At 39.4% G+C, this 72,089-nt stretch overlaps 2 protein-coding genes across 4 annotated transcripts in view; one reads left to right on the forward strand and one right to left on the reverse strand.

Annotated features, from left to right (window-relative positions):
• Positions 1 to 10,561: 10,561 nt before the first annotated feature.
• On the forward strand, positions 10,562 to 44,813 carry adcy8 (adenylate cyclase 8 (brain)). 2 transcript variants are annotated; one of them, XM_027020864.2, is made up of 18 exons: positions 10,562 to 13,277; positions 19,059 to 19,208; positions 20,403 to 20,533; positions 21,160 to 21,271; positions 23,516 to 23,643; positions 24,363 to 24,521; positions 24,732 to 25,002; positions 32,417 to 32,614; positions 33,290 to 33,390; positions 33,532 to 33,733; positions 34,041 to 34,133; positions 34,584 to 34,771; positions 35,249 to 35,330; positions 37,883 to 38,041; positions 40,012 to 40,158; positions 43,453 to 43,545; positions 43,733 to 43,847; positions 44,088 to 44,813. In XM_027020864.2, exons 1-18 carry the CDS (start codon positions 12,408 to 12,410, stop codon positions 44,573 to 44,575), a joined length of 3,687 nt encoding a protein of 1,228 aa, XP_026876665.2. In that variant the 5' UTR covers positions 10,562 to 12,407; the 3' UTR covers positions 44,576 to 44,813. The 2 variants fall into 2 exon arrangements, with proteins under 2 accessions (XP_026876665.2, XP_035384534.1); XM_035528641.1 differs by lacking the exon at positions 32,417 to 32,614 and having other exon boundaries at positions 10,563 to 13,277.
• Positions 44,814 to 71,869: 27,056 nt separating this feature from the next.
• Positions 71,870 to 72,089, reverse strand: part of basp1 (brain abundant, membrane attached signal protein 1) — a 13,755-nt gene continuing 13,535 nt past the window's right edge. For both annotated transcript variants that reach the window (XM_027020866.2, XM_027020865.2), the window contains one exon: positions 71,870 to 72,089. This exon is cut by the window's right edge. The gene's annotated coding sequence lies outside the window, so the exon portion shown is untranslated.

Here is a 72,089-nt window from a genome sequence, read left to right on the forward strand (position 1 = left end):
GAGTACGAGGATACATGATAAACAAAAGCACACGAGGGCAAACAGGGGAAGCAGCCTATAACAAAGAGGCTAGGAATTACATAAACACTTGGATCAGCAAAACAATGCTTCTACTCACATACAGATATAGCCTTTCAAAAACATCCAAACATACATCCATTCAATGAACAGCCAAGACAAAGGCAACAAAATAGGGTTTAAATACATGAACTTAACAAGGCTAGAAACAAGGAACAGGTGTGGAAAATCAAATGAGGGGCAGAGAAAACAAAACTATGGTATGGAATCAAAACACACAAGACAGGGAAACCATTGAACATGAAAGCTAGGAGGGACTAACCATGACAAAAACCAAACTAGCTCATACAATATGGCAGAGCAACGCAATCATCACCAGCATCATTCTGCAATTTAATACCAAGGAAATGTTATACCAAAAACATTAGAGAAGATGTATTGTTAGAATTCGCTACAGTGTGACTCCCTTTTCTGTAAATAGTCTCTCCTCTGATCAGTAGTGCTACAACTTTATTCGCTCTCATGTTATGTTGTCTTATGTTGTTTATTTTTAGCTAGGTGAAAAGCTATGCCAAATATGGTATGGAGTTGGTGATAGACGACTGTCTCATTTTAGATCCACATATCATATCATGTCTGAACATGTTTTCCTGTTCATTTACATATTTACACATACTTAACTTTTTGCCCTGTATATATGCTCATGCATCTCTGAATAAAGCATGTGTGCTTTTCAGCACCTCTGACTCAGTGTCATCATTCTGATAAACGTGCCCCAGGGCCCAGAGGAGGAACAACCAGACACAGGCGAGGCATACAGTGAGACCAGAGGGACAGGTTAAGGAAAATATGGAATTTTAGCTCACTTATATAGAATGGATATAGTTCTATAAATAAAATAACAGAACAACAAGAAATGTTTGTAGTCTGCTCTTGCAGAGGGAAGATGCAAATATGACAGCTTTTCCCTGAAATTGTTTAAATTTTTTTCTGGCAATTGTCACCTTTATGCTGTTGCACAGTCAGGATGCAATAAAAGCAATGATGCTTTTTTCTGTTTGGGTTGAACAGCCATACATTATGTAGGCATGCAGGCATGTGCATGTTCCTGTGTAAGTCTAGTCCCCTATCTTGGACTAGATCTTCTGACTACCTGTGGTTCACACTTTGGCCAGGGCATATACACTGTGATGTCTGTGGCAACTAATCTACTAATGTGTGTTTTTGTTTGTTTGGGGTTTTTTTTTTTTTACATCACATTTCACGGCACATGTGCATATCACTTTCATCAGCACCACTACTGGCTTGTCTCCCTCACCGACACATCTCACAGCACAGAAGTGCCAGTAGTAACTGCAAAAACAGCAAATACTGTGAATGGGAATCTTTTCACCTTCTTACCTTAAAAACAGCCTCCAAGTGAAAATCGAAATTGTGATGAAGGGATGCGTTGCTTGTCTTTTTAGATGAAATGGTCTGATGATTAGATGATAAACTGAAATAATTTGTTTCACGAATGTGTGTGGATCATGCACACTACTGTTGTGCATGTCCACTCATTCTAATGGGTCACTTACAAACATAAATGTGAAACATCAGGTCAAAAAGATCAGACCTAAGCAAAAATCTGAACTGAAGCTGCAAGACATGTAAACATAGCGTTTGCCAAATGCGGGATAGTCACAGGTGTTGGCAATGGCCAGGTTCTAAAAAAGAACTGGAAGATTTCAGACTACAAATGTGAAGTAAGTAGTCCATTGGATGATCTCACACAGAAGGAGGAGTAACACACTTGCTACACTGCTGTTAGTCACAGGACCTGAAGTCCAGAGCAACACTTCTGCAGAGTCGAACAAGGCATGCATTAGGGCTGTGAAGTATTCTATGGGCTGGATTCCAGGGATTCCCTCATCCTAAACTGGAGAAACAGGCCCACTCACAAGCTCTACCTGTCAGTCATGACATAATGCAGCTTCAGTGTTTTCTGGAAGATGTATATTGTCACAATATAATCACACCAAAGGAAGCACTGAAAGAGAAACCTCCTGGATCCAATGGGATTTACATCATAATGGCTGATGGAAAGAGACAGGTCACCAAGGATTAAGCAGACAGCAAAACAGTAGCACCAGGTAGTGGAACACTGAGAGGCTTAGTGGCATCCTGTTGAAACTGGGGATGTAGAGGAGCTACTGTGTGCCATTAAGCTCATTATGTTTTTTTGGTTTTTTTTTGGTGTCAGTGTCATGAGTAGACAAAACTTTTGTGGAGACACTTTAGTTTGGAGATTGTGAGCCCTTTGGCTGAGTGACACACAGGAGCACGTTACATCGCAATGTCCCCTTGCACTTATTTAACGCACAAATGTGCTATTTCAAATTATAACTAAGATAACAATCTATTTTTGTCTTAGACTTAACACTGTCATGTTAGTCCCCCCCTTCACTCAGCACATGTGCCTTTCTACAAAGTCGCAATTTGTTGTAATTAATTATGCTCTTACTATACTTTTTAAATAAATGCAAAGTGTTTTGTGTTTAAACTATATAAACAATACTTCAAACTAGCAAAAGCCAAACTAACTCTATGCTATTTGGTGCATTTGGACAGATCCATTCACTTCTAGCCTGGCATAACTGACATTTTTTCTTTCTTTACTATTTTCTTTAACATAAAGGTGCACATTAATTTTGGTGTTCCATTCATTTTCACAATTGTGTGTTTTTAAATTGACAATGACACGATACCACGAAATCGTGATATTTTTAGAATAGGTTATCGTAACATAAATTTCCAAGCATAACGCGCATATTTCTCATCAATCTCCACACTGATTCAGTTACTGCTAAAAAATACATTAGTGCTGATCAAACTCCCATTCTTCATCTAACAGGTCTTCTTGTAGCTTAAACAGACTCACATTAAACAGGCTTACGTAACACAGCTGAGACTGATGTAACTGGATATAAATGTGCTATTTTTACACTTAGAAATGTTCCTGGGATCTTGGTGAGTAACAGTAGAAAGGGCCAGGTCACAGGTGTTAAGAATAATTACAGGCATATTTATTGTTTACTCAAAAAAGATACTGAAGAGTCAGAAGTCCAAAAACACAAACACAGGAAACCAGGAAGAAGGAAAATGTGAACACCATAATACATTGCTAGACATTGCAAGATAATACACATAGATCATAAACTATTGCACATATATTCCATCATTCCACATTGAAACATGCTGACCATAAATGTTGGTTTTACATAAATCTAACCTGGGGTTTTTTTGAGAGGGAGGATGCCCATAGAGGATAATAACTTTTAATGAAATATGTTAGGAAAACTAAAAGGAATATTTGGCTTTGTCAGTGTCACGCCACCTGAGCACCAAGCACACTACAACATCCAGCATGCTGTTTGTCACCCAGCTAATGACTCAACCAATCATAACCGCTCCGTCAGATCCTCATCACCAGAGTATTGATTTCGCCTGTTTCAATGAGTCAGATGTATTTAAACCTGCATAGACCTTCCCTGTGTCGTGAAGTATTGCTACTAGTATCTACTGGGCATTCTTCTCCTGATTTATCTCCTGTGTATTGGATTTGGTTTTTGCTTTTCTCTCTTCTGATTTTTGCCTGCCCCTCTTTGCATTAGTTTGCCTGGTTTCTGTTTGCTCTCCGTTTTTTTGACTAGGACTGTTTACCTTAATGATTTGGATTACCCCTGTCTTTGTTTTCCTAGTTTTGACCCTGGCTTGTTCACCCACTATGGATTCTTCACTCTATATCTGCTAATGTCTGACCTTGCTTGCCCCATCATAGTCTCTGACTGGTTTTGATATGCCTTTCTTCTTCAGAAGAAAAAAGTGCTGCATCTCAATGAGTTCATCACTACAGATGAAGAGAGCAAAATACATAAGGCAGGATACAAGCTAAATTTGGAGAAAGAGATTAAAGAATGGCTTTTTTCTTGCACTTCATTCATGTATATATATTACTGTTGCTGTGTTATTGCATTTATTCTTTGAGAGTGCCTCTGTGTGTTGCTATTTTTGCACAGATGAGGACTGTATCCTGCGTCTCAATAAAGTGCAGACACCTACACCATAGTCTCCCTAGGTCTTTCAGTCCTCTTCTTTCTCTCTCTCTTCTCTTTCCTCTTTTCCTCCTCTCTCTCTTCTCTTTCTGCCTTGTTGCCTCATACACAATCTTATCAGCCTCACCCAGAAATGGAGTTTATTTTAAAGTGTTGTATTTAACATTTTGTTCCCGTCATAACACAGGTTCGCCAACATCATTTTTCTTTCCTCTCCCATGTGTTTCAGTGACTATATAAAGCTGTCTAGACCATGGTGGGTCTTATCATTAAGAAACGATGGGCAGTTGTCTGAGGTTTTATGTCTTCACAGGACCTCAGGGATCTTGGGATTGTTTTGTTTCACCCTAGTGCCTAAATTCAGATCCACTATCACCTCCTTTTCTCTCCTGAACTGCTTTGCTTTTCCCTCTCTCTCTGTAGTGTCAGTCTTTCTTTATCACACCCTCTATTATCCACAACTGCTTGGCAGAATGGGCTAGTTTTAATTGATTCAGAAGCTATGTCTGATGCAAGAAACATTGCTATACCACAGTCAATTCCAAGATCATAGTAAAGGCCTCAAAGGGCAATGCCATATTTTGTCATGAACCAAATAGGGGTATGTTTGGTGAAGAGTGAGTGTAGATTATTACTGGTCATGACTGGTTATGACAGTATGTTTTAATCCAAGCCTTTGGGACACATCAGACACAGTTCACAAAAAAACCCAATTTATTTTACAGGCTTATACCACCATACATATCAAGTTTCTTCCACAATCTGGAGTTTAGAGAGAAAACCAGAGTGAAGCTATAAAGTATATAATAGAGAGAGAGGGACGGGGCATGGGAGGGGGAGGGAGGTGTAGAAAACAAATAGTTATGGAGTATACATTCAGTATCATTTATATTGTATCAAAATGGATCCTGTCTTTTTTAAGTCAGTTTTGACTTAGGCTGTGCAGATGCATGTTGAAGTTTTAAAATTTTATATCAAGATGTAACTGATGTAGTGAGATATTCCTGAATTATCAGATGGTAACATCCAACTAATTTGTTAATAAGAATTATACTAATAATAATGAAATAAGAAATTTGAAAGCTTTTGTATGTGACAGTATTATTACTAATTCAGAAACCTAAGTAAAAATTACCAGTTTAGTGCTGTCTAATATGAATGTTTTATGTGATGTGTTTTATTTGTGTGAGTACAATTCTGGATCCAAACTCACAAACAGCAGAATTAGTTGACCGGTTGCAAAACAGGATGAACAAACAAACGCACGCACGCACACACACACACACACACACACACACACACACACACACACACACACACACACACACACACACACACACACACACACACACACACACACACACACACACACACACACCATGGAATAGTGGAGTGGGATGAATTTGGAGATATATCATAAAAAACACATGAAAATGCAAGCGTCTGTCTTTTTTTATTACAGTGAGTTAACTTACCTTAATTTGTAAGCAGTGAGAGATTAAGACTTATTAACTAATTGTAATAAATAGTGACTCAATCATTATCCTGTAGCTTGTTGATACTAACTGAATTGTTTTTAATAACTAATAAATTAGTATTATTATATTAAAATATTAAATTATTATTCAAAATATTATTCTTATTATTCAAAATAAAGGCTGGAATGGCACACACAATATATTGAGAGAGCTTGCTGAAGATTTAAACAGCAAGTATTGAAGCTTAGAGAAAACAAAAGAAAGGACAATAACTCCAAACATGTAACTATCAGCAATTGCTGGCTAAAAAACAACTGGTGGCCACCTTGGCAGTGGGCCTGAACACATTTCAGATTGAGTAGATTTAAACTTTTAATCTTTTCTTATATCTAGTCATATAAGACCAGGCTTCAGACTACTTCAGATTACCAATAAACCTGAAATTGATGCTAAGATAATATTTTTAAGAGGTATTTGAAATAATTTATTTTTCTCCATGATGGAATGATCTTGAATTGCTTAATGGTTCAGTATGTCGAGAATCAGCACCTTCTGAATAGGTATAGACACTGTATAGAGTCATATCAATCAATCAAAATTTATTTATATAGCACTTTTTAAAACAGATGTTGTCACAAAGCACCTACAGTAGGGGACATCAGGGGGATGTAGGAGTAGCCATGGCAGCTGAGACGGGTTGAGACTCAGTAACATCATAACATCCCGCCAGAGAACATTCATTAAGGGCAACGGAGAAGTAGTTGGCTGCGGTGGAGGTATGGTGAGCTACAGCAGGGGACATCAGGAGGTGGTGGGAGTAGCCAAGGCAGCTGAGACGATTTGAGGCTCAGTAACATCATGATATCAGGGGTAGGTGTACCTCGGCAGAAAGAGAGAATCGATTATTAGGCATGTCTAGGTACGAGGTTGTGTAAATTAGAGAAAGATAATGTGCAAAGTTGGACTCCTGCAAATCTAGCTATGGCAGCACAGCTAAAAGGATAGAGCCAGAAGGAAACACAGGCATGATGGTACCCTGGAACATAAGCACTCAGTCAAGAAACTTGAGTGACAAAAGAGAGGTGAAGTGACACCATCATCACATCCCAGTTTACTATCATTCTCAATGCCCATGGACCCCCAGATCTACACCTTTACCTAAGTTGGAAAGTAGTTAATAAAATGTCTGACTGTACAGATAGGTTTTCAGCCTTGCCTTAAATATTGAGACTGTGTCTGAGTTTCAGGAAGGTTATTCCATAGTGTTGGAGCTTTAAAGGAAAAGGCTTTGCCCCCTGTGGTAGATTTTCTTATTCTTGGTACTAGTAAAGAGCCTGCACCTATTGATCTAAGTAGATGTGGTGGATCGTAATGCACTTAGAGTTCTCTAAGTGTTCTCTACTGTGTGGCAAGATCATTTAATGCTTTGTATGTTATTAGAAGTATTTTATAATCAATACAAAATTTTACTGGGAGCCATTGTAAAGTAGCCAAAATAGGAGTGATGTGATAAACTTTTCTAGTTCTAGTAAGAACTCTGGCTGCTGACTTTTGAACCAGATGGAGCTTTTTTGGGCACTTAATGGTACAGCCATATAGTAAGGCATTACAGTAGTCCAATCTTTAAGCAATAAATGCTTGGACTGGCTTTTGTGCATTATGTGAGGAGATAATGTTCCTGAACTTTCAAATGTTCCTACAGTGGAGAAAGGCATTCCTAGAAATAAAACTTGCATCAGCTTTGGACAAGAAACTGGGATCCATAATCACTCCAAGATCTTTAATTGTTAGAGAAGATGTGATTGGAAGACCGCTGAGGTTCATCGAGTAATTAGAGAGCGAGGACCTAGTTGTCTCTGGGACTAATAGAAGCACCTCTGTCAGGATTAAGAGAGAGGAAGTTTATAGGTATAGACACTGTATAGAGTCATATCAATCAATCAAAATTGAAATTTATTTATATAGCGCTTTTTACAACAGATGATGTCACACAGCAGCATTACAAATGTCCGAGTCCAAGCCCCCAGTGAGCAAGGCAAGGGCGACAGTGGCGAGGATTTTTTTTTTGAGAACCTTGAGACGAACCAAGACTCAAAGTCTTGGTTCTCAAACAGTCACCACGATAGTAACAATACTGCATGACACACTGCATGTCACATAACTGAGATGTCTGTGCTCTGATTCTTCTGGTATCAGATGACTATCCAGTGCATGAAACCATATTTGCTATGTACTGATTCACAACATACAGTACAAGTGAGTGAATCAAGCAACAATCTGCACTTGCACACATATGAATACTAGTAAGGTCATTTGGCACATTTTTGAACAAAAGGTGGGACTTCCAGACTGTAGTAGTTCCTAATTGGGCATTTAAAGTGTTTTGCCATAATGAAACCAATTAGAGCGGATAGGAATCAAAGAAACAAGCTTTGACAGTTTCTCCTCGCAGCATTACTGTAGTGTGCGTTTGTGTGAGCTCTCTGCTGCCACCTGCTGTCACATGTAATTATTCATTACAGACTAAGGGGTATCAGTTTCCAAATAAACAGTGCTTTTCCATACCATGTCTGTAAATGCTAAATGAGACATTTACATGTAAGTTATTAAAAACATTTAGATGGCAGTCTATATAGCCAACATGATCTACTGCTTGCAATGCAAATAGACTGAGGTCTGGACAGACATGTCGGTGGAATCAGGTGAGGCAGCAGTGTTTAAAATACAGCTCACCCATTTTACTTTACTGTAATAATGACAAGGACAGGACAAAGAAGTTCTGCCATCATCATCTGCCACTTCTGCCTTTACATAGCAATCAGACTTGCTCCACTCCAGTTACACAGTGAAATTCAGATGGCAATGCAAGTTTTTTGACAGCTGGGCTCATTAACTCTAACCACACAGTGAGTCTTATATGGACCCAGCCTCCCAAGGATTGTGTATAGAACTAGCAATTTAAGGCTACACAGGCACTGTGTCCCTTGTTTCAGGAGCACAAGGCACAGATCCCTGCAGAGTGCACTGGAGGAATGTGATCTCTGAAAAAACCTGCAGTGTCTCTAATCTTGAGCATTTCCACAGTGCTTGCTCAGTGTTTTTTAGCCTCCCCTGGAAAAAAATGCTCCATATTTGGAAGGTACACTGAAATCTGATCAGTTGTGCAAATATCAATCAATTTAAGCCAATTGAAATCACCCTAACATTTTTGCACACCTATTCTGCGCATCAGCCTGGATTCCACCATGTCAGTACGACATTCATCTAATGCAGTGGGGGGTTTTTTCCATGGGACTAATAAAACACATAATACAAGTTCTGATGAAAACATTTTGTGACATAATGGCTCTAAAGTACAGTACAGTTTTGTCTTAAAATAATTAGACATTGCTACAATCACAGCTGTTTTTATACATAGTTTCCACACTTTAGGGCAATCATATTAATTGCTTTCTTTGTACATTTCAGTGTGTGTGTTGTAATGTGTGAAAAAAATTAAATCACACATGCAGACATTCTATTTATTTGAGGCATTTCAGCTTAGATAAGCATGAAGGACAATCTTTCAGAGCTTCCCATTTATATAATTACAGAACCTCTGCCTGCAAGCACCAGGTATGTGTATGTGTGTGGGGGTGTGGGTGTGCACGCACAGCTGATAATGCTTCTATCAATGTCCTAATGCAGTTCCATTGTCTCAAGAGCTATTTTAGTAATGACAGAATCTCTCTTTCCCCCTCTCTCTCTTGCGTCGTCCTCTCTGAGCAAGGCATGGAATTGTTACTGTAGCTCCACAATACATATTTAGAAACCAGCTGCAGTGAGTGGGAGTGAATGTGTGAGGATTCCAATTAAAGAGTGACATATGTGACAGAGCCATTGGAGTACCAGTGTCAAATATACCTCTGTTCCTTTCCCCTAGCATCTCTCTCTGACTCTCCCACTGTTTCTTATTCTCCCCTCCTCTTCTTTGCCTGTTGTTCTTCATGGATGCTTTCATGTATGTAGTTCATACATCAGTTCATGAAGTTCATAATTTAATCTGAAAACTCTCAAAACCCACTTGCAAGGGTGGGAAATAAATGCTATACATTTTGATAAAAGTTAGACCTTCCTGTCTTTTTCCTGTTACATGTTCAGTGTGCCTGTGGGGAACTGCTGTGTGGGATAATCGTGGGAATGTTAGCTCAGTGGTTAAGGTCTTTACCTTGTTATTGGAAAGTTGCTGGTTCAAGCCCCACCACTGCCAAGTTGCCACTTTTGGGCCCCTGAGCAAGACCCTCAATTGCTCAAGTTGTACTCAGTCTGTAAATTAATTTGGATAAAAATGTCAGTTAAATGCCATAATGTAATTGAAAAGTATGACTGGTAGCTGTCCAGAGTACTGAAAAGGCTGTGGTCTATTGTGAAATCTGAACTCTCTCACAAGCCATCTGGTCTTCAACCACTATCAAATTTTTTTTTTTCTCAATTGATGTAACCATTATGTTCAGTTTTCTCTCTCTCTCTCTTTCTCTCTCTCTTCATGTGTGTCAGTCACACCATAGAATAGATTGAGCTAAAGTATCCTACTCAAGGACACAACTACAGGGATAGCAAAGTCAATCCAACTTGGAGCCTCCACAAACAGATATTAAGATATTAATCTAGGAGTCCAAGCCACTGATTCTGAATGAAGAGCAGATAAGCCATCTCCCACCCTTCTTCCCCTACCTTCTCTGTTCCTGATTCTCATTGGTTGCTGTTTTTGCTCTAAAGTGGAAATCTTGATTTGCTGTTCACACAGAGGAACAGGAAGGACAATCATTACCTTAAGCAGTTCAGCCAGAATAGAAATTTACTTTCAGCTTTAACATGAACACACAATCACACCACATGATACGCAGTTTCAGGGATATCATTGCAAAACTACTTCATCTTGAAAAGTGTGTGTGTGTGTGTGTGTGTGTGTGTGTGTGTGTGTGTGTGTGTGTGTGTGTGTGCGCGTGTAAAGCAGATACCGGTGTCCGCATGGTGCCGCCTTTTTCCACACCTGCAGAGTTAAAACTAAACTAGGAAAAGGCACGAGGTAAACCATCACAACTCTAAAAGCAAGATGTGCGGCACTCGCTGCCTTCCCACAAACCCTCACCCTCACAAATAAATAATTAAACAAACAAGGAACCGCAGAGCGAACGGGGGATGTGATGAGTCACCGGCGTTGTCGGTCTACTTTGATCAGCCGCAGTCGGAGTCTCGCGCTATGAAATATCTAAAAAAGACGAATAGTCGGTGAGTCAGTTTAGAGTAACGCCGTTAAAGTTCCACCTGACTCACCGCCGCTCCACCCCAACATACATATACCCACGTTGGCGGACCTATCCTTACGGATGGTTATATAGCCATGACATAAAATTAAGTAAGTAATTAATTTAATAAGCAAGCAAACGAGGGGCAATAGTACCAAGAGACTCATTTTGATTGTTATAATTATTAATGGGTTTTAATGGATGTTTTTGTGGTATTGTTAATTATTAATGGAAACTACTCGCAGGACGAAAATATGATACACGCGCGCGCGCACACATATAGGGTCCAGGTCAGAGAGACAAAAGTAACACAAGGGGTGGGGAGGGAGAGCAGAGGCCAGGACTGCGTGACGTCATATATATACTCAGCTGACACGCGGCTCGCCCCATGCCTCAACTGGCCAGAACACACGCACCTCTCGTTAACACACTTTCTGTTCGGTACGAATACGCCCCGGTCAGGTGAGCTGACTGAATCGACATTGCTGTAATAAGACAAAGGAGTGCTTTATGACACACGCCTGAGTCCTGCGACTCCGCTGCTGTTCTCAGCTCCGTGCGGTTGTTTGCTCTGGGTTTTATTTGTTCGTTAAGGGCAGATTTATTTATGAACTCGTTTACTGTTTGATAAACAGGATTCAATACAGCACAGTCGCAAGTGTTTCCCTCACTCTTTGGTTGAATCCCACCAAATGAGAAGGAGGGTGGCACATTGCTCGGTGGATACTCAGCTTGCGACATTGATCAATTTTCGTCATTGCAGCTGAAGAATCCAGCGGCGCGTGCTCTCAACTCTGCATTCAGTTGAAGATTCCGGGAATTCCTGGAGTTTATGCTCGAGGTGCATTCGGAAGAATCAGTCGGTCTTGACTTGTCAGGACTTACTCGGAAACAAAGACACATATCGGAAGGTTACCGACCAGTTTATACAGAGTGTGGACAGTAGAATGGCGCCGTGGGAAGGACCCTTACAGGTTCCTGTCTATACATTTAAGCTGCGAGACAGAAAATAAAGGCTCGCCACGACCTACACCTGCTGCATTCGGTCGCGACGAAGAAGACGGGGCAAAACAAGGACTGCCAATTAGCAGCAGTAGCTGCAGAGTTCGTGGAAAATACAGAGAAGGGCACACGCCAATGAATCGGTCATGTCTGTGTCGATGAGTAACTACAAGGACTGTTCTTCACCACGCGAGTAGGCGAATGCCCCATTGACGGGCTAAAGATTCAGCGCCACATGGCACAGCGAGCAAATCGTTCTGACTTACATGAGCTGGGAAAAATACAGTTGAAACATATCACCAAAGGAAAAGGGTCACTGTACGTGAGCGCGTGATGATGAATGACCGTTTGGTCACAAGCCTGTTCGTTTCAGCGCGTGGAAACGATGCGCAGTCGACTCAGCGCGGAGTCAAAACCTCACCCGGTACACTGAAAACGTTCGGCTAGTTCATACATACAGAGCATATACATATCCATACTCACAGAGATAAAAACAGACACAACTAACAGTGTCAGCTCGGAGAACAATGGAATTATCTGAAGTTCGGTGTTCCAGCGCAAGCGAAGAACTGTACACTATCAACAAAACCCCCACGAGCAGCAATGGGGGCCGACCAAAGCGCCTGCTGTGGCAAAATGCCGTTCGCCACATCACCGAGCAACGGTTCATTCACGAGCACAGCAGCCCGAAGGCCGCTTCAGGGGATGGTGTACAGGGACAAGACTCGCGCAAACAGTCAGCCGGCAGGACTTCAGTGAGTGACCGGCACAACAACGGTGGCACGAAAGTCTTCCCCGAGCGCTCGAGCAGCGACCTGGGTTTCCTACAGATCGACTGTGCGCCCAGTAACTCGGATTTCTTCTTGAGCTGGGGATACACGTACCGCGGGGTCATCTTTCCCACACTGCGCTATGCCTTCAAGTCCCGCGAGCTGGAGCGGCTGTACCAGCGCTACTTCTTGGGCCAACGGCGTAAGTCTGTGGTGGTGATGAACATTCTGGACGTGGTGACCAAGCTAACGCTACTCGTTCTGCATCTGACACTTGGCGCCACGCCCGTGGACCCCATTAAGGGAATGCTACTCGGGTTCTTCACTGGCATCGAGGTGGTCATCTGCGCGCTCGTCGTGGTGCGTAAGGACACGAGCTCACACGGTTATCTGCAGTATAGCGGCGCGGTGACCTGGGTGGCCATGGCTACGCAGATCCTAGCGACGGGGCTTGGGTACGGCTTGCTCGGGGACGGGATAGGGTACGTTCTCTTCACGCTCTTCGCCACCTACAGCATGCTGCCGCTGCCGCTCACGTGGGCCATAGTGGCAGGTCTGCTGACCTCCGCCCTCCACATCGCTCTCCAGTTGCTTGTGGCTCCCCAGGCCCAGCTTTCTACAAATCAGGTAAGAGAGGCTTCGCTAAAGGTTCCTTTATGATCCGTAAGATTTTCATCTTTTCCATACTGTCTGTACTAAAAAAACGAAAAGCAGTCCAGGATGTGTATTCATGTATGCGCTTGCATGCATGTGTGTTTGCAAACGTTTGATGTAGATTCGTTGTCAGAAATCTTTCCACCTGCTAAGACTCGACACTATACGCATAGCATCATTTATTTCATATATATTTTTAATCTATATCATGCCGTAATTATTAGCCACAGCATGGAAGTTAAAAAGACGAAAATGATAGAAAGAAAAGTATTCTACCAGCACCGATCCCATTCCAAATCATCCCATCCCAGAAATGTGCGACAGTCCTCGTCGCTGTCCACGTGCTGAAATTGTGCTACTAGTCGGGGATCGGCGTTATTTCTGCCTCGCGCTGTAACTGAGCTACTGGTGGGATGTTTTCTTTTTTCCGCTCATGAAGTGCGCCATTAGGGGACTCCCAGCGCAGGAAGTTTCGGGAAGTCTAGACTCATTGTAATGGCTCTGCAATCACGTGTGCTACATGTTTATTTACGACCAATCAAATTACAGTAGTTTTCTCTAAGCATAAAACATTTTAAAGACTATGTTCTAGGGTAAAATGTTCTAGGGTATTGGTTTCACTCATGTCACCTTACATTCCTGAGCAGTTTCCGACTTCCTGTGTAATCTAGAGCAGATAAAGGACCTGTTCTAAACAGGGTGCAATATTTAGCATGAGTTTTTGGCAGTGCACCTTAAAAAATAATCAAGATCCTGTAAACATAGTTTGACTCATTGGATTAATTTGTACCTCTCTGTAATTATGTAATTGACATCAGGGCAGAGAGCAAGAGAAAGAGAGACAGTGAGATAGATAATTAAAAAAAAGAGAGTAAATAAAGAGAAATGAAGAAGGGAGAGAGGCAGACAGATATTAGTATAGAGTTTATAGCTCATTTAACTCACCCATATAATGTATGTTTAGTAGCTAGCTACAGCATGACATTGGAAGAGTGTTTGGTTGATCTGGTCTGGTAGTGAATGGCTGGAACAGAGTGGTTAGTATAGTCAGGAGGCTTGGGGAGGTGTGTGGCTGGAGAGGTAACACACATGAATGACGACTGGACGATTTTAGCAATTTCAGCTAAATGTAGTGGTAGCTCAGTGGTTAAGGTACTAAGGTACTAGTAATTGGAAGGTTGCCACTTCAAGCCCCACCACCAAGTTTCCTCTGTTGGGCCCCTGAGTAAGGCTCTTAATCCCCAATTGCTCAAGTTGTATTCAGTCATAATTGTAAGTTGCTTTGGATAAAATCGTCAGCTAAATGCTGGAAATATTAATTCCCTCACCATGTTTACCCAGCACAATAATCTAAAATGAAAGACCAAATCTACAAAAATGCAGGTTTCAGTAGAGGCTTTAAATTAGATTTCCAGGTATCTGAGTTTGAAACCACTATAATGGAATCACATGTCCCATTTCTGTGCAGGTCAGCTTCTAGTTTAGACAAGCTAGACTTCTTGAATTTATGATTTAGGTGCCAGGTGCCAAGCGCAGGATATTGTTGTGCTTCGGTGGTTGGTTGTGTGTGTGAGAGAGAGCGAGAGAGAGAGGGAGAGGGAGAGCTGGGGATGGAGTGCTGTTTGTGTGATACAATAAAAATAGCATGCGTGGGAGGACTATATGGAAAAGGGTCCTCTGACTCACACCCTCATCTGCCTGCTTCCCTCACTTCTTCTCTCCTTCATCCCTCCTTCTGTGTTCTCATCTCTCTCTCCCTCATCTTTCTCTCTTCCTCTGCAAAGTCAGTTTAGTCTCTCAGGAGCAGATGCAAAGCACATGCATTCACACATTCATACACACACACCAATGCCCAATGTGCCCATAATGCTGTCACTCATTTTGGTTATCAGCCCCCACCCCCAATAGCGTCAATGACACAGCATTAGGAATGTGAATACTACATGAGTTAATGTCTTGCCACTGCAAATCAATAATAGCTTTGGATGTTCATTTCTTAAATGCATTCTCTGTTCCCATCTCTGTGGCATTAATCCTGCCAAAACAACCAAACATACAAACAGTTCCCACTGTTTTCATATTGTGCCATTAAGGTGGTTGATTTCAAGTATTTTTTATCTCTCAAAAGTGTTGGCTAAATAAGGATTTAATGTTTATTAAATCATCGTTATTATCATCATCATAAATCTATGGCAGACATTAAACACAAGGCACTAAGTGACACACTAACAGTTTCTAAGTCGCATTAAAGTTCTGTGCCTGACTGGCTGTTGTTAAAGTCATATTATTCATATTAACTTATATTTTCATATTTTTACAATAGTTCCATGTGAAAGTAAAGAACAGCTAGCAAATTGTTTATCAATGAAAAACAGACCCAAGTAATGATGTTTTTTACTTCCTCTGTAATACCACTGTGATCAGCACAATTGTTCAGATAAATTGGGCGTGAAACGGGACTGTGTAGGACTGTCTTAAAAAGCAAAGCATTTACGATGAGTTTCAATACTGATTACTGGCAGGTTATGCTGAGTGTCAGGAAAGCATTAATAAGCATAACTTTAAAATGCTGTTTTAATTAAGATAAATCACTTTTGCACTTCACCATTTTAGTGCCTGTAGGAGGCACATTCCTAAATGAAGCTGCCTCTCAGTGGAATTTCCTTTCACAATTAGAAAAACAGTAATGATTAAAAGTGTTTCCGCTGAGCAGTGTTAAACTATTTTAAAGTCTTTTTGCAGACTTGCCTTTCTAGTTGATCATATACTGATGCTATGTGCCACGGCCCTGTTCGGATTAATGATAGAAGTGATTAAATTTGCCGTTGAAGTGATTAAATGTCGTTTGTGGATCACGAATCAGAGATGCTCTTTGGCTGATTACTTCATCAATATGCACACATCAGAGATGGTCAGTTCGACAATCAGTAACATTTAAAATCGTCACTGAATCCCGCTGAGGAACTGTCTCTTAGAGTAGTTTGTATACAACAGTTCTGTCTATATTACAGTGTGTGTTCAGAGCTGTACCATCGCTGGTACTAGTGCAGTTAATTTTTTATGTGCTACAACTAAGAACTGTATACATTTTACATTGCTATACAATTAGTTTTTATTTTGTCAAGAGTTTTGAACTACATCAAACTGAACCAAATTTGTGTGATTCAGTTTGCTAATTATCTAAAGAAAGAAGTGAAGACTGTACAACGGAAGATCAAGAAAGTTTCTACTTGACAGCCTTAACATGTGAGGCTGCTGTAAGTGATTTTGAAGTGCTTGCTAAAATGTATTAGCCACCTTTGTCCAAAATCCCTCCCTGCGAAGACATGCTTAGGCTTCTATGTGCTGCTTGAACATGCGAAATGATTGACAGTCAGGGAAGACCGCTTCCTTGTAGAGAAGCTTCTTGATTGGGATGTGGTACATCGCAGTACATTCACAGAGGCATTTTAATGGTTCCGTGAAACTAGAACATAACAAAGGAGCTGTAACAAAACTAATGCAGACATTTTTAAACACATTCAATGATTTTGTTGTTGTAATATGTAGTTCTCTGCATAAAGAATTAAATGTTCTATTCCATGTACTGTAGTATGTCAATGTTGTATTTCCTGCTGACAGTACCTAGGTAGACTTCAGTAATACTCCTAGCATCACTTCACTTGAGTGGTTCTCAACCCCAGCCTTTACATCTTTCCCCTTTCCAAGAAATGCTCTCTCAAACCACACCCACTCTAAGCCACAAAGTATCTGTTTCAGTGATGGCTATCAGAATGTGAAGACAGGTTGGCCTAAGTGTTATAATGCTGCAAGCACAGTGAAACTACTTGCTCTTTCTCATTTAAGATGTCTAGCTGCAGAGATCTCAGAAGAACTGAAGCATGGAGAGAGTGGATAGTTTGGAAGGAGGGATGTTAGAGGAATACAGGCCTGCAGATAAGTGCAGATATTGTATGCAGATATTGTATGCACACCAACGTTGGTGCATGGGGCATGTTTGCCTGGCATGGTCTTTTGACTATCTTGATACCTTAATGCTTTCTTTCCTTTTTGAGCCATTGAGATTGGTTAACCCCATGGTTAGAGTTTGACCTAACAGAATTTTCATTTCAATGTAGAACATCCTGGCAAAATTACCTCTGCACATTAGCCCAGCATGGTCATTGCTAGTTTAATATAGCTGGTAAGTGTGTCTATTCTCAGGCCCACTGCAGACTATACAGAGACCTGGGTTCAGTATTTCAGCTGAAAGAGCCTTAAATCATGTGCTATAGATCTGTAACAGAATAGAGAGACTAGGATCACAATGAATAGTTACATTAATCACACCATGAAGTAGAAGGTGAAAAGGTCATCATTTTTGGCTTAAGGTTATTATTCAGTAACATTGCACAGCATACAAGAATTTCAATATCAGTTGTTCTAATGCATGTTTGTGAGACAAGATCTGTGTGTGTGTGTCATTCAGCATCAGTGACTGTCAATTATGTGTTAACAAGCCCCTTTTAACACACTACACATCATCAGGCCTTTATGTGCGTATTGGGGCACAGTTTGCAAAACAATATGGCAGATTTATAATAATTTTATAGGAGAAGCAATGAGGAGATGGAAGACTTTTTTCTCATTGTTCTCATAATCATTATAATAATGCAATGATCCAACAGCTTTAAGACACACTCACACACACACACACACACACACACACACACACACACACACACACACACACACACACACACACACACACACACACACACACACACACACAAATCCTGTGGGGCATTTTGAGTAGCAGGTGCAGAGACATGTCTGGACTAGCCTATTCTCTGTCTGACTGCAAGTGTGTCTGTGTGTGCATGTTCATTTGTGTGTTTGTGTATGGACAGGCCATGAACCTGTCCCTGGGTGGGTGTGCCTGGGTGTTTGTGCACATATGTGTGTTTCACCATGAGATGTAATTGTTTTAACAGATAATGACTGCAGCTGTTTCCAATGCCTTCCTTGGGGAGCATGTATGTTGTTTTGGAGTATGAATGTATTTTAGGAGTCCTCTTGGGGTACATCACTTAGTTCAGGGTTTCTCAGCCCAGTCCACCTGGACCACAGTCCATGTTTTTGCTCTAACTCAGCTCCCAATACACCTGAGCTAATCCATCAATAATACTGAATACCTAATCAAGGTTTTCTGAAAGCTGGAGTAGAACAAAAATCCTCAGGATTGGATTGAAAAACACTTGCTTAGCCATATGAGAGTGTTATATGGCATTGTCCATAATGCTACACAATTGAGATGCATTTTAATATGCAACATTGTACCATGTGTATCATACATGTTTACCTAAATTGATTCATACAATGAGTAAACTTTAAATCCTTAATATTTGTTTTCATAAACCTCTCATCTATCTTTGAAGCATTTGACTATTACTGCATTATGACTTTGATTTTTGGTCATCCCTGCTATAAAAGAATTTAGGTATGTAATTTGAACAGGAGTTTGGACACATTTGTTCATTAAGATGATTCATTTGTTAATATGTATACACTCATGAATAACCCAGCAACTGACCTTTTAGGACCCCCCCCTCCCCCACACACACCCACACCCACACACAAACACACAGTTGGTTACTGACACACTCTCTAACCATCCTGTCACTTTCTCACACTTTCCTTCCCTGTCTCTCCTCTCACTCTTTCTCTCTGTCTCTTCATCTCTGTCTCCAACACTCTTTCTCTCCTTATCTGTAGCTGTGTGCCCAGATGTTGTTATTCCTGTGTATGAACACTGCTGGGGTGTTTATCAGTTACCTGGCAGACCGTGCACAGCGCCAGGCCTTCCTGGAGACACGAAGGTGCATCGAGGCCCGACTCCGCCTGGAGACAGAGAACCAGAGACAGGTGTGTGTGTTTGTGTGTGTGTGTGTGTGTGTGTGTGTGTGTGTGTGTGTGTGCGTTATCATATGTTTGAGTTCCTTAGCATGTAGAACATAATTGGCTGTGTGTCTGTGTGTTACCATAATAGTTTAGTGAGTTCCTTAGCATGTTCCTTAGCCAATAATGGGCTATGTGTGTATATGAAGTATATGCGTATGATTTTCTGATATTTCTATAACTGAAAAAGTGTAACAGAGATTTTCATGCTACAAATGAAACCCCTTTCAACAAGCAGCCTGAGAGTTCTCTGTTAGTTAGAAAGGGAGAGAAAGACAAAGAGAGAGAGAAGGGAGATATTCCTTAAGGAGTCTGAGAACCTTTTCCTCAATACTCTCCTCTTGCTGTCTTTATTATGAGACTGCCCTTCTCATCTTTAAATCAATTTGCCTTTTCTCACCCATGAGACAGGAATTCCTAGAGGAGAGATGATATAGCAAGATTATTTGTGTGTGTGTATGTGTGTGTGTGTGTGTGTGTGTGTGTGTGTGCTTGTGTGTTTGTAAGAGGTGTGTGTGTGTCCTGTATCTAAGAGAGAGATTTTTGACCTCACAGAGTAAAGGGAAAAGGTTAATGTGCATTTCTAGAGGATATTTTAGCCAAGCAATAATTTTCTTTGTATTATGTATATTCCTAACTGTGTTCATGTTTTTTTGTGTGTGTGTGTGTAAGAAGCTACATGAGATAAGATACACAAGACCCTACATAAACACATTATTAGCAGGTGAAGTAATAAAAATGGGTCAGATTATTGTGTTCATAAGTTATTTTGTGAAGAAACTTGAGTCCTATTCATCCTGCAAAGACAACAACTGTATTAACACACATATATATACACAGGCCTATGTAAATACTTAGTTGTATATAGTAAATGCATTTGTTTCTCACCATGTTTGACATGTAGTATGATTATAGTGTGCACACAAGAATATTTCAATGAATTGTGTTGTAGACTGTTTATTTTTAGGTTGTTTTTTGTTTTTTTTTGCCCTCAACACATTTTACACAGCTTAAATTTGTCATGCCTATACATATAGTCCTTGATAAATTATATAACTACAGCATAATTGAGGATGTGGGTGTGTGTGCAGGCTTTTTAAATATGTGCATTCGAAAGATAACGGCTATTGAACTACATCACCCACGTTGCCCCTGTGCCAGGAACGGCTGGTGTTGTCAGTGCTGCCTCGATTTGTGGTCCTGGAGATGATTAATGATATGAGTAATGTAGAGGATGAGAACCTGCAGCATCAGTTTCACCGCATCTATATCCACCGCTATGAGAACGTCAGGTAACCAGCAATGGGCCATCATGTCAGCTCAAACAGCAGATTTGGCTGTAATGCTCCAATGTTCCAATGTTGTTTTATACACACACACACACACACACACACACACACACACACACACACACACACACACACACACACACACACACAGACATATGTAAGTGAATATCTTTTTAATGCCTTGAGGCTGTCTCCCACTTTGTCCCAAAATGACATCAGAGTTTATTTACTTTGGCAGTGGACGGCCTGTTGACTTCATCCATCTGTCAGAAACAGCTCTGCTTGTCAGCTGTGATCACACTATAGCGTGTAGAGTGAGAGAGTGAGGGGCATGAAGGGATAATTAATAAATACATACATAAAGGGGGAGGGTCACTTACATCAGAGAACTGGGAAGAGGAAAGGAAAGAGTGGACCAAAAAGTTTGGAATTCATCATCACTGGAATGCTGAATAAATTAATAAATTAACTATTGTAATTTATTCTGCTTTCCAGCGAGTTGGACATTGATACAGCTTGGTTTGTACAAAGTCTCTTGGAGGAAAACACACTAATTGCGCAAGTGTGTGTGTGTGTGTGTGTGTGTGTGTGTGTGTGTGTCTGTCTGTCTGTCTATCTGTCACCTGCAGTATTCTTTTTGCAGATGTGAAAGGTTTTACTAACCTGTCTACGACCCTATCGGCTCAGGAGCTGGTCCGAATGCTCAATGAACTCTTTGCCCGCTTCGATCGACTTGCCCACGTGAGAGAACGCAAATAACATACACATGTACACACACACACACACTGTAATGTGACATGATGCAACCTTAACAGTGTCTTATACAAGATGAATGTTGCTGACTCCATCAGTTCGTCTCCTGTGTGCGTTGGACTATATCTAACCCACTAACCCTAGTCCACTTAACATTTCCCATCGCACACAGACAATACTTAATGCTCCTCTTATTTGAAAATGTGTGCATTAAATAAAGGCGACAAATTTTCCCCCAATAAAATAATCTTCAAAATGCCCATTTAAAATGAATATAATTAGAAAAACTTATTTTGTGCAGAAATACACAAGATACACAGACACACATGCGTGCATACACACAATAACTTATGCGCCCATCACGCTCTTACGCATGTCTGTAGCCAGCCAAAACCAGAGTGTATCTGCAGATGGTAACTGGCCATGCTGTGACAGGGCGTGAAGGAGCAGGCTGCTAATGCACTGCGGAACGATTGCTTTCAGGCTCAGAAAACTAACTGCACCGCAGACACCACAGTAGAAGGCCATATTTTAAAAATGTTTTTGAGAGAAACACATTTACCTTTATTGTTAAATATTTCCAGAATACAAAAAGGGCATACTCAGATGTATAATTTATATGTAAATATGTGTCTGTATTACACCATATCCACTCTTGCAGACACATAAATGTGCTTATAATGCACATGTCACACCCATTTGTGGATTAGGAGGCCAAGACTCATATTCATGAGAATGTAAAATAATAAGCAACCAGGAGTTGGTTCACTCATGTATGAAGCAGATATTCAAATGTGCCAGAACAGCTCATGTGCTCAGAAACTGCATCATCTGTGTGTGTGAAGCCACACATCAGCAAATGTTGGTTCTGCTCATACATGCCTGTCTGTGTATGTGCATGTGGGTGTGTAAAGATATCAGTGTCTGTAGAGAGTCTTTATGTTAAGATTTAGCAGTATTTCAGGGTTTCTGCTAGACAGATGTGGTAGACATACCAGCTCACATCATGAGAATTCTGTTTATGCTTAATCTAGTGAGGGTGGGTTCAGCAACAATGTCAGCAATTCCATCAGCAGCTGCAGTAGAGCTTACACAGAACTGAAAGAACCTCCATTTGATATTTATAGGAACATTTTGTCACTAGTGCCGAGATTCAATATTGCAATGAGAGAAAGTAGCCCAGTCCCAGACCAAATGTCCTCCAAAACATGTTAAAAATGTGTGCAGGAAGAAACCTGCCAGTCAAATTTAGGAGGCATATGGGCCTGTTCTAACTACTTTACTTCAGAAAAGTAGTGGCCTTGAAGTTGAGAAGGGAAACCAGTCTACAACATCTCACATTGAACAATGATATTAGACTTTGAATCCCTTTGAGAAAGGGTCTGTTTTGTGCTAAGAGTCCCTTGTTGCATGGATACTGGCATACACTAGCCCATGGCATATCATGACAGTTAATGTTCCTGCTAATACTGATCAACTTGAAATTCTTCAGGGACACTTCTAAAATACTTTAACAAGGCTGAGTGTCTAACCTTGCTGGGGTTAAGATGATAATGAGTGACTGTCTGAAACAATAGTGGTTCCCCCGAGTGCATGAAGTCTATCAAGCCTGGGCTTAGGTCTATTTATTAGGGCCATCACTGCATGAGATGCTCCAATAGCAACCAGATATTTCTAGCAATCTATTAGAATCACACTGACAAATGTATATTCTATCACTAATTACTAATTCCAAATTACTACTCATAAATTCCATTATTATAGAAATGAATGCTAACTATACCACATACAGTTCCTCAGTTCCTGAGAAGCACTTTACAATGGACAGTCACTGTGCTCTTGTATTAGCCTGTAGCATTCATCACTAGCAGCTGAAGCATGATATTGTGACTCAGTCTGGCTAACTGTGGCAGCTTGTGGTGTTTAGTAGTGTTGAGCAGTGCTAACGGCCATCATGGTCCTTTGTTTTCAAAACTGTTTATCAAGTCGTGAGAGCAAGTACACACAGCGGCATGCACGGGTAATGGACACTAGAGCAATTAAGTGAGACTGTCATTAATGCTCTATTTGTGTTCTACATCGCAGTCTGTCATCCTGAGAATGCTACCATACATTTTAAGACGCGTGGCTGTCAGACGGTAGCAAGAGAAGGGCAGTTTGTTTTCCAAAGTGTCATTTGCTTCAATTTGAGGTAAGTCTTGATGTAACTTTATCTCACTCTCTTTCTATTAGGAGCACCATTGCTTAAGGATAAAGATTCTGGGTGACTGTTATTACTGTGTCTCGGGGCTTCCTGAGCCCAGACCAGACCACGCCCACTGCTGTGTGGAAATGGGCCTCAGCATGATCAAAACCATCAGGTAATATTAGACTAACTAGCAAACAACAGCTGAACATAACACCATGAACACCTTCCTAACAGCTTTCTCAGGGCGTCTGCAGTACCTCAATATGGTAATCCTCTCTGTATCAAGATTGTAATAAAACGCAGAATTTCAGTGATCTTTTCAGAGACCTGACACACAGAGAAGAGACCATTTAAGGGACAAAGAAGAATAAGAGAGAAGTGAGTGAGAGTAGAGAGAAACCGTTAGAGTAGTCCCGTTGATTATCTGTTGAGGCTGTATGTCAGATGAGGGGCAGTTCTGGTGCAGTAGGGGGTGGATGGTGGGTGAGGGTTTGGGTAAAGATCATCAGGGCAAAGGCTGAACCTTACAATCAAACACAGCACTCTCCCTCCAGACTCTTGCACATGCACACCCACATAACATACAAGTTTTATAACTATGGTCACTTACTGAATCAGTGATACTCTGAAGGACTTAATTTTTAAAGCTAATTTAGTAAACTTCTAGTTTTATTATTGGTTTAAAGTTTACTGAGTTTAATGAATGAAAAAAGAAAGGCAGTTCATTTTATTCTAGTGTACTCTTATATATATATATATATATATATATATATATATATATATATATATAATCTGTTGTCATTGATGTCAGTTGTTCGGGATTTTCAGCATGCAGCAGCATTTGTGCTACATATGGTGTGTGTGTATTAATTTGTCCGTGTGTGTATGTAGATATGTGCGTTCACGTACAAAACACGACATCGACATGCGTATCGGGATTCATTCTGGGTCAGTCCTGTGTGGGGTTCTGGGACTGAGGAAGTGGCAGTTTGATGTCTGGTCATGGGATGTCGACATTGCTAACAAACTCGAGTCTGGCGGCATACCTGGGTGAGATATACAGACACACATGAGTTTAATATTTTATTTTTAATCAAGGCCATTTCCTAATCTGTTGTATTTTTTACAAGTATGAGGGTCAATATAAAACTTGTTAAAAGCCCTTACCAACATTCCTAATCCAGTTTAAGAGGTTAGTGTTTGTTGCTGGGGTTTGTGTTAATGGAAGGTTGATTGTGTTGCTGGTGCTGCCTGCTGCAGACGGATCCACATCTCTAAAGCTGCCCTAGACTGCTTGAACGGAGATTATGAGGTTGAGGCAGGCCATGGAAAGGACAGGAACGACTTCTTGCGCAGACATAACATCGAGACTTTCCTGATCAAGCAGCCAGAGGAGAGCCTTCTCTCCCTGCCTGAGGACATCATGAAGGAGGCCACCAACCAATCAGATCACAGAGCATCTACCACCACATTCACAGAAGGCACCTGGAGTCCAGAACTGCCTTTCCACAATATCGTGGGCAAGCAGAATGTGAGTTACAAACATTCTAACACACACACACACAGCATTCTGCAGCATGGTCTGTGACACAAACAACAGAGCATAAGTCTCTCACAAACATACCCACACTACTCCACTGTACTTCAACATTGTGTAGTGCAAGTTTAACAAAAGACACACTCAGAAATTTTATTTCGTAAATATAGACAAAGAGATCAGGACCTTTAGTCATTATCTGGCTAGTGTGCTATACAGTTTACTGTGCTATACAGTTTAATTCCTAAAAATAGTTCAAATTATAGTGCATTAATCATTTCATGTTACTTTTTTGTTGATGTTCTTCCACTCTTCCAGATTTTCACTTTTTAGGCATGGGACAGATCAAGACTGAATGGTTTCTAAAACATATTTCTCGCATATTTCATGACATTTGTTTGAAATGATTATTTATTTATTTCTATTTAATTAATTAGTTATAAGTCAAAGTAAAGTACCAAAATGAAATAAGCATTGCTATACAAGTTTAGCCATATACTTAACTACTAGGTATATAAGGATTTTAAAAAGAAGGAAACACACGATGATTTCTGAGAGCAAATTCACAAATACTTACCATGAAGTGGAAGCAACTAGATATGTTTAGACCTTATTTATGGAATAACATTGCCATAAATCCTTTTTAGAATTGAGTGATTAGAGGTTGTTTTTGAGCCAGTATACTTAAGATGAAATGTGTGATTTTAGGTCACAAGTAGTATTTTATTCTGTTTAAAGTAATAATGACACAATCGAATACAAAATACAAACCCCACAGGGTTTAATAAAATTTTTTAATTTTGGTTATGTGACCAATATTATCCAATATACAAGAATCTAGATGGTTATAGAAGATACTCTGTTCTGGATAGTACATTTTCTAAATGGAGCAGAGCAGTGCGTCACAAGTTTTAAGCAACATATTGTCTGTTGTATAAAGGTTAACGGCACTATTATAGGACAAATCTAATTGTGATAGTTATTTGGACGGATCTATATGGAGCAAAGTAGTGTTGAAGACTCTGTGGCGTGCAGAGGGATGGAGTCCTGGATTGGTATTTTTTAAAGGTTCCAAATGGTGTAGAAGGTTCTAGATTGTACAGAGAAATATTGTAAAAAGTCATGTAGAAGGTGCTAAAAGGTGTAGGGCAGTGGTGTAGGTTCTTGGTATGTGAGCAGCTGCTTGTAATGCAGAACTCTCTTGTTCAGTGTGGGCTGAGTTAGCCGGCGGTTGCTATGGAGATGTGTTTAACATAAGGGAATGTAGTCTTTGATTAGTGTGGTGCTTTTGTTGTTTTTGTCATGCAGTCAGCTCTGAAGAACAACTTAACACATCAAAGAGCTCCTACCACATGACTGAAAGGATTATCAGCCAATCTCACTCCTGCACAGAGCAGAAACCCCTCCTTCATCCTGGTTGTTCATGTTTGCAGGAAGAGAGTGTCCTTGCATGTGTTTGTTTTTTAGAAGCCTTATTTAAGGCAAGCAGTTAGTGTGCAGTGTGTGTTTCTGGGTCTATTGCACTGTGCTGTATGGCATTTGCAGGTTAGGAAACTGATGCAGCGTACATGCACTGAAATGATAAGGCAAGGGTGCGGGTGCATGCGTGTGTGTGAAAGAGGGAGAGCAAGATTCTGGTATTGGTCTCCATGGCAACAAGGATGTCTGTAAGGCAATAACAGGATTCCTTTCCCACAGTCTATCCACTCCTCTTTTTGATCACTCTTTCCCTCATTTCTCTTCTATTTGCTGGTCTTTTCTTTTTCTTTATCTCGCCTCCTCTCATCTTTTTCCTCTCTCTGTTCATCCTTTGTCCTTGGCAAGATATTCTGCCGTCACACTGTGTGCACAAGTGTGTGCATGTGCTGGTGGTCCATGGATCAGTCTATGTTCTTGCTTGACAGTGATTTCAATAATGGATGCTGTCCGTCTTCCTTAAAGAACGTGCACACACACATCCACATACACTCTTCACCAGACTGCTAGAGGCAGGTTGGTTTGCTCTACTTGCAAATCGCAGTGTGTGCATACATAGGGGACACACTGTAGCAAACAAAGTTCAGCCATACATCAAGAATCTATAGCTTTTTAGATTCTCTGCTTAGCACACATAGCTTTTAACATTTTGGGGGGACGGTTGAACTTTCATATAAGTCAGAGTTCTAATGAAGATACAGCAATGGCAAATACCCACCAAACAATTTTAGAGACATGAAATTTTAGAAGTGCATGAAAACACTTCTTCACTTATGAGTGCTTGAAAGCCTGAGCACTGGCCCACCAGTGTGTTTAGAATCTCATAACTGAGGGTCCCATACAAAATGAGACTTTGAATTGTGGTCAACTCTAACTTTACTTGTAAAAATGATCTTGAGCTACAGAGAAAATTTTCATGTGTATGAGCGTGGAATGGTGGCCAATGAGAGAAAGTGGGTTCAGGTTTGGTGCATTAGCTGTGCATCACTGTTCATCTTTGCTGGGACGGAATGAGAGAGTGGAAGTCCACTCTGAGAGCAGAACATAAACTGGGATTATTCTGCTCCAAATCCAAGCAGCTACCGGTAGATTAATAGAACCTAATCCTTTAGCACTGATGCACATCAGGCCATAAAACTCCAATTACAGAATATCATTTGTGTTTGATTGCACACACGTGGTACACACACAGACATTACTTTACAGCACAAACTCACCACTGCTGGACTTGTTACAAATTGATAGAGCTATGTTGTATTACTGGGCTAACATTGTTTAGGGAAAGTTAAAATATAAGCATGTTCATAATATCTCTGTCATGTAAAGGCTGTGAGGGCCAATTCTAACCTGTACAGTGAACTAGCCTGGGAAGCCACAGAGAGGGGCCATCTTACCTGTAGTCACCTTCTGCCTCCCCTGTCCTGGTGGCCTTTACTATAGGTCACCGGGGCCATCTTACCTGTAGTCCAGTTCTGCCTCCCCTGTACTGGTGGCCTTCACTCTAGGTCAACAATCTTGGGCCAGAACCAGTGTTGAAACCTCTAGCTTGGGTAATTTGTTCAGCTTTTGTTTTGGATTGTCGGACATTGGATTCCCTTGGAAAAATCAGTGTCTAACCCTAACCACTATGTTAACATTACATCCTTCCCTCCTGAGAAAAGAGAAGCAAAGAAAAAAACATTATTATTATAACTTTTAATAATGGTACACAATGCTAGAGCTGAGGCTTCCTTCTCTATAGCCCAATAAGATTGATATTTACTAAGCTTTTTAAAACTATGCAACTGGTCTATCCACTCCTGACACCTCTGGCTGCAGCAACACCACACCTACCCCACCTTGCATGCATCTACAACCAACTTGAAAGAAACATTGAAAGCAGGGTCACAAACACAGGGTAAAATGCTAGTATTGCTTTGATCTGTACAAAGGTCTTCATCAACAGTGTCCAGTGAAACTGCCCACCTTTTCTGATCAGACATGTCAATGGTTCTGTCACAGCTGAAAGATTTGGGAAGAAATGCTGATAAACCCACACATCCTTAAAACCCCCATGAATTCCCTTTGAATACTTGAATTTGGGAAGATCTAAAATAGACTAAACTTTGACTTGTCTATGTGGTGCTTTTCCTTGACCCATCTGATATGCTAGGTGAGTCCCACAATTAGGAAAATGTACTACCATCTGAAACTTATGAAGCCATCCAAACATCTCTTGTAAATGATTCAAGTGATCCCACCAAGAATCACTATAAACCACTACATCGCCTATGTAAACAATGACATTATTTAAACCTGTTATAACTTTACTCATTAACCTCTGAAAAGTAGCGGGTGCATTTTTTCCCTTGCAAATGATAGGACTTTGCAACATTATAGGCCCTCTGGTAGAGATCACTTGAGCATGAGCACACAATGGCACCTGCTAGTATCCCTTACCCAGTATATTACCTAATTACCTAAAAAACATTTAAAAACTTGCTCTGACGCATTCTACTTTAAAAATGTATTTCCAGACCTGTGCATGGTTTTGACTGGTCTAAAGATTCAATACTCTGCAGCCCCTCTGTGAAATGGACAGTCCCAGTAGCAATGGGCACTTTTGAGTAGTGTACAAACTCAGTAGAGTTCTGCATTTTTAAACAGGGATAATCTGGCTTTAGTAAATTGACATGGCAAAGCCTAGTTTTCTGATGCTGGTCAGGGGTACGAATCATATAATTGCAATCACTGACTTTCTTCAGCACCAAGTAGGGTTCACAGACTCCACCACTGAGACTGTTAGCTTGCATTTTCAGCATCAATACCTTGTCTGCCACAACAAAGCACCTCCCTAGTGCCTTTTGGTCATACTGCTTTTTACTGTGTGTCTGCGCCTTCTGCAGAATCTGCCTAGCAACCTCATAGGGTGACCACACTGGTCTTGAAAAGTGTACTGTAATAGCATGCCTTCACTTTCAGGTTTCAGAGGAACATCTCTTTGGCCACCTTCAAAGGGCCATGCACCTCATGGCCAAAGACTCAAAAAAATGTGAATTCTGTGGATTCATTAACAGCACTGGATTGCAAACAACAAAAAATAATAACAGCATACCAATCTGCTGGGAATTGCACACAATATGTGTTGGGTCTAATCCCCTTTCACCCCTTGCCCCTACTACTTAGCCCTACCCCTCTGCTTTGTGCATTAATGTCTAGGGGTAAAGGGTCTTCAGATCTTTGTTGCGATGGAGGGGTAAGGTGAAGTGTTAGGCTACATGGCCCTCCAGAGGTTTTTCAGAGGCACATTCCAAAAAGAGGGTTATGAGAAATTTGTCAGAATGCATTATGAAAAACTGGAAAAATAGTTGCACAAGCAATCAAAGAAACCAACAAATATAACTATTTTCTCCATTATTAGAGATATATATTATGATACCCATTGTATTAACTTCCTTGTTGCAATGTATTATGGTCCTTTCCTTCACACAATAATGAGAGAAAAGGGTTAATATAGAATATATAATAAAGCTTCCAGGACTGTATGCACTTTAATATTTTGCAATGGAATTACTTCAGGGAAATGGATTGTAACATCCATAACAGTCAAAAGATATTCATACCCCTTCCATGTCTTGGAAGAGGGCCTACACAACTCTATCAAGAAAAAGCTCAATACATACAGAGGATGATATAGTGGGGTCATTGAGATTTTCTGATTTGGCTTTCCAACCATCTGACACGAATGACATTAGTGGCATAAAGCCAATACTTCAATGTAGCTCTGGCCAATAAAAGTGCTGCATGACTTTCTGAGTTTTGCAAATACCTCTGTGCCCTGCCATAGGTGTTTCATGTGGCAAACACAAACATCCTTTCTAAAACACTGGGGCAGCACAGTCACCTATTCTAGATTGTTTGTGAATGTCTATGGCCATCATTTGAAATTCTTTTCTTTTTTTATGAATGAGGCTTTGGCAATCTGTAGGGAAAGAGAAAATGTAATCGTGTGTGCCTGAAAGAGAGGGAGAGAGATCTGTACCATCTTTTTCTTAGTTATGTTCTTTGATGGGTCCTTATCTTGCCGTGTAACCCTTCCCCATATATTGACATTACCACAGCCACACAAACACAAACACATGTAATGCACTACCCATAGTTAGAAAGAGGCTCTGTCCCACTATGTGTGGTGGGTGAGAATCAAGCAGTATCAAAGCAATATTCTAATGCACTTGTCTACTCACTCACACTTTCATTTTCTTTTTCTTTATTTTTTTTCCCTGTCCATTTTTTGTGTAGTCTAAAGACTCCTGCAAAAAGAACCTGTGAAAAATTAGACTGCTTGCAGGTTCCCCAGGGGAAACAAATAGTCAAAGTGTGAGTTCTGGAGCAGAACTGTTCTAATGAATGTGGAATAATGAAGTGGCATTACCAAAAGCAGGCATGAACACACACACAGACACACACATCTATATCTCTTGGCAATCTATTGTGACAGTAAAGACTTAATTATGCTAATGAATGACCCAGTGTCCCAAACTCATTCCTGTTGGCTACTTTTACAAAGCGCTGACTGGACAGAAGTGATCATATATATGCCTTTGGAGAGCTCTAATTTGCTGACTTTGGTGTATGCTATATTTTGCCTTTGAGAGCTCAGAATGTGGCATTTAGAATAGTTGTTGTGGTATATAAGAACAACTTCTGGAACAAAATGGAAGCTCCAATAGCACATAGTTAAAGTACTATGTTCCTTTCATAGCACAAAATTAGAATAACAGAGAGGTCAGAATGTTTCACCCTTTGTGTTAGTGCTGAATCAATAATATATGTCCCCATGTTTGGATGTGGCATATGGATTGTGGCTATTATAACCACTCAGTTATTTTTATAGAGCAAAATTGAGTGGACAAGCTTAAGAACCTCAAACAAACTTAAGAACCTCAAACATTTATGTAAACAAAAAATGTAGATAGGTATTTAGCAATCTGTTTTAAAGGTTTTGGTACAGGAGTTGACCATATAAGGATTTCTCTGAAGTATTTTCAGTTTTTAATTAAATTTGCTGTATTGTGGTATTTCTTTGATGTTATCATGTTTTTGTGTTATGTTTCACTGCATACACCATAGAATTATGGTATATCAGTTTATGTTTCAGATATTGACATATGAAACCAAAGGTTAATAGCTATGGTGCAATTAACCCCTTATTCCATATGTCAATGTTCTTACTGATTCCATATGACATTGTTCCCGTTTCATTTTCCCTATAGGCCAGACACCTTCAACATGCTACTGCAGAGCTATGACCTATAATGTGCTTTCATTTGGAACCTAATGCACTATATGAGAAGAATTTGTGTCAAAATCCATATTCTTGGGCAGTGTTGGAACTAAACTCTGCTGGTTTGTAGATTTCCTTCAAGAGGGTTTAAATTAAACACTGCAATAGATCTCTAGGGGCAAGTTGGAAAGTATTTTCTACTTCTGTAAATTACACAATTGTGGTGCTGCTTCCAAAAATCTCCCACTCATCATCGTGCTCAAGAAATCATTCAAAGAGCTGAAATTAATTCAAGGAGCTGGTCAAAATTTTTAATACATATAAACTTACATGAGGTGTGCATACACACAGAGACACACACAAACCCATTCAAATAAACACACATACAGATGCATGCTCTCACTAACATACAAATATGTGCCCAAGGCATGCAAACCATCACACACGCAATGAACAAACAAGCACACACATACAGAGTCGCACGCTCGTACACAGACAGACAGACCCACGCACACACACCAGGCCACACACATGCCTGTGCACGTATCTGTGCAGCTAGGCAGCCAGACAGATGAACCTCAGCGCTCTGCGGTGCCTGCGTGAGCCGCCCGACCGGCGCATGTGCCCCCTCCCCCACTCACAGAGGCTGCATGTGCTTTCCCTCTGTAGACGTTGGCTGCGCTCACGCGTCACTCCATAAACCTGCTCCCCAACCATCTGGCCCAGGCGCTGCATGTGCGCGCCGGCTCGCAGGAGATTAACGCACGCATGCAGAACAGCATCGCACTGCGCAGCGGAGACAAACTCCGACGACAACACATCACACCCTTCTCCCTCACGTTTAGAGAAGCCGTCCTGGAGCACAAGGTAGCCAGCTACCCCCCCGGTCATCATCGTCGTCATCATCATAAGTCACTCCTCTCTACTTAATTCTCCCTCACTCTCCCTTCTCCTGCTCTCTGACTCCCCTGTGTTAGAAATACTTTTCCTTTGTCATGAGTAATCAAAAGGATGTTGTGTGGTAAGGTTTTCCTTCAAGGCACACACTTACATGCATGTGCACACAGATCATCATGAAGCATCTGTATTTTTCCAGCTTCAAACTGGAGTTTTCATGCGAGCAGGACAGATAAATTATGCATTCCTGAATCAGTGATTGGCTGGAATATTCTGTTGTTCAATGATGGTTAATGTTTCGAATAATTAGTCTACCCTCTGTTTACTCATGACTAATCGCAAGCATGAAGGTTTGTTTTAGCATTCCATTTTCTTTTACATGATCGCTGGCACATCATCTGTGCCCATTATAGCTGACCTGCTGTTTATAACACACTTTGCGCTTGATTGTTGTCTGCCTTGCTTCTAACCCTTCATCACACGTCCTCTCTCAGATCCACACAGAAAGAGAGCAAATAAAAGTGTGTGTGTGCCTGGGTGTGAAGTCAGTAGTGATAGCATGACCAGGTATGTGCTTTGACTGAATGGACTTTAAGAACCATCATCCTCCTGACTGACCATGCATACTTGTGTTTTCTCCTACAGTATTCCCAGATGAGAGATGAGGTGTTTAAGTCCAATCTGGTGTGTGCCTTTATTGTGCTCCTCTTCATCACAGCAATACAGAGCCTACTGCCATCTGCAAGGTAACACGCAGATGCATGCACCATACACAAACACACAGTCACTGTTTAACTCAATACCATATGTTACACGCACACACACTCTCCCCAAAATATTTTGGAGAACAGGCCTAACTGTCACTCTGTGTTTGCCGATGACTGTAGGATGGTGACCATGGTGATCCAGTTCTCTGTGCTCATCTTTCTGCACTGCTGTCTGGTTGTTGTGACGACGGCAGAGGACTACAAATGTCTGCCGCTGGTTTTGCGCAAAGCCTGTTGCTGGGTGAATGAGACATACACTGCGCGAAATGTTGTCATTCTCCTCTCCATCCTCATCAACTTCTTAGCTGCTATTATTAACATTGTAAGTTTGATGCACATACACACACACACCTCCAGGTCACACCCCTGTCCAGACTATATACAATGCTAAGTTTTTTAATATTTTATGTTTAAAATTTTCAATTTTTTCTGTATTGAATGTTTTTAATGCTGAATTTTTATTTTGTATTTTTATTCAAATTTTGCATTTTTGCATACATGTCTGACATGCTGAACCATGCTTTACAGTAGTCACTGATCAGGGAAATAGAGCAGGGCTTTTATTTTAAAAGTTTTGTCTTGCTTATAGCATCTTTGTTTTATATCTCTGCCCCTTTCTCTGCCCCCAGTTGTGGTGTAATGTAGATAAATCCATCTGGGATGTGTTCAGAAATGGCACATTTGATGCATCTGCCTCCATCCCTGGCTGTCTCTACCCAGAGGTTTGTGTCTCCTGCCCCACGCAGTGTTGGACCCATACTCCATACCTGTTATCTGGTGTTTACTGATGATGTTTTGCCTTTATACACTATACATTTATATACGGTATTTTGCATTTACAGTATTTTGATTTGTCACTGACAGTATGTTAACTTTTGGTTGTGTTTTTTTTATTTGAGTATACTAGTTGAGTTTCTAGATAGGTAAGCGTTCTTAGTTTATTGTTTAGATTATTTTGTATTAAATACTCCAAATGCTCCAAAAATAAAACAGTGATTGTATATATTTTGTTGTGTCTGCAGGCATTTTGGTTATTTAGGATTGATAATATTTTGTGTTCATGATGTTTTTTGTTATTTATTTTTTACTTTTTGTTAGTTACTGTGCTATGAAAATTTTGATGTTTACAATATTTTGTATTCATAAGCAAATTTGTTGTTTACTGTGTACAGTATTTTGTATTTACGGGCGTGCTGGCAATGGTGACATGTGCCGTGTTCCTGCGGTTAAACTCCGTCCTGAAGCTGGTTATTCTGCTGTTAATGATCGCCATCTACTCTCTACTGACTGAAGCTTTCTACCACTCTCTGTTCACTCGCTATGACACCATCTCCAACTATGATACTTTCACAAACCAGAGGTCAGCACCTACTTCAACATCCAGCTATGATAATCTGACCTGCCAGAAGCCAATGCACAGATGCACAAACTTACTAAAACATGATTAGCAGTGATGAATCCATGAACACAACTAAAGGTCAGCACACACACTAGGTTTTCTCTCAGCAGTGACCACTATACTCTGCAGTGTCAGCACACTTGTTAGCTAATTTTTACTCGTTTTTAATAATTTTTTAACATGTACTATGCATTTTATATGTTTAAAAATATTAAATATGCATACTTCATATGTTATGAAGGAGTTGCCAATGGATGAAATAAATATATATGTCATAGATATATTTATAATTACTATAACACTGATATGGACATATTTGGTCAGTAACTAAGCTGAAATGGTGAAGTGGATGAGGGTGTGGATGGATGGCCTATGAATGCTCTCTGAGTGCAATAAGCCTCCCTGATCACTTTCTCTGTGCTGTTACCCTGGTAACAGCGAAAGCTTCCTGGGAACCAAGAGAACATCTTTACTGCTGATGGCAATGTTCCTCTTAGCAGTATTCTATCATGGGCAACAGGTGAGCATGCACAATGTGCACGAACACACACACACACACACACACACACACACACACACACACACACAGACCTTCTCACTCTTTCTTTCTTGTTCTCTTTCCCTGGCTTTCACTGGATCCAAGGCACTTGTGTGTCTGTCTTTATAAGGTCAAGTGTTACTAGGAAACGCAGATGGTGCTTTGGCTATTTCATATGGCCTTTCCCTTGCTTCACAGCCAATATAGAAAAGCTCTGCTCTTCGACATCGACAGCGAGTGTGTGCCCATGTGTACGTGTGTGTGTGTGTGTGTGTGTGTGTGTGTGTGTGTGTGTGTGTGTGTGTGTGTGTGTGTGTGTGTGTGTGTGTGTGTGTGTGTGTGTATGCGTGTCGGAGAGAGAAAGGGGGCAAACGGGAAGCTTTTTAAGTTCACTCTGTTCAATTGCTGTCTTTGATGCTGGAGATCAGTAGAAGACCTACAGGTTAATGAAACAGAAAGAGAGGGACAGACAGGGACAGAGACAGGGAGAGTGATGGAGAGAGAGAAAGCGAGCGAGAGGGAGAAAGAATGAAAACAGAGATTGTGTGCTTAAGAGAGATGCAATAAACTCGCCAGTTCACACCGTTACCTCTCCTGAAAACATAGCTGATGAGAATGATTCAAAAATATTTTTAATCCTGATATTTTTAATCCACAAGAGCAGTCAGACATGCTGTAATTGTTTAGCTCCTCTTGCTTTCTGTCGATGCAGTGTTAGCCAGCCGAAGACACTAGTGAGGGCACCTTCTAGATCAGAAATGAATAGTTAGCGGTCTCTTCCAAGCCCATTCAGCAGTAGTACAGTGCAGATGGACAAAATGCTGTGATTGGCTTTACATGTCATTGAGCTGTTCATTTGCACCCTCTTTCCCAGGTCGTTAAATGTCATGCAGTAAGGGAGACCTTGAGCAACAGGATCTGGCTGGAAGGGGGGAAAACAGCAAAATAACAATACAACACAAGTTAATGTAGTTAATCCAGTGGATAGTAAGTTATTTGCTTTAGAAAAGTAGCTACCTACATCTCCCATGAACTTTAGCAACTGAATGAGACTCAAAGTGTCAGTTATATTCTGTCCTACACTGCTCACAAGCTGATTGTCTACATCATCTGAATAATTCAAGAAGGCTTGAAAACTAAAGATAAATTTGCTTCCACAGATTGAGGTTGCTCTTGATGATGCATGCTAAACAGCTTGATAATGAAAAATGATGATGGTAAAAAGTCAGGGTAGACATCTTCAGACAAGAAACATGTGTTCTGTAATTCATGGCCAGTGGATTGCTGCAGTGTTAGTGGTTTGGGCTTGTAGTGTTTTGGTGAAGTGTTTAGTACAGTGTTTTTCTGCTGTTTTGCTGTGATATATCTGTTATGTTTGAATCTTTTGCTGCTTTGTCTGGGTTTGGTTATGTGCTTTGCTGCAGTGTTTTAGTTGGTATAGTTTGCTGCAGTGTCTGGGTTTGGTTAAGTGCTTTGCTACAATGTTTTGCTGCAGTGTTTTTGCAATGTTTGGGGGCAGTGCAGTGCTTTGGACTGCATTGTTTGTGCAATGTTTGGGTGTGGTGCAGTGTTTTGAAGTTGGCTGTTTTTTGCATTCAGGAAAGATGTCATGACTATTGAATATTGAGATTAAATATTGACATGCTGAAATGTGTGAGACACCTGATGTGTTACTTAGACTGTGCAGGGTTATGGCATTTTGTAAAAATATTGCATTCGTGTGTGTGTGCGAGAAAGAGAGAGAAATAATGGGGGTCAAGCTTATGGATGAACTTTTAATAATCATGCTGAAAAGCAGCCATGCACTCTCTCTTTCTCACACACACACACACACACACACACACACACACACACACACACACACACACACACACACACACACACTCAGCTATGCCTTGCTCATTTAATTACTTCACAAAATCATCTTTCACACTGCATTCAATCTAATCTTGCTGTCTTGCACACACTTACATACGCACACACAAACACATGCACACAAACATACACACACACAAGCATTCTTCACAACTTAGACCATATACAGACTGTTAATAGATTAATTTTCAGTGTATGAATATGAGCAATGTCAGGCATTTTCCTTATTTGGCACCCCAAATTATATCTGGATATTGGTGTATGCAGCTGAGCATGTTTTAATTACTAATTTGGGGAACTAATGTTTTAATTACTAAATTGTTTGTTAGCTGAGTGTTTGTTGGAAAAGTGTATAAAGAATAGATATACAGATAGAGAGATAGGAGATAGAACTTTAATGCAAGGAAAACAGCTGAATTGTGTACGTGTGTAGTTATGAATGCATGTATATACATGTACAGCTCTTAGCAAATGCTCTTGTCTTGATTGACACATGTATGTATGTGCGCATATATCTGCAGCTGACTGCACCATATTTAAGACATGAACACATTACCTCCACATCCTACAACTCTAATACTTGCTCTTCTCTCTCTCTGCCTGTCTGTCTCTCTCCCCTTCATCTGTCTCTCGCTCTCTGTCTCTATCGCTCCCCATAGCTGGAGTACACTGCGCGGCTAGACTTCCTGTGGCGAGTGCAAGCAAAAGAAGAGATCAATGAGATGCGCGAGTTGCGTGAGCACAATGAGAACATGCTGCGCAACATTCTGCCCAGCCACGTTGCACGCCACTTCCTGGAGAAGGACAGAGACAATGAGGTCCTTGCACACTTGTACACTCACACACACTCATACACATACACATGCTCACACCTGCTGTGTGCTCACTCGCACGCTGCACATTTACCAAAGTGTCAGATGTGCTCACACAACAAGGTCCAGCATAGATACACACAGAATTGTGTTTGACACTCAGATTCTAATTCAGAGAAAAAGAAAAAGCTTTTACAGATGTGTGATGTGTGCCTGTGTATGTGTGTGTGTCTACGGGGATGAGGGTTGACATTTTCTCTTTTAAGGTGTGATTACAGTTTTTCTCAATTACTTACACATTACTTTCTTCAGAGATCTTATCCATACAGGGTTCTTTTGGCTGCGGGTTTTGATGCAACCAAACAGTAGCACCCATTACTGCACACATTATTGCACATGTTACTACAGAAAGATCTTTTCTCTACATTTCTGTATGAGAAAGAGAAAATGACTGTAAGCATTTAAGAAAAACTATATTTTGAGCTAAATGATCTCATAAATGTCCCTTTTCAATAATACTCTACAGACATACAGAAACGCATGTGCATGCCTTAGACACACGCAAAAACACATGCGCACACACACACACTCAGAAGAGTGTGTGTTGTAGTGTTTGCTTTGACAGTAATAGCACACTGTCAGTTTCAACCAGAACAAGGATTTAGAGGATTGCTGAAGGTAGGAGAGAACCATCCTCTCCACCTCTTTCTACATTCATCTCTGTCTTTTTTCTACAGGGTATTGTGTAGTAAGTGTATTTACACCACTGCAACATGTTCATATTTTTATATTCATGTTTTCTACCTGCATATTTCACCATCTCCCAGTTCTAAATTGTATGCATTTTCTTTTTAAATGCAAGTGTGTGCAAGTAAGTTATGGTGTGTGTGTGTGTGTGTATGACTGTTCAGCTATGTGTTATATTTCTTTAATTATCCTATCCATTTATAAGTGGGTGACTTACTAGGATGTACTTTAGCTAGATCACTGAAGTGTGAATGTGTGTGCATGTGTTGGAATAAATTGCATCACTCTGCTGTTAGTTGGTGGATTCAGCATTAGTGTCAAAGGCAAAGGAGTCTGATTTAAATCAAATCAATCAAATAAATGTATTTATATAACGCTTTTACAACAGATGTCACAAAGCAGCTTTACAAATGTCCAAGTCCAAGCCCCAGTGAGCAAGCTAAGGGCGACAGTGGCAAGGAAAAACTCCCTAGAACATGAGGAAGAAACCTTGTCAGGAACCAAGACTCAAAGGGGGCGGCATCCTCCTCTGGGCAACAACGTTCACCACAGTAACAACAATTTTAAGAAAGAAATTAATAAAAAGTGAAACAAAATAAGCAATTATTGTCTAGTTCAACTTTCTAGAGGTCCTAGTCTTGTCCCGATGGTGTACGTGTGTCTGAGACCCATCCTGCAAGAGAACATCCATTTAGGGCAGCGGAGGAGTAGCTGGCTAGGGTGGAGGTGTGGTGGGTGATTTGAGTGTGTGTGTGTGTGTGTGTGTGTGCGTGTGTGTGTGTGTGTGTGTGTGTGTGTGTGTGTGTGTGTGTGTGTGTGTGTGTGTGTGTGTGTGTGTGTTTGTGTGTTTGGGAGTACAGTGGTGGGGCAGCTGACTGCTGATAGTTGATGTTGCTGTGCTGGGACAGATGTGTGGTGGAGCCACACTTCCCTCTGGTGGCAATTTGGAGTAATAAAGTATGCAGGAACTCAAAGAGCAGAACAGGGTCACAGGGAGAGCCTCTTATTAGCTGTAGTCGAACTATGGCTCAGGTTTAAAATGATCTCTCTGTGTGTTACGTTTTGTATTGTGTGGTGTTTTAGGCCAGTGTGCAGTGTTGTATATTCTTTTGTGTGAGGCATGTGTGGCCATGCTTTCTGGATTGATACTTCCTGAGTAAATCCTTGTGCCTGTATCCTGTTTCTTTCTCTGCCTTTCTCTCTTTCTTTTCGCCATTTCCTCTCTGTAGGAGCTATATTCTCAGTCATACGATGCTGTCGGGGTGATGTTCGCCTCTATCCCTGGCTTTGCTGACTTTTATTCTCAGACTGAAATGAACAATCAGGGAGTTGAGTGCTTGCGGCTACTTAACGAGATCATCGCCGACTTTGATGAGGTCAGGACTGAGCAAAGATGTGTGCACACACACATACATACACACACTGAAAAGAAAATGAATCTGACTTTTAGGACAGGACCAATATCAAAGTAAAGATCATCTTTCAAATTCAAATGTATCTTCATTCTGAATACACCATATAGGAATAACAGAGCCACACTGTTGCTGTTGCAAATACAAATACTGTTAGTAGGTATATTTACTTGTTTTCATACAGCATCAAAACCATGTTTGTCAGAGGCATTATTAGTGCAATGTTTTATACCTTTATGAAATAAAGGTTTTTCATTTTCACGGGCTGTTTCAAACTTTAGGGTGTTTTTTAGGGGTGGGGGATTTATTATATTGTACAGGCATGAAAATGTCAAAAGAGCCTTTGAGCATCCATGAAAATAGTTCCAATATTGGCTAGCCTCTAGTAATTACTGTAAAAAGTTTATATGTGTTGATAACTAACACAGATAACCAGGAATGATGTTAGCACAGATAACCGATAATGACATTAGAGTTTCAAATAGTTTCTTGGAGGATAATGAACACAGTAATGAATAGGGATTATTGTATCACACCTAATCTAAATTACAAGAATAGTCAACAACAGATAGTAGGTTGCACTGTAAGTATGTTCTTTTGCTTAGTATAGTACTATTGGTACAAATTCAGAATATTATTTTGGTATAACTGTACAAAAGTAACAGTATATTTAAACTGTAATAATATATGAATCATATATTGAATATATAATATTTGATAATATATGAATCATGATTTATATATGAAGTTCATAGCATGTATCAAAAAATAATCTTTAATATAAATTATAGTCTTATGGTCATAACCATAAGATAGCTGTATCAGCTGTCTCACTGTTTAATTTAAAATCTTTGCATTATTCTCTAAATAGGGGAAAATGGGGGGAAAAAATCTGACATTGTAACCGACTTGTAACTGACTTGCATCTTCCAACCAATTTTGCCATAGATGCCACAGAATGGAAAGCTGTAATTATCGTGGCATAGTTGAATAAGGAGAATTCTTTAGCTTCACATAGAACTGATATACTATGAAACTCAAACTCTGTTATCAGCTTCTTGAAATGTAAATCCCACATAAGCAAAGCCGGGTCATAAAACGGACCAGTTAAAAAAATCCTACACTGTTAACCCTACGTAGCAGTCTTGACTAATATTTATGTCCCAAAAGTTTTCATACAACAGCCCACATTCTGCCTGTGGGCCACAATATTGAAACAGGCATCACAACAACCTGTAACTAGCTAGCTATGTGATTTTATTGACTTTTTGTTGGTTGAAGCCAGATCATCTTACATTGAAAGTTTCATAGTGAGCTAACAACTTCAGCTAATTTACTTTGTGTTGTTGATAAGATTGAAAGCAAGTAACTAACTAGTTTGATGACCTTATTTACACGGAGGTTCATTTTTTCCTGTCTGTGTCCCATGCAAATAAATAGGCTGTCTTGTCATATTAATATACAATATAAGATGTATCTTTGTCAGTAACATTTTTAATTAATAGTTTCTCAACAAGAAATAATGTTACATTTTACACACATCATTTTAGATTCTGTTCGCCTAAGCTGCTCCAAAGTTTTACTACAGTTACTTCCCAGTCAGCAAAAAATATCACTAAGCCAGAGACTTATATTACAAAATCTCTGGGATAGCATTCACAGAGACCCTCCCATAGATAGCCAAATCAAATCAAAGAATTGCTAACTAGTTAGTATTGTATCTACCTGGAATAAAGAAAGCCACTCTATCTGACCAAAACACAAGCTAATAATCTAACTAGCTAGCTATCTAGCACATTTACATACACAACGTTAGATTCACATCTCCCCTTGGGAGAGGGTCTTTGGTGAATTCCATTTTAAACCCATGTATTATTCATGATCCCACTAAAATGGTTATAGGGCTGTACATGGTCATGTATAATTGCATCTGGGCATATACTTTCTATATAGTCATCAGAGAACTATGTAAAATGTTTAAGAAATGCATCCTATAGCACCTTGAATGATTAGTTCACCATCAAGCTGTCAAGTACTTTTAGCTCGTTTTTGTCTACTTGCAAGTTTCTTGCACCCCTTTGTGCACACTCAGGTTAATTTTTGTATTTTTAATGACTTACTTTTGTAAGTAGTATGCAAGAAACCTTTCCTCAATTCAACTTTTTCCTAAAGCTTTTTACTTATTTCAGATAATCTTACCAAAGGTTTCTGAATAATTAAGTAGATTAGCTGTATTTAAGCAGAGTGGTATTTAAGAAAATTTATTGAGCTATTCATTTCAATTATGTGTGTCAGAATAAAATAGCAAAATATACAGAGAAAGGGGGGCATGTGACTAGTACCACTGTAGTAGGACTTGGAACCACTGCAATAGGATGCAATGGTTTGCCCTGCATTAGGGATTAAAGCTGAGAGCCATAGGTATCAATTGCTGGTGGAAAGGTCAAATGGAAGTGGCTCATTAATGGATGATTGACACATCTTCTTGAGTAAAGTTACATTTATGTTTACATCATTTGTCTGACACTTTTATCCCAAGTGACTCGCAATTATAACTGAACACAACTTGAGCAATTGAAGGTTAAGAGCCTTGCTCAGGGACCCAACAGTGGTGGGGCTTGAACTGAAAATCTTCCAGTTACAAGTCAAATACCTTAACCACTGAACTAGCACTGCTCGTTACATGAAATATTCATTTCTAAAAGTAGAAGCCCTCCATTTTCCACTTGCATTAAGTATGAAGCATTGGCTTTAAAATGTACTTAATAACTCGTAAAAGTACTTATTATTTTTTCTTGTAACACATTATGTTTCCTCTCCTTGCTAGACCTTCCCTTTGGGAAGAGGTGGGAGGTGGGAAAGCTTTAAATGCTTTAATGCCACTAACTGAGCTCACAGATTGTTAGTCAGCACTTTTATTAAATTAAATTACATTATTGTAAGTTGTCAAAATGCAGGTGAATCATTTTATTTAAGAAGATTTGTGTAGCTACAGAAATGAAATAGGCAGGAGTTAAGAGGCATTTCAGAAAAACAAACAAACCTAGTTTTGGTGAACTGTAAAAAAACAAAGTATGGCTGTGGGACTATATCATCTAGAGAAAAAAGTTCCAGTATTATCATTTATATGTAATTAATACCTCCCAAGGCTACTTCTCAACCTCTGCTGTTAGTCTGCATGTTAGCCTCTTTCTACAAATGATTCTTCTTCATTTCTCTCTCTACACTCTTGCTGCTGCACTATCTCTATATCTATAGCTACTGGGGGAAGATCGTTTTCAGGACATTGAAAAGATTAAGACCATTGGCAGCACATATATGGCGGTATCCGGCCTGTCACCAGAAAAACAGGTATCTCGATCAAGGAGCATACTTTGCCTGCCACCAGCTCTACTAGCTGTATAGTGAAAAATATTATGGCTATTGTCCCATATTCATTAAGTACCTTGGAATCTACACTTCACATGTAATCCAATGCAAAAGGATGTAAAACACCAAGATGTGTCTGTATGATTATGACATTATCTGTGTGTTCTAGCAATGTGAGGATAAGTGGGGTCACCTGTGTGCTCTTGCTGACTTTGCCATTGCTCTGAATGAGAGCATTCAGGAAATCAACAAACATTCTTTCAACAACTTCCAGCTGCGAATTGGTAAGAGTTCAGTTAGGCAAGCAAAATCACACTGAAATTTTTGGGGTACTTCATTTGTAAGTATCCTTCATAGATATGCTAAAAAGAGGTGAACTTGTATATAAATTGTTTGCTGGGGTTTATTGACTGATTCACACTAGGAAATTAGTCCAGTGGGTTTTTTTGTTTGTTTGTTTTGTTCTTTTTATCTCTTGTCTTTTGTCTTATTCATTCTTTGCCTCCTCTTTTCTCCACCCTAAGGTATGGCTCATGGCTCCGTGGTAGCGGGCGTGATTGGTGCCAAGAAGCCTCAGTACGACATTTGGGGTAAGACGGTGAACCTAGCCAGCCGCATGGACAGTACCGGGGTGAGCGGAAAGATCCAGGTGCCCGAGGAGACATATGCTATTCTGTCAGAGCGTGGCTTTGCCTTTGAGTACCGTGGTGAGATCTATGTGAAGGGCATCAGCGAGCAAGAGGGCAAGATCCGCACGCACTTCCTGCTGGGCCGTGTGCAGCCCAACCCTCTGATCCTGCAGCCACGCAAGCTCACGGGCCAGTACTCACTTGCAGCTGTCGTGCTTGGCCTTGTCCAGTCCCTCAACCGGCAGAAGCAGAAACAGATCCTCAATGAGAATAACAACACGGGCATCATGAAGGGTCACTATAACCGCAGGACCCTGCTGGCACCTGGGGGTCCAGATACCAGCCATGCTGAAATGGCTGCAGACAAGAATGAGCTGGCTTAAAGACCATCTGATATTTTAAAAAGGACTAATAGTAAAGGAGGCTTTGGGTGAGGAAGAACATTTTTAGCTGTCCCAGAGATGGCTTGAGTTCAAAGATGTGAGATCATTTGACTGAAAGACTAAGCTGTCCCAAAGACTGTCTGATAAATTAACTAGGTATCCTTCTTGCTGTCCATGTTTCTTTTTTGTATTTCTTTTGTATTTCAAATATAATAAAGGGGTTTAATTTTTTATAAAATGTTTCTGGATTTGCATGTCTAATTTCCTGATTCCCAATGGCTCCTGGAGAAACTCTGATTAGTCAGTGAAGAAAAAAAAATCTTCCTGAAGGAGTACAGAAAGAACACATACTGAGCAGTTTAATCTGTCCCAGTGCCACTTGCATTAAACATTTTTTTTTTAAAAAAACTGGCCCAAAATCAGTGTTAAAAACCAGACAACTCGAGACAAAATGTCTAACTCCCTCTAGTGGCTGACTGCAGTACAATTTTTAACCCCACCCACGTGTACGTGAACAGATTGCAAGAAAAAATAAAAATAAAAAAATTAAGTTACTACACTAGTAGAGGCACATAAAACGTACTGCAGAAGTTATATTCCCAGTCAATTTTTGTGGCAATTATGTTCCACAAGATCTATAAATTCCTTTTGCATTAATATATCCTCTAGTATTTTTTTTTTAATAAAAGTATTTAAACTTTGAAGTCAGGATAACTACAACTTGCTCCTCAATATGCATGGAGCACTCCACTCCAGTTTAAGATCCACTGTCCAAGAGAAATGGACATGGTCACCATGGAACTAAAGGAACTGCCAATGCAGGATAAGCCCCCCCCATGGAATCTACCACTTGCAGATAGTAGATGTTGCTGATCCAAGACAATCTTACCAATGTCTGTAAAAGGTGAGACTGAAAGACAGCTCAGAGCCATTAATCGTGGCATCACAAAACCAGGTTCTAAGTGCTATATAAATCGAAGCAGGAATGTATCGATATCACCAGACAAGAAATCGATGCAGACTGCACAGGGAACAATCCATTTGTGTAGTAGCAAGGATACAAGATGCTAACAGGGAAAGCATGCATTTAGCATGCATCAAATGGCAGAGATCATATACAGGAACATATACAAGGCAGATGAGCTGGACACCCTCAAGTCCAAATGGAATAAGCCACAGCGAGTGATTGAGAACAAGGCTGAGGGACCTTCAGATCCACAGAGACTAGCAGTGGTAAACCAACCAGACACTGTGACAGTAGATAAGATGCAGAAATGGCCAGTTGTAATAGATGGAGTAATCCCAAGTGATGGAAACATCCAAAGGAAGGAATATAAAAAAATGGAGAAATATGGACTGAAAGAGAAAATAGAGAGAATATGGCAGGTTAACAACAAGGCTGTTCCAGTGGTGACTGGGTCACTTGGTGCTGTGAGCCCTAAGCTGGCAGAGCAGCTCCAAAGGAACCCAGGAATGACATCAATCTCATTCCAGAACATTGCAATAGCAAAAATACTACCCAAAAACATTTTGCGCTTTTTAATTGTGGAGTATTTTGTGTAGACTGATGAGGAAAAAATACTGAATTTATGTTAAGATAATTTACCAAAATGTGGAAAACTTGAAAGGGCTTGAAAACTCTTGAAAACCTTCCACATGTACTGTTTATAGACTACATCTAATATTTGAAATTAAATAAGTATGTGTTGCTCAAATATATGTATAAATAGGTCACACATATATCAGCTTAGTATTACTGACAAATGCATAAAGGATGTCAGACAATGTTGAGGAACTTTCTCTCACTTAATCCTGACAAAATAGAGGTGCTTCTACTAGACCCAGAGACAGCTAGGTCCTCACTCTCTAATTACTCAATGAACCTCAATGGTCTCACAATCACCTCTTCCCTAACAGTTAAAAAGTTATTATGGATCCCAGTCTCTTGTTCGAAGCTCATGTAAATAATATTTCTAGGACCGCCTTTCTCCACCATAAGAACATTTCAAAGATTAGGAACATGCTCTCCTCACATGATGCAGATAAGCATGTATTTATTATTTCAAGATTGGACTAATGTAATGCCTTATTATCTGGCTGTACCACTAAGTGCCTAAACAAGCTCCAGCTAGTTCAAAATGCAGCAGCCACAGTTCTTACTAGAACTAGAAAATTTGATCACATCTCTCCTATCTTTGCTACTTTTCATTGGCTTCCTGTAAAATTTTGTATTGTTTATAAAATACTTCTAATAGCCTACAAAGCATTGAATGATCTTGCCCCACAGTACCTTATAGAACTCTTAGTGCATTAGAATCCACCACATCTGATCAGATCAAATGGTGCAGGCTCTTTACTAGTACCAACAATAAGAAAATCCATCACATTAGACAGAGCATTTTCCTATAAAGCTCCCACACTGTGGAATAACCTTCCTGTAAATGTTTGAGATTCAGACAGTCTCAATATTTAAGGATAGGCTGAATAGCTATATGTAAAGTCAGACATTTTATTAACTACTTCCCATCTTAAGTAAAGTTGTAGATCTGGGGGTCCATGGGCATTGAGAGTTATGGTAAACTGGGATGTTACGATGCTGTCACTTCACCTTTCATTTGTCACTCAAGTTTGTTGACTGAGAGCGGTGAATATTCCAGGCTGCCCTCATGCCTGTGTTTCTTTCTGGCTCTTTCCTTTTAGCTGTGTGCCATAGCTAGATTTGCCACAGTCCATCATCGCACATTATAGTTCCCTAATTTACACACCCTTTTGCCTGAACATGCCTAATCTAGTCTCTCTTTCTGCCGAGGTACACCTAACCCTGATGTCATGATGTTACTGAGCCTCAACCTGTCTCAGCTGCCATGGCTACTCATACCACCCTCTGATGTCCCCTGCTGTAGCCCACCACACCTCCACCCCAGCCAACTACTCTCTGTTGCCATTAATGAATGTTCTCCCACAGGATGTCATGATGTTGCTGAGCCTCAAACTGTATGAGCTGTCATGGCTACTCTAACCACCCCCTGATGTGCCCTTCTGTAGCCCACCACACCTCCACCCTAACCAACTACTTCTCTGTTGCCCTTAACGAATGTTCTCTTGCGGAATGGGTCTCAAACATATGTACACTATCAGGACAAGACTAGGACCTCTAGAAATTTGGACTATCATTAATTTATTTTTCTGTTTGTTTGTTTTTTATTTATTTTCTCTTAAAATTGCTATTATTGTGATGACCATTGGAGCGCATATTCAAAATGTTGCCTGGCTATCCCATCAATGAAATCCTCTTGACAAATGTCAAGTTGGATGCATGTAAAAGTTGCATGATCTGATCTGGCTGTTGAGACTGAGTTGCATAGGCAGATTGGATCAGGTTTCAGAACCACATGTGAATTGAAAATGACAGATTTAGTGTGGCTTTTGCTGTTCATATTGCCATCAAATGAAAAATCTGTGTCATATATCGAGGAAAACATCAAATTTGTCCCACATTTACCTTCTCTGTGATCATTGCCAAAGTTACTTCATAACTGTTCTCAGTGAAAAAAATCACAATGGAATTTATTGGTACATATAGTGATCTTGCTCACTCACACTCTTTCTCGCTCTCTCTAGGAAAAAAAGGGGCATAAGACTATCTCTGAGCCAGAAACCTAAGAACATCAACAGGAACTGGGTTCCAGTGATGAGAATATTGGCTTCATGCCTATACCAGTGAAAATGAGAACCACCTTGGCTAACAGATTTGCTTAGTCAGAGTTTTAGTGATATTGGACCAAAATCAGTATGTGCTACAGCTGGAGGTAAAAAGATACAAGGATGCTGCACCGGTGCCACAGTATGACCTACTAAACTAATAGAAAACTTAGAAGTAATTGTATCCTTTTCTGGCCAATGATCAAAAGATACCCCTGTATCCCAAGTACACACATTCACACAAGAGGAGCTCTCTGACCTCCGAACAAGTTGAGCTCAGTTCATCTTTCTAAGAACGCTAATTTCTCCTCACTGTCCAACTTTTACTGGATTTGTTTAAAAACTTTCAAGGCAATAAGAAACCCATTTTATTTAGTATAACAATTTTTATTTCACTGTTTCTTTTAGTTATTAATTTTTTCATTTGTTTACTTTACATTTATTTCTAACTGAATAGTGACAATGTTCAAATGACCTAGCAGCTGCAGTGGGCTATATAACTTTTTTCATAAGATGGAATTTAACTGTGTGTTCAAACGTAAGAAAGGCGTATCATGTTTAAGAATTCAAAGATTTCATTAAGGAGTTCACATTAAGTGAATAAGAATCACCTTATTTTTCCAAGTATGTTGGAAAAAGTTAATGTTTATTAATGAAGTTGTTTTAACTTAAATAAAATGCCTTGAAGTGCAGGGAAGAAAGGTTTTATATCATATCATATCACTTACATTCCAAAGTAATAAATCATGATATATTGCAGTATGTGCTCATTTGCAATACTTAGTGTAAATGTTAAAAATCGCAACTGTATCATTTAAAATCGCAAAAATATTGTGACTCAAATACTGTATTATTGTATCATGGTGCTATATGCAATCCCCAACCCAATTTTTAAATGCTTACTCAGTTTACCACACACAACCTTCATTAATTCCTTTCAAATTCGCCATCTAAACTGAGAAAGCAAACACTTAATTCCAGTAAACATTTTAAATGAAGTTTAAATGTGCCTGTGCTTGTAGTAGTTGCAGTTTTAATGCTGTGGTTGGTCAAATGACTTTTTATGGATTTTTATGGATTTGCCGGCCAAGTTATCACATTTTGATTGATATTATGCATCAGCTGGTTTTCAACTGTGCTCATGCACTGGGTTTGCCTACTTTTTTCATAGGTGGCTGTGATGTAGTACTCACATACTTTCTCACTTAATTTCATCCAGTCATCCACAAAAGGAATGTTAGTATTCATCGCTATCCATGTAACAATGGGGGGCTGATAGCATAAGACACATTCAAAGGGTATAATACTAGTGGTAGACCTTGTGAGTTTTGAGACATTTTGGCCTATACAAAGAAAATGGACCTATCAGAGGGATGGTTTAAACAAAAATTTCATAAGAAAATTCCTTGTTAATTCTCTCACACTGGGCATTAGACTGGGGATGATAGCCCAAGGTCAGATTTACAGCAACCCCAAGATGCTCAAAAAAGGCAGATCATGCGTTGAGACCTCTGTTGATAAAATGTCCTCCGGGATGCCAAAAGTTCGGAACATATGATGAAATAGGGCTTCAGCTATTTGAAAGACTGTAGGGAGATTAGGGAAAGAGATGGGTCTCACACCACATAAGAAATGGTCTATTACCTATTGTCCCAGTGAGTTTGGGAGGTCAGTGACAAAATTAAAATTGATGTGTACAGGGTCGTGCGGGTACAGAAAAAGGCATGAGTTTACCTGCTGGAAAAGTCTCGTGGTTTTACACTACAAACACACTGAAGAGGTGAAGACAAACCTCTGTACATTGTGGGTAAGGGATTCCCACCAATAAAATTTAGACAACAACTGTGAATGGGTCTCATCTGGGTGGCCAGTAGTAAGAGAAGAGTGTGCCCAGGTCAGATGCCTGTCTTGGCAGGAAATAGGGATATATAGTGCCTCCTCTGAAATGTGTTAGTTAGAGCATGAGAAAAACAGGGACCTGCATGCCTGACATGGGGTTAAGGTGTTTGACAGAACACGTATACTTTGTTTCTATGCTTTATGATTTTTATAATCGGTGAGAACCAAAAAAGGTGGTTAGCCCCCCCTCCAATCAACCAATATCTCCTTTCCTCTAGAGCCAGCTTAACAGCTAGGAGTTCACATTCTCCGATGTCATAATTATGTTAGGCTAGAGAGAGCTTGTGGAGGAAAAATGCCACGGGATGTAATTTAGAATCCTCAGCTCACTGTGACAAAACCACCCCAATGCCAACATTTGATGAATTAGTCTCAACTACAAAGGGAGCTGTCGGATCAGGGTATTTGAGGGTAGGTGCAGTGGTAAAAGCTGTTTTCAGTTTATTGAAAGCTCATTCAGCCTCAGGGCTCCAGTGTAATCTGTAGTAGGGCCATGAGAGGAGCAGCAATACTACTGAAATGTGTAATGAATCTCCCATACAAATTGGCAAAAACTTGAGTTTCCTAATGGACAGCTCAATTAAGTATTGCTTCCATTTGATGGTCATCTATGGTAACTTCTCTGTGATGGATAACATATCCATATATACTTTGCAAAGAAAACAGGTCTGTATATATACACGATAGTAATGGAATTCAGGTGAGATCAATAATCTGGTGAGGAGGAACGTGTGAAAGGATGGTGATGGTTTGAAAGCTCCTCTGAGCTGTGAACAGGATTCTGGGAGTTATAGTGAGGTTTGCTGTTATCAGAGAAAACGTGTGATGTGCTGTGTGACAATAACATAGTTCAATTTTCAATAAAAAGTGTAAAATCACTGCTAACATTCTTCTAAACCAAAAATACTTGTCAGTCCTAGGATAGTTCTCCTGTAGCTCACCTAGTAGAGTGCGCTGCTAAAAAGAACAAGGAGCACAGTACTGTCATAATGATACATTTGTAAGCTGCTCTGGATGAGTCTTTTTCAAATCCTGTAAATATAGGTTTAATGCTTGGCAATTCACTGTACTGTACATGCATGGTATCTGTGTCATGAAATAAATCATGAAAGCATAATAAATAATGCTGCTGGCACAGTTAGTCCCTCCCATATTCCATGTTCCGTGTTTTCCCTGTCCTGTGTATTTTATTTCCATTCCGTAGTTTCGTTTTCTCCTCCCCTCGTTTGATTTTCCACACATGTCCCTCATTTCTAGCTTGTTAAGTGGCTGTGCATGGTTTGGATTATTGACTGTTTGGATATTTAAATGGTTGTATTGAGGTTTGAATATATTAGATGTATGTAAGCCCGTCTGTGTTTTGAAGCCTCCGTTTACGTTATCCTGTTTGAATTTAGCCGTTTTGTTTTTCCTTACCTATAACAGAAACTAGTAACGTACGGATGTTACTATTTTCTGTTATAGGCTGCTCCCGCTGTTTGCCTTCGTATGTTTTTGGTTTGTTATTCCTAGCCTTCGTTTTTTCCTAGCTCCTATGTATACTATCCTAGCCCTTGTTTTGTGTACCATGTATCCTAGTACTCTCCGTATTGGCTCTATGACCCTGGACTACTCCCAACGACTGCGACTTTGGATTTGCCCTTAATAAATCTTGCTCTTTTCTGCACTTGCCTCCTCCTTACCGCTCACCGTTACAGCTGCTTATGACGCTAACTACATTAGTACTGACTACATTACAATGCATGTTTTCTCCAAAGCATTAAAGAAATTAATGAGGTGAAATTTGAGCCCTTACATTATATCTTTTGCCATGTGACAGTATGTGTGTGTATCAGTGTCAATGATGTGGAATTTGAGAACCAACTTGCCTTCCATATCTTGTAGTGCCTCAAAAATGGAACTACTGTGGAAGATTTCATCCGTAGTATCCCTAGTTTGAGTGTGATTGAAGTATGACAGTATAAGTCAAATACTGGATACTTTCATACAACATACAAAGTTTTTAATCCATCTCTGAATCAGCAATAAAATAAATGAAACAAAATACAAATATAATGCATATACTTAAAGTTTCCAATTTCCAAAAATGAAATGGAAAGAAAATAAAAGACAAAAAAATCCTCTGAACTACCTGAAACATTAGAATATCATTAAAAGTGGGTCTCTATCTTCTATCATATAGGAGTGGGTTTGCATCGTCTGGGCCATCAACACAAAAAAAAATGTTTGAGATCGGAAAACAGGAGAGGGACCATCATGAACTAGACTCACAGCAATTTACCTGTCAAGTCAAATATATTTATATAATGCTTTTTACAACAGCCGTTGTCACAAAGCAGCTTTACACATATCCGAGTCCAAGGCCCCAGTGAGCAAGCTACTTGAAAACCCCCTGGAGTATCAGGAAGTGGCAAGGAAAAAAACCCTGGAGCATCAGGAAGAAACCTTGAGAGGAATCAAGACTCAGAAGGGGGAGCCCATCCCCGTCTAGCCGACAACGGACACTACTATAGCAACAATATAAACTCAATATGAAGACAAACTCAATATAAATATTAATTTAGCCTGTTACTGAAGCTTAGTCAAGTGTTAATTAATAGGATTGTTGATTAATTTTTGAGGACCATTAGAGTCCTACTGAACTTTTAAAACCATTTATTTTCCTTTTTCTTTATTTTCACAATTTTTACTAATAAACTCAGCATGCTAAAGTTATCTGGAGGTGTCCTGTACTCTTGATGCGGTGAACCCTGTACCCTGTTGATGCAAAATTATGCATAAATCCTGGGATTCTTGCCAGTAACTATAAATTCAGTAAGGTTGATATTGATGCTTCTGCTAGATATGATGTATGTGGCACAGCTGTGGCTGCAGTTAAAGGAGACTTGCTGAATTGGGTGAATTGGGTTTCTTGCTTTAATAATGACATTCATTCTCAGTGCATGAGACGTGTCTGTGATGCCTGTTGTTTCTGTGTAACATTGATTATTTCTACAGCCGTGGCATCATAATCATGGTATTAAGAGGCGTAGTAATTCGTGTAAGATAGCACTAAAGGCTTATAGGTGTGAAATGCATGGCCAGCCACTGATCATCATCATCATTGACCTCCCCTGGTCAGACAGTTTGACACTAGATTGCCTAATAAGAGAATTAATAGAGCATATTTTAAATATGAAAAATACAAATACATAGACAATACACAGTGTTGGGAAGTAGCAAGGGAATAAAGTCTGGGCTGTCTATGCTTTTTTGTTCTTGATTTCCTTTTTGAGTCCCTTGAGTCTCCTTTATCTGTTCTATTCTTCACCCAATTAGCTAGGCTGTTATTTTTAAAAAAATTGTTTAAATGAAATCAGTTCAATTAAATCAGTTGAAATGTTGAAAGGTTCTAAACTCATACTGTTCACAACTCATGTTTCAAATCTGACCAGGTCTTGCAGATTTCTCCTTTGTAACATAAGGATTTGGCCCTTTATCTTAAAGGAAGCCCCGCAGGTGCTTGTGCAGTCGCCTGTCCTCTCAAACTTACTACCTGCTGGTATTCTCTGTCTTGGCTCCCAGATGGTGGTATGAACGTCCACTGATTGGACAGCAGCGTTCCTTGCAGTCTTCAAATGCAGACTTAAGACTTATCTTTTTGTGGAATATTTAAAATTACCATTAATCCTGCACCTATGAAATTCATACTACTGTTGGCTAACTGAAACGCTAGAATGTTTTTATTAGATATTGTTTGTTATTGCATTTACTTATAGTTATTTCGCATTTCTAGGTATCAGCATGGATTCCTGTATTTCAACAGTAGTTCAATGATATCTATTGTACTGATTAGGATATTCTACTGATTAGGATACATTTTATGAGTAAATGGCAAAGCACATTTGTAAGTTGCTCTGGATGAGAGTGTCTGCTAAATATCAAAAATGTAAATGTAAATGAAAGTCTGCAGTAACATAGTGTGACGACTGGCCACCTCTTGGCGTCTCTGTTTTATTATTTCTCTCTGTCGTATCTTTGTTTTTCATTTATTTCCTGTTCCGCTCCTGTGTTTCGTTTTCTCCGCCCCTCGTCTGTTCCTGTAGTCCAGTCCGTGTTTTCGTTCTCCCTGTTATGTTCACCTGCATCTGATTTTCTTTGATTGTCTTGGTTATTTTAGCCCTGTGTTTTGCTTTATAGGTTGTTGGTTATTTTGGTAAGTTATATCGTTTTGCTGTGTTTATGCTACGGCCGCCTTTACTATTGTCGCTCCTGCTCTGCCTACTCGTATAGTACCTGCCTCAGTGTTCTCCCTCAGCCTCTGTTTATTAAGCCCACTTTGCGTTCTGCATTCTTTGTCCTGTTGGAAGCGTAACACATAGTTTCTCTGGATGAGAGTATCTGCTAAATGTCAAAAATGTAACAGTATATTGCAGTCAGCATTATCTGGGCAAAACATTAATAAAGTGAATTGATTCAGTTGTAATCTCACCACGTTTTGTCAGTTGCCAGAACAGCCATCTTCAATTTGCTGGGTTTATAGCAGAAAGTCAAGATTGTTGATTTTGTCCCTCTGCTGTTCAGACAGGTATTCATCAATCTTAAATTTCAAATGTAATATTTATTCTCATTTCCTGTAATAAAATCTATTTCAACATGTTCATATGAATTACATCTAATGTGTGTAATACTGTTAAAACTACATTCAACAATGCAGGTGCAATTTACTATGAATAAGACACTACAGTTTGATCAGATGGTGTTGAGAGGAAAAGTAAAGGGCTCTTTCTTTGAAAATGTTGACTGCATTCACAACATATCACAGTAGGTGTTCTACATAGATGTAGTTATATCTTCAATGCAAGTCACACATTTTGGCCTGAGAGTGGGCTAGAGGAAAGGTCATGAGGCCACCTTAATGAACGAGAGTTTATTCTCTGGAAGCCTGAATGCTCACCCCATGGTATGATGATGTAAAAAGATTTCAAGATATTTTGGACTGGAGTGAAGAGTTGAGGTGAACTGCTGGCTGGGGCATAAAGATTACTTGGATTGATAGTTATATTGAGTGCAAAAAAATTACAAAATGGGTTATACACTCAAGCTCTGATGCAAATTCAATTTTTCACTGAATACAATGCCAACTTTTTTAATGATATATACATCGAAGTGTTGACTTTGCATCAGAGCTGGAGTGTGCGACTCCCATTCTGTCAGTTGTTTGTACACAATCCTACCTTTTTACCTGTTCAAACTTATACTGATTAACCATGATGAGCAACAGTAAATTATACTTATGTCCAGTGGTGGATCTAGACCATTTGAACTGGGGGGGAAATGGGCAGACTTGGGTCAGTGGCTCATGTAGTACATGCAGTACTACCATATTCTATGTCCACTCAACATCTGCTTAACGCTATCTTTTCAGTTCCCTTGTTTCATTTAGCAAGACATAAATAATCATATAGTCTTCACCAGCTTCTATAATTAGCTAAATCTAGCTTCGAATAACAATGCATAACAGCTTTCACCATGTCATTAATCATTGCAATATTTCCCAGCCCTTTTCCTACAGACCCTCAGCACTGCACATTTTACATGTCTCCCTGATTGGACACTCATGTTGGCTTGTGATTCATTTTGTGTTGAATCAGATGTCATAGATACAGGAGTCATCTAAGATATAAGAGACATCTAGACATCACACCTGATATGTTGGTGTGTGAAATCAAGTGCAATTACTACCAGGTCCTCCTGTTGACATTGAACTGCTTTCACACTGTGTACAACTCTGTTGAAGCACCCTTTAGGACCTGGAATCTATAAAGACCAGATGATATTTTGTAAAGTCTTCATATATGTATTTTTTGTTGATTTATTTATTTGACAGATGTCTTTCCCCACAGCATCATTGGCCTATTTCTAGTAATCAAATCTTAGATGTTTGATTTTGTCAACCAATCTTATTCAGGAAGACAATGGCTAATGATTTTATCCAGTCGCTATGCTCTTTGAAGCTTGTGCAGCGGATTAAAGGCCTCATACATGCAGGTGGTCATACACTTAATTTCTTGCGAGTCCAATTAGCAACAGTGGCATTGGAAAATTTAAGGTTCTGCAATTACACACCGATTTTCTTTTACTTTTTGCTAGCTGGAACAGGTGGTTTGCATAGATCTGGAGGCTGATTGTGCTAGTCTAATTATTGGGTAATGGATAATAATTTAGATATAAGGGATTAAAAATGGTCCATTTGAACAGCTTTGTTTTTATAAATAACTTGCTTACTGAAGTGATCTGAGGTAATGTGACCTTTCAAATAGTGTTCTGCACAGTATTAATTGAGTTATAGAGCCTAGAGTTCTGAGGGGTTCTGTAGATGAAAATAACCACACCTCTGCTTTTACTGCTTGTAAAAACCATCAACATAAAAAAAAAACATTTACATTATACTATCACCACATATAAGAAGAATGAAATAAGATAAGATACAAAATACTAAAGGGTACAATCTACAGTTAACTCAGACTTATGTCACTGTGGGTTCATGTGCAGTAGATGGCACTCTTGACTCTTTCCTGTCACACTCAACTGAAAAATGATTCATGAATGTAGGATTTGTGATGGAACTTGTTTCAACCTTCACACAAACATACAGACACACACAGTTCCTTGAGGTGAACGTTTTTGGGATGTTATATCCTTGTTACATTTATCGATGTGTGACGGGGGGGGGGGGGGGGGTTAGAAGCATTAAATTGTGTGCTATTGGTCCTTTTCGGTCACACTCTTCTCTCTGCCTACTCTGCATTTTGTTCTTTTAGACTTTTAGCTTATCACTGGTCCTTATATTTTGTGTTAAAGTATGGTACATGTAACTCATGCTTTGTTTGGGTGTTTGGTCTTATTTGAGTGTGTATGATATACAGTTCATTTTGAGTTAATGGTATGATATACCATGTAATTTAGAAGCAACATTGACTACTGTACAGTTGTGATCATAAAGCAGCCTACAATTACTGCAGTTTTTTTTTTTTCCATTATTCACTTTTACTTGTCAAGTTTTGTACGCATGTTGAATACCTATATGCTAACAACTGAGAAAATGTTTGCTATTCAGTTTCACGCTTTAATCCAAATATGACTGCATCAAAGTGAAACTCTGCAGAGGTCTTGGTAATACTTTCACTAAGCCAGGATCAGGTGCTGCAAGCAGCACGAGCACCAGCATTTTTGCTGAGCCACCTTCGGTTGCTTTCTCTGTATGTTTCACTAGCAGCTTGGTGAAGACAAATGGTCCAAAATGCGTTGCGTTTTGGAGCTCACATGCTAAATACCTTTCAAATGCTCAAAAATGCTCAAACATGGCATTTCAATTCAATAACGATGAATGAATGAAAAACTTATCTTGTTTATGTTTTATACTTTGCATCCTAAACTCCCAAACAAACAAAGAAAATTCAGTTATAATGTAAAAACCTATTTAATAAGATCTGACGGTAGACTATGATCTGTAGAAACATTAAGGAATATTGTTCTGATATTTGTATTTTATATGAAGCTGTCTTTGTATACTCCTGTGTTTTAATGTGTGGGGATTTGAATGTACTTTTGTGTTTTTTGTGCATATCACATTATTCTAAATTAGGTGTAATCATTGATCTGTACTTAATGTGTTTAGTATTATTATTTTCACATAATCTTTATGGAAAAGGTTGTAGAATAATTGCATAATCATTTTATCTTCCCCGTCTATTTCATCTCTACTTAAGTAGGAAGCGTATCCATGGCAACTGATTTGCTCATCATGTCACCCTACAGTGAAAGCTCAGTGTTTGTGGGTGGTTGGGGGGGTTGGGTAAGATATTTATGTTTGTGTGCTTGTGAGTTTGTCTGCATATCTGTTGTTTTATGTGTATTTGTGTGTGGGTGTCTGTACAAAATGCTTCTTCCTGTCTGACTGTCTTTCCTTGGCCAATCAATACACACAATATAATCTACACTGCATAGACCAGCCAAACAGGACTGGTGTTATTCTCATCTTTGTTTCATCTGACCAATGAAATCATCACAAAACAGTTACCATGGTGATTGGTGGAAAGCTTTGATGTTGTGGGTTATGGAATAGATTCAAGGAAGATGAAAAAATCAAAGAGAGGGGCTGAGACAAAGGGTGGAGAAAGATGGGGGGGAGGGGGGCAAAGAGTAAAACAGCCTGAAAATTGGCACAAATATAAGATCAGCTGTTGCACTCCAGGCTGTGTGTGTGTGTGTGTGTGTGTGTGTGTGTGTGTGTGTGTGTGTGTGTGTGTAGTCTTGTTTATAATGTGAGATGCCATCTGTGTGCATTTTGAGTCCATCTTCCTTTTTTTTTTTTTATCTCCTCAACCTTAAACACACACACATACACACCACTGTTCTATTGTGAAAATATGTGACACATTCATAGTGACAATACTGAGGCTGCTGAACATCCTGTTGCTTGGCAACCACCCCAGTGCATTTTCTAGTGTGCATCTGAGTCTGTTTGTGTTTCGTGTTTGTATATATGTCTGCAGAGTATTTGCATGTGATCGTACTTTTGTGTGTTTGAGCACTTCTGCAACTCATTGTTTATGAAGAATTCATTATATATTAAAAACTAAGATGATAATTAGTATAAACGTTTGAACCTTGTATTTGTTTTGGTTGAAGTGTAAGTTGGAGCTTACATTGCCAGTGGCCTATCAGCTCACTGGATCACTACACACTCACTGAATTATCTATGGATGGTTATGAAAATTTAAATGAAAGACATATGAATATTTATAGTGCTGTTTCTCTTGATGTGCATAAGCATCTTAAACTAGCTGCCAAATCAGTGTCTGCTGATGCTTTTAGTAAACAAGATCAGGTGTAAGCTTTGGTAGGAATAAACCTCTGTAGGAAGGTGATTCTAGCAAGTTGGGTTGATGTTAAACTCTACAGATGTCTATTGTTAAGTCTCCACTAGCATGAAACTAAACTCTGCTAAAGGGTAACCTCAATAAGCAGGTTTGAACTTTGAACAAGTTGAAAATGTAACTAAAATTTCATACTTGTAATTTTAAGTTTACTTGTAACTGAAAATGTAATTGAAATTTCATGTGTGGAAAAAAAATGACTGTAGCAAAAAAAAAAGTTTGTACAAAAATTTAATGTAGACCACTGAAAAAATCTGCCTGTGATGACATTCTTATTTTAGAAACAGAAAGGAATCTTATCTGAATATATAGTAGCATTCTAGAGTGGGATACATTGTTGCTAAGCAACTATTTCACTTACAAAAGTGTGTTCAACATTTGACTCTTTAGGATTTCAAAAGACTTACTCTTAGAGCTGATGGTGAGCTGTGTGCAGTTGCAAAGATGCAAGAACCACAAAGATAGGCAGAAAACAGAGAGCGAGAGAGACATGCTGAGAAATTTTCTCCTTACACAAGTTTAGCCCTGTGACAAATATTTCACATTGAAGAGCCATCATTTACACACACAAACACACTCAGAGTACATAGCTAATGGCAGTGACACCCGGCTAACAGGATGTGACAAGCTGTGCACCACCTCCCCCTAGCAGTATCAACTGACCCACCCACACACACAGTTAAATGCACTGATATTCATTTACAAAATGTCATCCATTCTTATATATATTGTGGTACATAAATGCATGTATACAAATGCATTCACCAGCTAGCTGTCCTTATTAAAACTACTTTGTAACTACACTCACTTGCAAGTTTTATTAGATATATATTATAGATGCATATAAGAAGGGTATACTTTTAGTTTATAGATCAGTTGGTGATTCATCAGCCACCCTCTGCCAGCATTCAACACTGTTTAGTATTTGTCCACACCACCACTTGTGAATGAATATTATTTACATGGTGGATGATCCTCAATGATGACAGGACATGGTTGTGTGTATTAAACTCGTCTAAGTTATTCAAGTGCAGTGTTGTTACTGGGGGTTTTCTATGGCAACAGATGAACAGATGAACTGTTAACTTTTAACTATAGTTAAGGGCTGTGTTTCTCTTTAAGTAAATGTCACAGTTGGCCCCTCCTAGCGTCCTTGTCTCTATGGTTACTTGTTTTGTGTCTTTATTTTTCTTTACTTCCTTGTTGTGCTTCAGTTCCTTAGTTTCGTTTTATTCGCCCCTCATGAGTTGCACTGTGTCTTGTTTAGTACATTAGCCCATGTATTCAATCCCTGTGTTTGTGCTGTCTTGTCCCTGGTTATTGTGAACTGAAGCCTTGGTTTGTAAGCCATGCCTTGTGTTAATTCAAGCCTTCGTTAATCCTAGCCTCTGTGTGATTCCTAGCCTGTTTGTTATAGCCTGCATCCCCTGTTTGTCATCTTGTTTGTTTGTTTAAGGTGTATTCTCTGACTCTACGTGTTGGTTCTATGACCCTGGACTGTTCTAATGACTCTGAATATGGATTTTCCCTTGCATGTCACAGTTGGTCAGCCGGCTAGCAGGAAGGACATGCCCACTCTTGCAAGGGATCACACCCCTTACCTGCCCCACTCACAATCTCCTGAGTACTGATTACATTCACCTGTTCCTTAATTGCTTTCTACCCTTATTTAAACCCACAGATCCCAGGAGACGGGGCTGCACATTAGTGGACCTTCAATGTAAAGTCAAGTCTAGTAACTGCGTTCACATTACGAAGAAGATTACTTATGTTTTGTGTTTTGTCAAGTGCTTCCCATCATTGACCGTCCGATGGATAACAAAGAGCACTTTTTAGCAACCCCGCCTCTCGCTTTCTCTGTGCCGCCAACATCACATTATGTTGATAACAATGATAAGCTTTTGACATTTTTATTTGATAAGTATAGATGTTACAGTCTATCACAGCACAAACAAACATGACAATATGTGATACAGTGAAAACTGAATAGGATTAAATGAGTGACTGATGAAAATGTGCATGGATAAAACCTGTGTAATTAAGGAGGGGGGAACCCTGTCGGTTATGAGCATGTTTATTTATGCGCGATGAATTGAGGAGTATTAAAAAGGCATAGGCTAAAGTGCGAGTGGATGGCAGTGGGTGTTCTAGTCAGTGCTAAAAGACACAGGAAAATAGCTGTGTTGCAGTGGTAAATGATTCTGGAGTTTTCTTTTAACGTGACCCGATCCCGGGGCTGATATAGAGTCATGTTTGTTTAAAGTGCTGTATTTGTTTATATGCAACTTAGGAGCAGATTGCATCCTGAATGAAAGGAGAGCAGTGGGAAAATTAAAAGCATTTTGAATGGGTAAGCGCAATTTCAGTAAATATGGAATGTGATGATGTAAGGTGATATGATGTTTAAATATGATGTGTTTAATGTTTGTTGATTTGTGTTTAATTTGTCATGATGTAGGATAATCTGTTTTGTATTTTGTGTGCAAGGAGCTGAGTCACATTTTGTGGTGTGGAAAAATTTTAAAGTTATCATGAATTGTACTGGTGAAGTTATTTATGCACATGTGTGATAGTGACAACATTAAATATCAGTGCTCCTTTGTGCTTGAAACTCAGAACCAGATTTTCCACTCATTGTGTTTAATTCTATGGTCCTTAAATTGTATTAATAAACCTATAGTTTGCCCTGGCACTGGTGGCGGTGGTGTTTAAAAGGCGTAAGCTCGTACCTGTTACAGAAATTTGGCATAGTCAGCAGAGTCACTAATCACCTACCACCAGTATTCAGTGGAGTGTAGTGTGGGTGTGAGATGTTGTTTTGGTAGTCATGGTTCTATAGTCATATAGATGGGAATTAAATGTGATGAGACCTTGAGGTGTAGATGGAGGGTCAAGAGTCCAGCACGGCCCTTGGGGCGAGTGGTCATCAGTGTGGGGAGTCATCCAGCACAGCCCCTGGGGTGAGCAGCCAGTGGAGTGTGGAATCATCACTACAGGAATTGGAGGAGCAGATGGAGAAGTTGCGCTGAAAGGTGTCATTGGAACTGGTAGAAAAAGAGACAGTAAAAGAGGGTTGAGAATGAAACACTGCATGCAGAGGTTCTGAGGGTGAACAGTGAGGGGGAGAAAGAAGTGTAGTGTATACCAAGCAGAAAAGGTGTAAGAGATTTTCAGGGAACTCTTCCCTCTCTGTCTGATTTTTAAAAGGAGATTGAATTGGTGACAGCTCCCAGAAATTTTAGCATGTCTGAAGAAACTGCTTTTATTTATGAACATTTAGAAGGTAATGCTAAACAAGAAATCATTTTTTGTGGAGTAGAGTGAAAAGATCCAGCTAAGATTAAAGCAGTTTTGAAGGAAGTATATGGGGATGAAAGATCCATCCAGATATCTCTTTTTCCAACCTGAGGAAAGAGGCCATGTTATGGGCAGAAGAGGGATGTCCAGAGTGTAATACAGTTACAGTGAAGTCTAAAGGGGGGTCCAGGATAGTGGAGCTGGAGAAGGCTCTTGCATTACAGCAAAAGCAACTGAAGCAGGTTGCTCAACAGTTGCAAGAGTTACAGAGGCAAAAGTCCCAGGACTAGCTTGATAAGCAGAAGGAGTCTCATGCTGCATAAGACCCACAAGGTAGGCCCATATGTTTCCACTGCCAACAAGCTGGTCACATTGCCCAAAATTGCCTTGCTCAAATTACAAATCAGCAGCAGCTACAAGTAGTCAAGCAGGGTGGCTCACAGGCCCACAAGCAGTAGAGCAGGTGGAAAACTAACTCCCCCTGCTGTGGGGAGTCAAACAGCAGGGCAGGAGCAAAAAGACTCAAATAATGTAAAAAAACCTGGAAATTATGGGCAGTTGCTGGTGAGTGTGAACATGGGTGGGGTTGAGATAATGATTTTATTGGATACATGATCAGCATGATCACAGAAAGTTTCTTTAAACAGCATTTTGAGCAGAATGTAGTTGGGCTACTGCTGAATTTTATTCAGCATTGCTATCAGATACAAAGTCAGCAGCAAGTTGCATGTCCCGAGTTTCAACTGGAGAAAGCAGAGGCTGGGTGAAGACAAATCTTTGATCAAATGTACATTAAGGAAATGGTAAGGGTTGGTAGTCAGGCAGTGAAAGTGTCTGCAGTTTCAGTACGTATGATTGCTGCCACCTCCTTTTGTGGTGTAAAGGGCAGAGAGTATCAAGTGATGGTAGAACCATTGGCGCATGGTCAGAACTATTATATCCGTGCATAGGAATCAGTGACATGCTACCCTGAACATAGCAGTCACTGGTAGCAGCCAGAACAGTTCAGAGTACAGTGCTGGTTTACTACAGTACTCTAGCAGCAAGTAGGATAAGGTGCAAGACTGCAACAGGAGTGCATAGTTTATTTGTGTGAGGTTTGACTTCACCACTAGTCCGATACGTGTGTCCCCCCTTTAGGCGACCGGCCAACCATGACACTTTGCAGATATTCCCTGAGTTTTCTCTGGTTCAGCTTCAGTCCCTTCAGAGACTGGACCCAGTAAAAGGTCAATTTCTGGAACTCTGGAAAAAAGGTGAGAATCCTACTGGACTAGAACCACAGCAAATCATGCCAGAGGTACAAGAATTGGTGAGACAGTGGAATTCAGTGATTGAAAATGAAAGTGTTCTGTACAGACAAATTAAAGAGGCAGGTGCAGGGCCACTGAGGCAAACTTTACTTCCAGCTAAATTGAAGGATGTGGTAATGGAACAGGTCCATAATAATCATGGGCATCAAGGAGTGGAATGCACTTTTAAGTTAGTGAAAGCCTACTGCTACTGGCCAAACATGTATAAAGATGTGGAATGTTAGTGCCAAACACGTGAAAGGTGTTGTGTAGTGAAGGATGTGCACATTAAACCCAAGACCCCGATGGGAAGTCTTCAAGCAGCGGAACCATTGCTGGTGCTTGCAGTTCATTTCACCATACTTGAACCTTCACAGGATGGGAGAGAGAATGTGATGGCAAGGGCTGATGTCTTTTCCAAGTTTATCAGGGGAGTGGCAACAAGAGATCAAACAGCAGGGACTGTAGCTCGAGCTTGCTATCATGTTGACTAGGTATTAGGGGTAGAATAATCCTCGGGACAAGAATTTGGTTAAAGGGGTGGAGGGTGTCATATAGTGAAAACTGTGTGCGACTAAGTAATTAAGGAGGGGGGAACCCTGTCAGTTATGAGCACGTGTATTTAAGCACGGTGAATTGAGCAGTCACCGGCTAAAACAGGCACCGGCTAAAGTGCGGGTGGGTGGCGGGTAGGAGTTCTATTCGGCGCTAACAGACACAGGAAAATAGCAGTGTTGCAGCGGTGATTCGGGGAGTTTTCTATCAACGTGTTACAAATAGCCAGTCAGTTTTGGGTTGCACATCAAAGTACACGCATATTTCCTGCCGCAAAGCATTGTTTGAAGAAATCTCTGAAAACTAGGAATGGAACCATCGTGTGGCACGAGAGTGAAAGTGAACTCACGATATTTTCCGAAGATGATGAATGTTTTCACAAAGTTACCAAGATATCAGTTATATTGAAATGGCGTGGATATCTGAAAAGTGATGAAACACAGATTAAGATGCCCTGCAAAAAATGTCATTGGTCGGTGAAAACCAAGACAGGAAAAAACAACAAATCTTTTACAGAGCGACCACACCCTTCTTACGGCCCTTGTTAGACCGTTCACATTTTAGCTGCGCTTACTGTACCAAAACAACAATAAATCGTCTTTTGCAGCTACTACCCTATATGAAAAGCTATTTAAAAGAAATAAGGATATAACAAGCACAGTTTCAGTGATATACCATGCACACATGTAGCATAATGACTGGTTAATAGTGTTTTTACACAGATTTCTATCTTTAAAACATTTGAACGATGTGAAACCAGTACACAATTTATATTACTTCATTATCATAAAGTTTAAGGCAGATAAATCATGTTTGCACAGTTAAATCTTTACACCATATTATTCTATTTTTGCTGATAAAATATATTCAGTCATTAGCAGGATGCTCTTCCAGCTGGCAGCATTATGAAATGATATATCGTGATAAATATCGATATTGATCTATAAAAAAAAAAATGTTTAGTTAAAAAAACACTAGCAGGTACAATTTAACAATTTACAATACAACACATATCCATAAGAGATAAATACTGAGTTATCCTGGGGGTATAGGAATGCTAACATTAATGATAACATGACTTTTCTATTTAGCTAGCTAGCTAACAATAAAAATAGGAAAGGGTTAGACAAGATGAACACCAGGAATTCTGGACTGAATGAACATGCTGACCTTTATATTACTTCCAGTTGGCTTCCACATGTTTGAATTGCTTTCAACATGAATAAAATAAAATAAAATAAGCATCCAAACAACAACAACAACAAAAAAAACATTCAGCTGTTACTGAAAATCTTCAGATAATACTACTACTGCACATTTTGTGCTATTTCTGCTATATAAGAGAAATTAGGTTATTTTTGCTGCATAAGAGATTGCCAGTTAATTCACTCACAGTGACTGTTAAGGAATGTTTTATCAAATTAGTAGGACACCTCTACTATAAAATAAAAGTCAAATCTTAAAAAATAAACCAATTTCAAGAGATGTCATTATCTGCAAAGACAGTCAGAGGTAAGACTGTGTGAATGGCCACCACTATATGTAGCCATCAAAATGAAGATGTGTATTTAAAGGGCACCTATCATAGAAAACTGAATTTCCTTCACTTTAGTGGAATTTTTAAGTAATATGTAAATATTGTAAAAGACACTGTACACTCTAACTGTTCATACAGTCCATATGTGGAATGTAATCTACAAAAACATGCTGCTTTGATTTGACTGTTTCTCTACTGCCACAAGAACAAACTTGTTTATATATGTCAGCCTATTCAGTCTACAACATTTTAGTCCCAACCTGAGTACTTTTTGTATGAGGCACAATACAGGTCAGTCAATCATAACAGAGCTCATTTATCTTATATCTGTCTTAAAGGCCCAGTAATAGTAACTATGAAATAAAGATTGGTTAATGGCACACTGATGGTTGGCAATAAGGAAGGGTCAGGTCCTCAGGATTCATTTCAGTCGTATCAGTGTTAATTCTAAGAAATAAATCAGCCTTTTTAAAGGGTGGGAGTGGGTGGATTATGGGAGAGAGGGGTGAGTAATTTCCCCATACCAAACAAGACAAAACAAAAAAATAATAATAATAAATTTTATTATTGTTATTTATTGTTGTTGTTGTTTTGTTGATGATGTTTTTATTTATTATTTTATCACAAATAAATGTCATTTGAAATTTTGAATGTGAATTGTCAAGTCAAATCAGATCTGAGCAAAAAATTTGAATTGAACAATGAGGCAAGTAATGTAGACATAGCCTTTGAAGAATGCAGTGTAGACAGTTAAGTGGACACCTTAAATAGTATAGTTCAATACACTAGGTACTTAAATCATTAAAGTTGTATAATCTACTTCCGGGTTTGGTGCCATGCATGTACTTGTCTGACAGCTGTTAATAAGACCATGCATCAGAATTAGGTTTCATCTTATCATTTGACACCACTAATTGTAATTGGTTGACAATTCTATGATAGGAAAATGCAATGGTGCAGGAGATGCCCCCAAAAAGGGGTTACTCACACTTTAACTTGATAGCAAGTTGCGACAATTAAATAATTAATTAATTACATCCAAATACTATTAGGTAGCATTAACATTATCAGGCTGACCTAGCTAGCAACCTTATCTAGGATATTTTATTTTATGTTAAATCTTCCATGGATAATGCTAGCTAAAATAAATAATCAGGACATCATTGTGATAGCAAATTATACATTACTATCTAGCTAAATAGACCAATGACACATGGTTTCAAACCACAAATTTGTTAACTCTGATGGATTGGCTGTGATTAGCTGGTCAGCCATTCAGTCTAACTTTACTTTTGTGTTTGTTTTCAGATACAGAATTCCTACTCTGGATTAGGTTTTTATTTTAGATTTTAGTTTCTTATAATCTTTAAAATATCAGTGGCAATAATATCAGTACAAGAATCTGATGTTTATTGAAACATCGGGTATTAGATACGTTTATTTATTAAGTCATTTCATTCCAAGGTTCCTCAATTGAAGTTAGTGAGGTGACAGGGATTAACTACCAACACTGAATCACATTTTGGCCTGCCACCATCGTGGCCAGCAAATGTATCACAAGGTGCCTACCTCCAGTTTTTTTCAGGGCCACACTCATGGTGGTGCCTCAACAGTCCATTCAACTTTCTGTTACAGTCTCTCTCTCACGTGCTTGGTACAAGGGCATGTTGTTTCTGATGGACCACAATAGACTGGCATCCCAGTCGGACCCTATATGCCACTTCGCTTAGGCCATCTTTCAGGATGTAGGGGCCCTCCCATGGCAACTGAAGTCTGGGGTGTTTAGTTTCATCATGCTGTCTTCCTCAGCCAGCTACTGTGTTATTGTAGAAGGGGGCTGGTGTAATGCTTGGTATCCCCTTCCTCCAGGCTGCATCTTCTTTGCTGGCCAGCTCCCAGGTTCTTTGATGTCCCACCTGATTACTTCCAGCTCAGCATCAGCATCCCACCCCTGACACCAGTGTAGCATAGACAGAGAAGGAGAGTCACCAGAAGACATTTCTGCTCAAAAAGCTCTTTATTGCAACAGTACAGTGTCCTCAACAGACTTGCACACAGCAATTTAGCAAAAAGGCAACTGAACTTAGCAGGGAAATGGAGGGATGGTAAGTAATAGGAAAGAATTTTATAGAGAGTAAACAAAAGAGACATGACTAAACTAAACCAAACACATACACACAATTAAACTTTTAAATAAACTAATTACAAAATCCAGAAGATAAATCCTACAGAGAGGAACATGACATTCTGTGAGGCCTTGCAGTGCTCCTCTCCCCACTGGTCCACACCCAATACCATCTAAACAGGACATATACTGATCATGAAAAGGTTTTATTATTTATATAAAGCAGCTCTATAAACAGCTCATAGTTTGGTCTTCTGCACTACATATGGGAGATTCATTCGATAACACTAAGTAATTTATAAGTCATGGATTAAAGTGATAGTTTGGTAAAAAATAAAATATGAACCATTTTCCATTTCAATTAGTGTAGTCAAATAGCCAAGAGACGTTTGGAGACTAAAGTTTCCTTTATTATTTTTGCACCAGAATATGTTATTCTGGCTACCTGGATGCATGAGCCCATAACACAGCATTCAGGTAAATGTAGTTCTGTTCAAATTAAAAGTGTATATGGTTTCTAGCTAGTGTGTTAAGATTTGGACATCTATTTATGGAAAAGATATTTGGTTTATTGAATCCCATTCCTTCTAGCTAAATTATCATCATAATTCTGGTGCAAGACAAATCAATTTGCTATCAAATATGGCTGATCAGCTACATGTGGGAAAAGTGAAAATTGTTGAAATTTCATAATTTTTCCATACTATCCCTTTAAGGGAGGTTCTTGTATGTGTTATGTGCACTACCACCCACCACCTTTAAGGCTGTACTAGCATGTTTCAAGCAACTGCACTGAAACACTTGTTTTATTTATCTTTAAGATTGTTATTTTGGTGTACCTGCACACACCCTTATCAGTGACATTCACATATCACTAGTTACCACAAATAAATAGACCTACACCTTCTCAATCAGAAACATCCAGGAACGTTTTTAGTAAAGTGCTTGTATAGCTGATGAGGGACCTATGATTGAAATGTTTTGTTTCTCTGGAAACTCTGTGTACTTCACTATAATTTTTAATATGTAAGCTAAAAATAGAATGTGATAATGCAGGCAACTATTGCAAGCATGTATGGCCCTCTGTAACAGAGTAAGCTTTCACTAATTATGTATGCGCAGTACACTAGATACTACCCAATAACTCAAGTGATTAATTCAATCATAATTACAATTCACAGACTTAGACAGCACGTTTACACGCATAACAATACCTCAAATTTAAAGAGCTTCAGTTAATGTTCAAACACCAGAATGACTCCAGGAATATTCTCCTCATCATTATCTCCATTTCAGGGCAATTTCCATTGATATATTGACCCTAATATCTGCATGTCACAGCAGAAATTGAGAATCACCAGAACAGACATTTTCCAATCTTCAACTATCTTATTTTCAGTATTCTATGCAACATTTAGAGACTGTTGTTCAGTTTTATATCCAACCGATTACTGTTAACAACTGAGAAAAAGAGAGACTGAATAGAAATGTGGTGTAGTATGCATTTTTTTTGAAGCAGGACATTCTAACAGAAGTCATTTATTAGCTGTGCATGCACAGTATTTCAGAAGGTGTAGGAGGTGAACCAGCACAACAGGTCCCCATTTTAAATCCAACATTGACACCCCTTATCTAGATGTATGACTTAGAATTGAAATTTCTCAGCAGTTGGAGGGTTTTCTGGTCACTCATTAAGAAAATGTTTATATGATAGAAATAAGCATGGCTATGTAGGTAAAAATATACATAAACAGTATATAATTAAAGTAAGGGCTGGGCTATATTATTGATTGAAAAAAATCTAAAAACTGGGTTTCTGCTATACAAGAACAAGCAAATACAACAGAACTCCCTGGATTGTTTTATTTGTGTATTTTACAGGGCAAAATGTCTAACGTGAAGATTGTCTAGATTGCATGCAGTATCAGAAAGATGTCCTGCTGACAGAAATAGTCAACTGGATTACTGTAACTGGAGAGTGATTTCTGACTGCAAAAGCTGGTATTGGAAAATTGTGTTTCTGCCTTTTAAAGATCTTTCCTCTGGTAATGGTACAGGTCTTTTCTCTAGTAAAGGTCTTTTCGCTGAAAGACAACTGTAGTAGCTCAATTTATCAGATGATTTACATAAAATTTCCACAAACACACACATGATTCAAACATACAGTTACTGCAAATAACTACATCTGTCATTGTTGTTACTTAATTAAAACATGTTGTGAAACAGTGGTAGGTAAGGTGTGGGCGGAGCTATGACTACATTGTGAATAACAGTTATTATATACTGATCCCACAGAGGAAGCACACCTGCCTCTGATGCACTGGCACACACACAGCTGTGTTACTATGGAGATGCAGCTAACCAATGACAGGCACTGATTTTCCCTCCAGGGGATTCTAGGAGCGAGAGGGGCATAGGGTTGCATTTTTTCCAGTAAAGCCATCTTTGGTGACTCTGAAGTGTAAATTACACCAATCCTGCTTCACACTGTTAATTTTAGTTTCAAACTACAAAGTGAGAGCGTATTTGTATGTGTGTGTGTGTGTGTGTGTGTGTGTGTGTGTGTTATGCACATCTTCCCAGCAAAATATCAGGTAGCCATTTTGCAGCTATCCAAGATTTCGGATTATTGCCTCTAGCCATTTTTTACATTTATGTTTCTGGATATTTTTAGTGTTTGCATAGGTTTGTATGTATGTATGTGACTGCTTGTGTCTCTGTGTGTGGTATGCATTTGGGTGGGGGTTTTGCTGTGCACAGGGAGGGGTCATCTTTTAGCCAATCAGATATTGCCACATTGTGTCTATTTCAATTATCCAATCAATCTGTTGGTGTTTTAGTTGTTTTACACACTCTGTGTGTGCTTGTTTTTATGCATGAAAGAACATTAAATAAGACGATTCATGTATGTGGTTATGTATTTAATTTTTTACAGTGTATTCATTGTGTAGGATTTAAAACGTCAACTATTTTAGCAATGCATTCAGGCTATAAATGGGTATAGACAAAACATTTTTTGAAAATTATGACAGAACTGAAAAAAATATGATGTTACCACATTTATGTTCACATCAATATAATTTAATATAATGTTACATTTTCCATTTAATCTACATTTAACAATGACCATTTTTGTTATTGTTGGAAAGAAATGGAATGGGCCACCCAAGAGACAACAACATAGTGTTAGGAATCTTGCCAACAGGGGGCTTGAACCCAGTCTCTGACAGGAAAGGTAGTCTTGTTGCACACTACACTATACCAACCAATCACTATGAAAAATAAATAAATAATAAAAATAAGTAAGTATGAGTCCCTCAAGATGTAACAGCTGACAGGGTAGCCACGAATGTTGAAATATAAATGTTTTCTTTATTATGTACTTTAATTACATAAGAGATGCTTTTCAGTTTTGTAGTCAATTCTGACCTATTACCGTTTGCATTTTTATCAGCAACACATAAATATATCACCTACATCAAAGTAAGTATTTACTTTTTACATTTTATTACTTAATACACTACAGGCTGTACCAACTATCTCAGGTGGGACTATATAACACTAGGCTGAATAAACTTTCACTGTCTATTCAATATAAATGAAAAGAAACTTAGCCTTATGCACTGGGGAGGGGTTGCTTTTTCCAAACTTGTACTGAACCATCATGTCCAAAGTATAGTGTGATGTCTGTTTAATTTTACACCCCTATTAGTCCTGCATCGAAGGATTGCTTGATCCAGGTCAACTATTTTTACATGGAGCTTTAGCGATGCTTATTGAAAACTCATTATTAAACCCAGCAAAGGAGTAACTTTCCTATAGAGTTAATAGTCAAAGAAAGATACTCCTCTATACAATAATATGTGCAATGTGTGTGTGTGTGTGTGTAAAAAAGAGAAGGGGAAGAGAGAAATACTTCTAATTATTAAATACACAGACAAAACAAAACACGAGGAGATCACAAGGGATTTCAATCAGATTCTTACATTTTATTACTGTTGCTCCATCTATACAAGAACATATAATCTCAAATCACCCAGTTTGCTTTCTGTCTCATTTTTGCAAGGGATATTTAAAAAGAAAGCGAGAGAGAGAGAGAGAGAGAGAGAGAGAGAGAGAGAGAGAGAGAGAGAGAGTCTGTTGGTGTGACCGTGCATTTGTTAAAATGGAATAGAATATTAGAATA

The sequence above is a fragment of the Electrophorus electricus genome, chromosome 7, assembly GCF_013358815.1.
Source record: "Electrophorus electricus isolate fEleEle1 chromosome 7, fEleEle1.pri, whole genome shotgun sequence".
NCBI lineage: Eukaryota > Metazoa > Chordata > Actinopteri > Gymnotiformes > Gymnotidae > Electrophorus > Electrophorus electricus.

Excerpts from the sequence above, each read along its gene's own strand:
- adcy8 (XM_027020864.2), top strand. The coding sequence starts at position 12,408 with ATGGAATTATCTGAAGTTCGGTGTTCCAGCGCAAGCGAAGAACTGTAC. Across the intron at positions 24,522-24,731 it reads GAGTCTGGCGGCATACCTGG|ACGGATCCACATCTCTAAAG; the intron begins GTGAGATATACA and ends TGCCTGCTGCAG. Across the intron at positions 33,391-33,531 it reads AGCCTACTGCCATCTGCAAG|GATGGTGACCATGGTGATCC; the intron begins GTAACACGCAGA and ends CGATGACTGTAG.